General features: G+C 42.3%; 1 protein-coding gene across 7 annotated transcripts; it reads left to right on the top strand.

Moving 5' to 3' along the window:
* The first annotated feature begins 14778 nt into the window (after window positions 1-14778).
* On the top strand, window positions 14779-54331 carry slc4a3 (solute carrier family 4 member 3). 7 transcript variants are annotated; one of them, XM_023801730.2, is made up of 23 exons: window positions 14779-14952; window positions 22177-22324; window positions 30641-30761; window positions 31538-31788; window positions 32890-33044; window positions 33673-33893; window positions 39591-39733; window positions 40333-40513; window positions 41780-41915; window positions 44080-44263; window positions 44956-45058; window positions 45890-46074; window positions 46988-47207; window positions 47877-48140; window positions 48396-48544; window positions 48755-48949; window positions 49115-49324; window positions 49426-49515; window positions 50516-50682; window positions 50884-51137; window positions 51257-51426; window positions 51742-51915; window positions 53252-54331. In XM_023801730.2, the coding sequence occupies exons 2-23, from the start codon at window positions 22274-22276 to the stop codon at window positions 53327-53329; spliced, it is 3702 nt and encodes a 1233-aa protein (XP_023657498.1). In that variant the 5' UTR covers window positions 14779-14952; window positions 22177-22273; the 3' UTR covers window positions 53330-54331. The 7 variants fall into 7 exon arrangements, with proteins under 7 accessions (XP_023657498.1, XP_023657500.1, XP_023657497.1 ...); XM_023801732.2 differs by having other exon boundaries at window positions 14780-14952; window positions 30641-30803; window positions 44080-44245; window positions 47877-48092; XM_023801729.2 differs by having other exon boundaries at window positions 14780-14952; window positions 30641-30803; window positions 44080-44245.
* Window positions 54332-56139: the final 1808 nt, after the last annotated feature.

Below are 56139 nucleotides of genomic sequence, written 5' to 3'. Positions count from 1 at the left end.
CTCCTTGGTGGGCTCATCCACCTATGAAAGAAGCCTTCTGCATATCTCCACTACTTGGCTACTTTCCCTCTCTATAGCATTACCCTGACGGACCTCCACAGTCTCTCCAGGAGACTCAGGCAATGCTTATACACATGGCCCTGGAGCTGAGCTAGTCTGTGCTATTCTGACTGTACTCCTGAGTTTTGCCAGGATGGGCTCCTTGATGTTAAACAGGATGGAGGGTTCAGATGGTATGATTAGCCAGGTTTGCAGGGGGCCAGGTCTTCCTCCATTCTACTATCGCTGTAAGTCTCACTGAGACGACTGTTAATGTCTTCTTCTGGGCATACAAGGGTCCTGCTTTGCTATTGTCAAAACAGCTCTTTAGTGAATTCAAAGGGTGCACTTGCAGACTCTCTCCCTGCCCCTTCTCCTGTTCCACTCAGCATGTCAGAGGGTGATGAACTTCTGTCTTAGGATGATCCGAAGCTGTGTGAGGGATGTTTTTGAGACTTCAGTTCTTTCCTGAGCTGAGTGATCTTGACCTAGCTGTGTGGTTATTAGCTTTTGGTTGTTTGATGCCAAATCTCTATGCCGATGCTGATTATCAAATGGAGTCACTAAACCAATTAGGGCAGCATCAACATCCTCGTCAAACTGGTGCCACTCAGTCTCCTTGTGTGCAGTAGGCCACAAGATCTGGCGATGTTCTGATCATCTGCTAGATATAGTATGTGGAGCTCAGAGGTTCTGAACACTATGGGGTGACTCTGGGCCCTACTCCTCCATCTCACTAGGTACAGCATGTGGAGCTCTGAAGTTCCTTCTCTATCACACCAAATGCAGTGCTCAGCACTGACTCTGTCTCTTGGTCCACTTGCTTCCTCCTAGTGCAGCCCATCTTGGTCTGATGGATCCTCAGACCTCTTAGGTTATTGCAAATTTTATTGCGAAAACAGGTTGCTCCATCATCGATAGTCTGTTGCCCATATTCAGTGCCGGGAAATCCATCCGTCGGGGGTGCTCATCCTCTGTCCGCTTGGGCATCCCTGGGAGTATTTTTCAGAAAAAGGAAGTAATAAACAACGGAAGCAGCATTTGGATGATCAGTTATAGTAACGGTAATGATCCATAACATTTCACTGTAAAAATGAAGTGTACCGACACTGCAGTGCAAGGAACAGAATGCTCTCTCTGATTAAACCCTCTTATCTTTCACACATCCAAGGATACATTAAAGAGTCCAGTCAATAGCAGGGCAAAATTAAACACATCTTCTTGTTCAGGCTAGTAAAATATGTACAGCATTGCTCAGGCAGAAACATCGCAGCAGCAGTTGAGGTGTATCAGAGACATTGTCCACCCAGCATCACAGGGTGTACAGAATCTCAGCTGCTTGCCGTATACTTTGCAACTAAATATGGGCTGGGGGAATTTACTAATATTTCAACAACAGGGTCAATCAAAACATGACGAATCATATCGGAAAATCGTACCACTTACTGAAATAATACGTTCCATTTGGGTTTAATTATCATTGTTGAGTTTTGTAAGTTACCCTCCCACCAAAGGAATTTAATTGGATGTTGGGAGGTCTTTCAAACTACTGCGTGCTACCTGGCTGGAAACAGCAAGGGAAGATGTGAGATAATCTGGTTTAATAATACCTGATAATACCTGATCAGTGGATGCCTGTCTGACAAGCATGGGAACAAAAAACTATAATAAATTAATATGGGTGGAGATTAACTTGTCAGCCCTGTGAATCACAGTATGTGAACTTAGAATGGTGTGTTTAAAACTCATTATGTTAACATAATATCAATGAGATCTGTGTGGATTTGACTTCTGTTGTTCCGACAGGCTTATTTAATATGAATCACTCTATTGGTTATATTGTAAATAACATCTATGTAGACATAGTTTGAGGCAATTTGGGTATTAAATCCTTTGAGATACTTTATGTTTTATAAATCAACATAGTAAATAAACAGTCTGCAAATGAGAGAAGAATGGACAAATACACAACCTTCTCTTAGTTCACAAGTGTGGTTTCAAGGCAGATGTTCTGATAGACATACTATTTAAATATCTTGGCAGGTTACAGGCAGTTCTTGTGACAAGCATAGTTTTTAATTAATGACCAGTGGTTTCACACTTAATGCGCTCACAAATGTGTTTAATCAAACACATAGCTTGCTAATTGTGCCGGTCCACAATTTTGTGCATAAATCTTTTTGTTATTTAATATAATCAAGTGATAATCAGATGTATTTTTTCCAGTTACTCAAGATGTGTTTAAGAAATACAATTAAATCTAGAGAATACCTGCCACCTGTAATGTTTGGGGGGCATAGCTTAATAATTGAAATACAAAAGTCTATTTTTTGGGGGTATGAATGAAGCCAAATTAAAAATATTAGGGGGTACAAATCCCCCCTCCCCCGCTCCCTTATGCCCTTGATTATAAAATCCACCCACTGGACAGAAATATTAAATGTCCTATACAGCAATGACATACCATCTCCATTTTATATTAGGCAAATTCACATCTTCACAGTTCCACTTCAAACTCACTTTAAAACTTTACAAACAAAGCAATTCATCCTAATATGAAAGGCGAAGAAACCTCAAACCAACCTTCTCGTATTGCCTGTACTTTAGCTAAAGCTTGAGATAACTCGCTCAAGTGTAACAGAGCTCTTAATTCAAAAAAATATATTAAGGACCTTTTGTTACTGAAGCAAATGGCACATTTAACGCTTTTCCAATTGAGCTTTTCTCTCGCCTTGGAAAACCTGCAGAGGAGGGTGTTTTAAAGGGAATTACAGTTACAATTTTTGCCATAATAACCAGAACAGAAATGGCATATTATTTTCTAATTTTTTCCCTTTTTTTCCCTTCTTCTAGCCAAAACACAAATTATGGATTGCTGACATTTTTGCATCAGATTCAATTGACAGTGATGGATCTTTGGCTGCAGAGTGATTCGGAACACTTCCGTTTTAGTGGAATGCTCTTCTTAATCTTCTCACCAGTCTTGGAGAATAAACATATTTAAAGGCACAAGCTGATTAAATGACACAAGTGCCCGTCAGCTTTGCTGCGCTTGTCCCACGAGCTGAATCTTCACCTTTGGCTGTATCAGTTGCTGTATCAGTCATCCCCTTTTCCTTCTCAGGGTGACATTCTGAGACTTTGAAGACAAGCCTGCACTAGCCGCTGTCATTGGAGCAGCAAACTCACGCACAAGGACCCTAGAGTGAATAAAAAGAAATCGAGAAAGTTACATAAGAAATCCTTCTGTCAAATACTTTTGTTTAATTCTAAATAAATTGTTGGAATAGAGAAGTAATGTTTCTTAAATTTCGATGCCAGTGTTAATATTTGCCTACAAATATCCTTTCATTTCCTTATCAGTGACAACTGAATCCATTGTCTCTCAAACAAGCAAGAGACTTCTGTGCAAAAATTGAACTACTTTTCAGTCCATATCAAATCCAGGAAAGCTAGCATGTGGTACTGAATTGTACTCCTCAGCGGTCACAGGCCTGAATCCCAGCTGGGACGATGTTTTTGCACCATCAAACAAAACATTTAGCCTCAATTGAACCAATGTAACATCGTCAGTGTCTCATTACTGGCAATGAAAGGGGTCTTTCAGGCAAACGTTCATTAATATCAGAAGGAGAGATGTATTGACAGGTTAAAATCTGGTATTTTATGTGTTGCTATTTGTCTGTCATGAAGACAGAAACATTGATTTGAAGCTTTTGAAGTTGCAGTTTGAAGTTTTTTCCTTCTGAGTGACGCTGAAGTCCTGCTGTAAATAAACATGCTCAGTCAGGGCCTAGCTGAGGGGAGTATTTTGGAAAATGCACACTGCTCGGTCGGAGAAATAATAAAAGTCATGGAAACAGCTGAACAAATGCACCTTAATCCTAGTGCATGCTAAATCATGTCTGTCCGCAACAGGAGGAAATAAAGAACGGTAGATCTGTGCCGGTGATTACAGGGACGAATTGTCACCGTGACAGTAGCAGATATTTTTAAAGGGATGGCTTAGACTGACAAGATGCTAGTGGGTCATATAAATTTCAGCATCTCTTGCGAATCCTTTTGCATTTCCTTTTATTCCTCAAATTTAGGGGAACAAACACCATGAATGTCTAGTCTTTGACTATTTTTTTTTTTTTGCATAAGGATATCCTTAATCATGGGTAACTCCAAGTCAGTATAGAACCCATTCCTGTCAGTAAAACAGTTAATTGATTTTTTATTTCTCTCTACCCCATAGGTTACTACATTTTTGGGTCATTGTGTGAATTTTTGTGTTAAAACCTTATAGGAAAGAGCTGAATTATTTTTTTGGGTCTCTGTAATCTTTTTAAAGTAATCCTTTATTAATCTGCCTAGACTTTGGTTTAGGTTCTTGAACTAAACGATTTACCAAATCTAGACTGATATTACACTGCTGTTATGTATGGAGTACTACCTGCTGCTATCGATGACTATACAATGTCCGCCAGGATAATAAAAGTACTCTGACTCTGAATATGAATGTCCTTTAGACTCACCACACACCGTAATATATTATTTATGCTCACTGCACATTTTCCTTCTCTTGCTGCTTCTGAAGCAGATTTGGCGTAGAAGACAAAGTTAAGATCCCTCCTATGCCCCCTGCTGGACAAACTTTGGAACATCACATGCCGAGGGAGCTTGTTCCTTTGAGACATTACACCCACTGTCATCAGCTGCAAGGGTCCATCCCATGGGGAGGTTAGGGAGCATGACAGTGTAAGAGGTACAAAACAGACGTGTTGGGAGCTGCCAGTCATGGTCTACAAAACAGTAAGGCATGAAAAGACGCAGATACTGACCCACTTGCACAAGATCATACACGCGCGGCGCATGCCTTAGATTCTTAAAGCCCCTGAAGCACCATTAGCCTAGTGCTCTTATTTAATGGGGGTCCTTAAAATGTGCCTGAGCATGAGGTTCATACTGATAGCAATGTGGGCTGCTGGGCTTCCCCTGTAACACCAGTACCCCCCTCTTTTGGTAGAGATGCTCGGTGCTCATAATGGCAGCTGGGGCTGTGGGTACTGCCCAATGAGATTAAAACCTTGAACGAAATCAACTTTGCCCCTTCCTCCCCCCCCCCCCCCCAAAGAATGCGAGTAAGCAGTAAACAAGGTGCTGGCCTGAAGAATCTCACCAAGATCCTCAGGAATTTAGCTCACAGAGTGCCTGGGGACCCAACACAGAAGCGTTTGAGTGCCATTACCCTTTATAAGACTAAAAAAATCTTATCTGTTTTACCAGACCTGACTTTATCGATAAATTTACTTCAAGCTGTTAGAAATGTGAAACAAAGGCAGTCAAAGGCAATCTGCAAAAGTATTATGAAGAAATTAAAAATACATGAAAATAAATTTCAATAATCTCAGGGCAACACATACAGCTCACAGAACAGACAGCCTAGAGAAGTCTAAGGCCAGATTAACTTGGATGTATTTTTAATAAAGCTTTATAAGTCACGGACAGAGGTTCATTCTTCTCCTCCCATCCAGTTGGACACATCCTTGGATCCCACAGCAGGGAAACTGGCAGCCTTGGCATAAGGGAGAGGAAATTATTAAGATATCTGGGATGCACAGAGAGGATCACTGCAAACAGACAGTATAATGCTTAATGACCAGCATTCGTAAATTAAATGTTGTCATTTATAGTTACAGATTAGCTTCAGGTGTGCTAACCTATAGCGAGGCACTTAACTTGAATTGCTCAAATTAAATAACTGCGGGAGGAGGGTAAAAAGGAATGATTACTTTGGATAGAAACTGCTAAGTAAAAAAAATAACGGGTAAAGCTTTTTGTTTCATAATGTGAAGGGATGTCAAACTATAAAGTAGCATGTTCTGCGTGGCAGAATAATTCAGATTTAAACAAAACCTCAGTCTGGTCTGATGAAGAAGACTGATAACGATGAATTAAATGATTTTAAAACAGGATGTGTACGTTGTAACCAAGTGAGATAACGAGCCATGTCAGCAGAAGCAGCGCTATTCGCACGGGTGCACATCGCTAATCGCCTTTTACAGCTCAGGTGAAAACAAACATTAATTACCTCCGACTCCCGACGGTTTATTTAATTCACTAGGAGGTGCCTGCATTTGCCAACGCGCCAAACTGGCTGACCTCCTTTTCTTCCGAGAGTCACAGACCAGAAGGCCACTCGCTTTTTAAAGCTCCGTAAAACCTGAATCCATGATAAAACCAGCAGCTGTTTCCCGGAATCAGCTAGGATAACAGCCCTCCTCTCCAAAACTGTAATGTCCAGAAGCATTTACAGTAGAAGTCAGTTATTAAGGTGATATAAGTAGATGCATTCAATTACAGAAATCTTTTTCTTTGCTCCCTTTTGCTGGGATTCATTTCATTTAACGTCTCCTGTGTTTTATTTTTTCACTGATATTTTATTTGTGCACGGTACATTTGCCGTGCCAGAGAGGAAACTTAAAACCGGCACTGGATGTTCCTTTGTCAGGTCCAAGCTTAGAAGGGGCCACCGAGCAAGAGGTCAGGCAAAATAGGGCAGTCAGCGTATGAATCGGAGGTTCGATCAAAGAACATCTCCCTCCCATTCCAAGACAGGCGTATCCAAGAAAAACAGCGGCATGCTGAAGAGTATAGAGGACAATTGTGTGCCTGTGGAGCGTTTGTGGTGTTGGATAACAGCTTTTTCTGGTGGAGATCTGGATTGCCTAATAAGCATTTGAGAGGGATGTAGTTCACTGGAAACCTTGTGCTCTCGTGTCAAGAGAGGTGACGGGAGTGCATCTTCAGCTTGCAGCCATACGTGATATGACTTGGTCAGGTCATTCTGACGCTTAAAATGAGACCTGAATCCACAAAGATAAGATGTTCGTTAGCTTCAAGCTTGAAAGCTTTCCCATTGTCAATTCTGAAACTTGTGTTACTGTTGACAGTGGCAATTTGGCTTTATCCTTCATGATGCAATTAAGTTTTGCTTGTGATTTCCGATTCTAATTTCCATGGTCAGATGTCCAGGGGTGGATTCATGCATTGGCTAATCTAAGCTATAGCTTAGGGCTCCAGCAAAATCACCTTGGGAAAAACTGAAGGGCCATCTGATTGATCAAACCACCGGCACCCCACATACACTTGGCAGGTTCTACCACTAACCCCCCCCCCCCCCCAATGCTCATTAACAGATTATTAACTTACTTCATTTTTAGTTCTCTCTCATTTCTTTTTATACCCCCAAAATTGACCAAGTGGCCCACTTGGGAGGCCCCCTAGCCGAGACCCCAGAGAGGTTAATCCACCCTGCACATGTCTATTGTTTTTATTCAAATATGGTGATCAATCATATATTTTAGAAACTATAATGCCCTGCTAACTGTGACCTCATGTATTAAGATTCATAACATAGGCACCCTAGATTTTATAGGCTTATAAAAATATTGTCGTGGTTCTGGGTTGTCTCCAGGTTTCTGCAGGACCACATGACAGCAATGCTGCCCTCTAGAGACATTTTGTATGCAGCAGGATAGAAATATGCTTCAAAAACAGTTTCAATCACTTTTCCGTTCTCCACAGGAAATGGGAATTCTGGCTGGGACAAACAGCCCTTCTGTGCTCGAATTATTTATTTTTACACATTGAGTATGTGCTTATGCTTACAATCCATCCATGAAATGTTAACTTGCCAACCATTTTGCACTTCTAAAATAAATATACATTTGTTAGAGATTAAAACTATGAATATAGGCTACTATGTTTGAAGACAGGTTTACTAACCAAAGCCCATTACTCAGGGTCCGAGTGGGGGATTGGACCAAATTGACACATGTGCCCTCAGCCCCTTAAGAAACCAAAATATCACTGTAATAGAGTTCTGTAGGAACACTCACTGAAACAAAATTGATGAAACTCAAATACAGTGTTTTGACACACATGACTTTGGCACCAAATTACAATCTGCAACAAGTATTCACTTTTTCAGTTAAAAATTTGAATAAATGACATTTCCCCCCGTTTTTTGCATACACAATAAATTCAGTGTATTAAGGATTCAGAAGTGCTTTTTCAACAAGCATTCTTCACAAAAAGGAACTCTTTGAAAGTGATTAGTTGTTACTGTTGACACACCATGGCACACAGTGCATAACAACAAAACGTATCCTCTGCAGTTAATTCAGCATCCAGGAAGCGATGCTTGTGGGCGGTACCTTGCTTAAGGTGCCTCAGTGGTAGTTTGCTGGTCAGGGATTCAAACCAGCAGTCTTTCAATTACAAGTGTGCTTCCGTAACCATTAAGTCATCCCTGTCCCATATTTGTCAGATTAACTAAGTTTTGTCTGTAAAATTGAGGTTTTAGGTATGACACGTCAAACAGCAGAATGGAAAGTAAAGGTCCAGCCTTCAGGTTGTCCATTCCAGAATGCAGACCCTGTTTTAAACTCATTTCTGTGTATGTATGATTTACATGTATTTGAGCCATTTCCCTGTTGGAACACGAAAGTTGGCAGATTAGCCCGTATTTGACATCCACCAATATTTACCTGATGGTAACAAGCTTGCTAGTCCCTCCTACTGGCAAGTAAACCCATAGCATTATGTTGTCATCGCCATGCTTAATGATAGGGATGGTATTTCCTGTGTGATAGTGACAAACATGTTTGTGCCAAAACATAATGGTTCATTTTCTCTTTAAGGCCACAAAGTGTCCTTCCAGAACAGACCTCGGAGAAAGCTGGACTGCGTCCATCTTAGGCCCATGGAAGTAATAATCCTGGCCTGCACAATCATTAAACTATTCCCATGAATAATCACAAATATACTGGCACGCAAAAAAGGACCATCTTCTATTGTAGCGTTCATAGAACATAATTGGTAATGGGTTGGTTGTGGTTCAGTGCCTGTGATCAGAAGGCTGCTGGCTTAAACCCCATGGTAGGTAGACTGATGCCACCACTGGGCACATGACCAAGGCCCTTAACCTCCAATTGCACCCGGGATGCTGCACACTGGCTGACCCTGTGCTGTGACCTCCAAGCTTGCTCTCAGCTGTATGTGTGTCTCTGTGTCTCATTGAGCAAGATGGAACAGGTGAGAAGACAATTTCCCCATGGGAACAAATTTAATTTCACTATTATACTCTACAAAATGCCCCATGTGAAGCTTGGATTTGGCTCTCCTCAGAAAATAATTGCCCAGGCCTGCTCTAGAAGGTCTCAGGATCCATGACAGGGTTTCTGGTGACCTCTAAGCTGATTTTGATTATCTAGGATCTTCTATATTTTCCTCCATTTTGTGACATGGGATATATTATTGTGCTACTGGAAAGTTTTAATTGTCCTCCAAGTTTTCAGCTCCTAACAATTTAACTTTACGCTCCATAGGGTGTACTTTGGTATTCATTCCTTGACTAATATGAGTTGCTGCTTCAGTTGAGAGACTTCACAAAATCCGTAATATTTATTCTTAATTCATGTGCGTGAATACAAGGAGATTCTGAATAATACAGGTGGACCTCATTTCCATGTCAGTGAAAGGCTACATGAAAATGGATATACTTGTTTGCGATTGGTAAAACTCATTTTTACTTTGAATATAAAGTTGATACTTTTATTTGACTCAACCACAAAGCAAAATTGGAAATACTCATTGGGGGTGAATAATGCACTTCCTGAAAGCTCTGTCTGTAAAAGGGTTGTACAATCTGATTGTCATTTCCCTCTTGGATTTTCTTTCGGCTCAGATTTAGGACAATTTATAAAAATATTAAATAAACTAAAATTTTGGAGAAGCCCCACTGCCATGTCCAGGACAAACAGTTGGAAGATGGATGGATGGAAACTGAGGAGAGCAGAATACAGTGAATTGTATTCAGCTGTACTCTTCATTACAATTTCAGCATGTTGTGCTAAAGATTCAAAGTATAACTATACTTACATACCTGAAAGTATAACTATACTTACATACCTGAAAGTATAACTATACTTACATACTTGAAAGTATAACTATACTTACATACCTGAAAGTATAAGTATATTACGCTTAACACAGAAACCAACCAAGATATTTTCAGATAATGCTTCATGTCAGAATCTGGAATTCAAATACTTTGTTTAGTTAAGTCTTCTGTTTCAACCACATTTTTTTTTTGGCCATAAGAAACTATTATAAGTATTTTACATGTCAGGAATAAACAAATGTCTGTGTGAATGTTGACAGCATCTAAACTGCATTGCTCAAGGGCTTAAAAAATCTTTGTGCAAACAGCCTGAACCCAAAGATTTGTGGATACCATTTCTGGTAGCGTTACAAAATGATCTGCTGATTGGCAGGAGTTAAAAGCCGAACAAATTGGTGCTGCATCTTGACAAGAACAAGTACCATGCTTCTTATTTCGGTAGGCCCTGGGCACGTTTTCATGGCAACTCGATCTATCCAATGTTGTCAATGACGTAGCAGCAAGAGGGCATAAAAAGATCATCACAGGCATGGCATTATTCATAGCTTGTTACAGACTGGCATGGTGAAGCACGAAGTGACCATCCATGGTTGGTAAGGAGCATGTACTGATACAGCGCTTTGCCACACCCACCACATGACACACCACCTCAGGGATGAGAACCTGAGTGCAGCCAGGTGGTGGGTGATACCTCAGCACCACACTAGTTCGAATGGACCAGTGTGAGGTTTTTTCCGGTGGCTGGAGTTCCAATCCTGCCACCAACCCCCAAGTTATTCCCTGTAAATTGGAGGACCTCCGTACAGGGCTGGATGTACATTAACATCATACCCAGGATGAAGCAGTTGCAGGTTAAGGGCCTTGCTCTAGGATCCAATTGAGTAGAATGACTCTGGGCATTCACAGGATTTGAACCAGCAACCTTCCAGTTTCTGGCACAGATCCATAGCCTCAGAGCCACCACTCCACCTGCAGCTGACAAGACACAAGGAACTTTACTGAACTCAAAAACAAACAAAAAGAACCACAAGGGATCCAATGAAGGCGGGTAGGTAGAACACAAGAACTAAAGCAGGGAGCAGAAAAGGAGAAAACAGCAAATACAGCTAATCAGAGCAACCATAGAGCAGCACATACAAACAACACAGGAGCAAACACACAGCAGTGCAGGAACAAACACAATGACCAACTGGGGAATAGAGTAAGGACAGGCACTTAAATACATGTAACATGGGCTTCAACAAGGAACAGACTATAAATGATCAATCATAAAACAAGAGACTAGGGGCAACAAAAAACAGCTGAGGGTAAACTAAAACACTAGGGACTAGGGCAACACAGGAGATACGGGGAAAATAGGTGAAATAATTACAAAACTAGGTAAACAACAAGGATAACCAGAAACAGGTACAAAAGCAATGAATGGAAAAACAAGGGGAAAAATCAAAATACGAAATCTCTTCAAACCCATGACGTACTCTAATAGGAGGTCCGCTTAGCCCATTCAGTCAGATAGCATCCCAGGGAGCAGGGGACACACTAGGGACAGAACAGACCTGCGACAGCTGCTGGCCAAATGGGAAGATGACTGAACAACGCAAGATCCTGACACAGTTACAATTACAATTTTCAAGACTGAAAAGAATGATATTTTATAGGAGAAAACCATTTGTGAAACCTGGTACTCTAAATATGTTCAGGAAAATGACCTTGAGCTGGATAAGTGACTGCAATGGGTTGGTGACCCATCCTGTGTTGTTCCCTAACTTGCACCCATAGCTTTCAGAACAGGCTTTGGATCCCACAATCCTGCATTTGACAAGCGGGTATGGAAAATGGATTAGTGGAACAGACAGACAGGATATGTACAGACATTTTATATCAAAGATCACATCAAAGTTTAAGAAACACAATGGAGAACATTTTAGTTATATCCTGATATCTTTTCATGATTCATTACAGGAAAAGCATCCAGAGCCAATATCTGGCAATCAGAACCGACGGCAATCAAGACCATCAAAGTATTACAGCGCCACCCAGTGTCATTATAGATAATTTCAAAATGAATAAGCTTAGCTGAGGGACAGTGTATGAAGAATCTGTATGACAGTTCTTTCCACTTCAATATAATAATAGCAAAAATATGTTAAGACTTCAAATGGTGTAGTGGCATATATTCATGTAACATGGTTAATGACCATATTGTTGTTGTTATTATTATTGTTGTGAGTACCCATTCAGCTTAAACCTAGACAATTTAATTCTGAATCATGTAGTCAGAAGTAGAAGAAAATATGAATCGAGTTTAGTACTACCCACGTTATTACCAGTACACAGACTTTGAGGCTACGTTATTTTGGGATGTTGATGCTGAAGCTGACAGTGCCTGTATATACATACAGCAATACTACATTCTCTAAGTAACATCACTTCAGGGGTTTGTTTGAACATTACAGGGAAGTACACTTTACCGGTGCTACCAGATGATGTGGATTAGTTATATTCAAACACTCATACATCCTTTGCAAATCCATGGCATGTAAACCCTTAATTCCACCATTTTCCAATTGGGTAGGATCTGTACCAATTAACTAAACTAGGGAAATCTACTTGGAATTAAAAGATGAAACTGTAAGTCATACCATTTTTAAAAAAAAGTAAATTGCAAAATTAAAGGCTTCAGAAAAGCACAACAGAAATATGTGAAGAATTTCAGAGTGTCCTTGTCCAGATAAATTCTTATGGGATGTTGTGTGTAAAATTATGCTTTATTTACTATTTGAACAAGTATGAGTAAAGTGTAATTATTTAGTTTTCACATACCCCATCTTGCTATCATTTTTGACACACACACACACACACACACACACACACACACACACACACACACACACATGTAGGGTAAACATATCCTTATGGGGACTGCTCATTCATTTCAATGGGAAAAATGCTAATGCTAACTATGACAACCTTAACCCCTACCCTGCCCTAACCATAACCATAAGTAACCTAACAAAATACAAGAGTTTTTGCATTTTTAGTTTTTTCATAGCAGTCACAATTTTTATAAAATAGAGGAAACCGGTCCCCATAAGGGAAAAAAAATGGATATTTATCACGTTATGGGGACATTATGTCCCCATAAGGATAGGTAAACCCGCTCACACGCACACACACATACACACAAGTTTATAATTATATCTTTGTGGGGACTGTTTATTCATTTTTAAGGGGTAAACTCTAATACCAACATGACGACCTTAACCCCTACCCAGCCCTAACCTTAATCATAAGCAGCCAAATAAAACATGAGACTTTTGGCATTTATAGTTTTTTGATTGCATTCACAGATCATTGTTGGAACCTGAAAATGGTCCCCACAATGTCAGAATAGCAGGTTTTTCTTACATTGTGTGTGACATTTAGCCTTCAAAATGTAATATAAACACAATCATACACAAGAGAGAGCAAGGGCTGGGCTCTGAGCACAGGGTCAGCCATTCATCTGGCACCGCAGGAGCATTTTGGGGGATTAAATGTCTTGCTCAAGGGTCCAATGGAGATGCTACTATTTTGCTGCAGATGGGATTCAATCCATCAACCTTCCGATCATAGCTACAGAGGCCTAACCCACTGAGTCAACACCTCCCCCACATTGCTGGATCAAATCCCATGGCTGGCAGAGTGACTTCACTGTGCAGCCTTTAACTCAAATTGTTTCAGAGACACTGGCTAACTCTTCTCTCTGATCCTCAACTGCATGTTGCTTTGGACAAAAATATCTGCTAAATAAATGAATACAGACAGCATAAATTAAAACAAAACAAGATTCATTTTGGTCAGAGTGCATTTTTGTCATGCCATGTGTCAAAATTAACCTTGGTATTCCCGCCAATGCAAATTGCCTTTTAAAATGTGAACTTACATATTCAGGTCAGACCTATACATAGCGCTGCACTCTCAGAAAAAAAGGGTAAAAAATGATACTTTTTCTTGTTACTGGGGCTGTACCCTCAACGGTTTCCCAGTTGTACTATTAGCTGTAGGAAACTGTACCTTTTATGGTACAGAAATGGACTCTGAGGAACATTTTTGTATCACTGGAGGTACATTATTGTTGTTTCTACCTTGGGGATGAGGGTACCGCCCCAGTGACAAATTTTTACCTGCTTTTTCTGAGTGTAGTACTCCCTTTGTTATTTGGTGCCAGCAGATATTGAGAGGCGCTGGCACTCTGAAGAGAAAAGCCAAGAGGTGCTGCTATTGCTTACCGGTGAATACCGGCCCCCTCAATGAGAAAAATCGTGTTAAGTAAAAAGTAGAGTAGTCATTCGCGCGAGCTTCACCTGTCTACTAATAACTGAGTGTTGGGAATTATACAGGTCTATTGACGACATCTAGCGTCCATTTAGTACTGTACTTAATTATAGATTCAATCTATATGAAAAAAAAAACAAAGGCACCTGCGTCTTAACAGATAGGAGATGCACTAGAATATATCTTGGTTTTCTTATAAGGCGACCATTTCTCATGGTAATAATAGTCACATCGACTGAAATAAACAAATACCTTCATGAATGTCCAAGTACATTTAAGTTATTACAATGACATGTATTTTATACCCAGGTAATTGGAACTTGGGATCCACTTTGATTGATCGCCTGATTATTTAATATTTATTTATTTATTTCTTGTCTCATTTATTTGTAAATTTATTCATATTTATCTTTGTATACAGTATATGATCCTATGGGATAGAAGCTGGGCTTTAAAAGGCACCCATTTGGGACAGACGATTCCCTGAGAGCACCTAGCGAGGCTTCTCTGACTCCTGACATCACTTGCAGGGAGCATCGGGGAGCTGTCGGGCTGCCCGCTATGGAGCGTCGCCGTTGCCGCTGCGCCTTCTGACTGCGCGCCGCTAACACTCACTCTTCTCGGACAAGACCCAGCACGCACAGGTAGGCGAGTAACGCACCGGCACCAGCGCGTCTGGAAAAAAGCCTGCATTTTTATGGTAAAGGGATAGATTATGCCTAAGGCAGACCGTCTACAGCGCTATCTCCTGTTTGCATGGGTATTTCAATAAGGAAGTGCTCACTGCCAGAACCATCACCAGTAACAATTTCGCACTAACGTAGAGTAATGTTCAATAATAAATACTAAATCACGGCAGTAATGATTTAAAGTGTATTGTATTTTCATACCCTGCCGACGCGTAAAACGTGGTATTGTAAGCAGGAAATGCAACGATTTTGGTGGGGGCGGCGTTTTGTCTGATAGCTTGTTTTGTGCCATTAATGTTGAATTTGGTGCTCGTACTGTTAACTGCATACATGCTGATGTTAAGAGGCTGCGAGGATAAAACTGCATGCCATGGCGCCCGACTTTCACTCGTATTGACAAAGGCCAGTGAATGACGGCTAAAAAGCGCATCTTTCCGTCCCGAAGAGCATCAATCCCACGCTAGAATAAGTCAGTGCGTTTGAAAGTGAAATAAGTCGGTAAAATAACTTTCTGACTAGTGAGTCTTTTCTGTACGTATCCAGCATTCACTTTGTTTACGTCGTATTCCTATTTGTTAGTCAAACATCGGCTGCTGATGCATGTGGGACTTGCCTCCGACTAAATAATGCAGGATTATCGGCAGAAATCACCATTAACGTCGTATGACTTTACATAGTCACCGTCCCGTATTTTACATCTTTTGTGAATCACACGCTCACGCTGTCACTCCACCTTACTGTAAAATTTCATTGTCATCATAAGGCACAAACAAAGTGAACAAACAGTGCCACACCTAGTGCTGATAATAAGGGGCGTGTGTCTTATTATTACATCACAGCGGCCCCGTGGGGGTTGGGGAAAGGGTGGATTAGGTGGGGGGGGATTACTATTTCAGCCCACTTAAGAAGCTCGTAAATTTTAAGGGGAACAAAACAGCATTTCTACCCAAGTCATGTTGTTTATGGCTCCGTGACCTTCTAAGAACTTCAGTGCAGTGGCCTGTGACCATATGCTAATACTGTAAATTCTGTATGGCAGGAGCAAGCTGGCAGGCTTTATTCCAGTCTGTTCTTTCCGGGACCTGGTGAGATTAACTTTTGCCAAATGTCTGCTGCTCTTACAGATATCTGCATGTAAACCCTTATATATATGAAACAGGCATGATTCAAGGCCACTATGCTTGCTGCTGCATTTACCTTAAATTGTACATTTTTTTCTGTGTGTGAAAGAATTTTTCAGTTCTTTCTGGATTTTCTATAAAAATGACTGTTAGTAATTCATTTTGGTAGTATATTATCCTTATAAATGCATGCTGATCACAAACTTAAAATAGAAGGTGCAACTTTTTGTTTGAAGCATATGAATCATTGTAAAGGGGTGGGATGATTAATTCTTTGCATTCTGCAAGCCATGTACCTATGAAAAATGTGACGGTAATGTGCTAATTGGTACTTATTTAAAAATAAAAATCAGTCCTTTCATTTTTTTTAGCAAGCATAGTAGAGATAACTTTGTAGATGGCACTAGGAGGGATCTGACTGCATTGGCTGGCACTTGTTGCGCAGTTCTTTGCTGCCCCCAAAAATCTCATCATGCCACCTGTAAATATGATTTCCTGTGTGTCTGTGTAATAGGTGGCTGACCCGAGCCCAAAAAGCTAGTAATCCCCAGCCTTAGGAGCTGGCCCTATTCAGATGCAGTTTTTACACTTGCCGTGTGTGAACGAGTGCAGGACTGATCAATACAAACACTTGTTGAAACAGCACGACTTAGAGCTCAAGAGCCTAGCAGGTTCACAGTCAAACGTGCGGTCAGCTCTTGGCTTAACTTTGCATTTTACATTTTGAACACAAACACCATATAAATTTGTCTGACCTTATTGTAATGCAAAGCTTATGCATACAAATACAGCATTTCCAGTGTAGTCATTTAACCCATATAAGAAGACTTCTCTTCCATACAGTATCTCCTTTCCCAATAATATTAGCTTAACTACAAGAACAATACTGGCATTTAAACAGTCAGAACAGTTTTACAAGTCCGGCACGTGCATGATTGCTGACTTGTGTAGTACTTGTGTAGTACGACAGGGCTCAATAGCTTGTCTCATAGGCTTGGAAGACATTGATAGTCTGACCACTGCTGCAATGCTCAAAGGTCATTGGTCCCCACCTTTTACTCTAAATTAGTTTAACGACCTTGTGGAACAGTCTGACCTGAGCTGGACTTGCTCCGCTTGGGAAACACTGGTATCCATAATGCCCTTTTGCTATGCTGTATATAGAGTGCTTTTCCACTGCACCAGGTACTGTACTTTTGGTACATCAAGAAAGCACCAAAAGTAGGGTTCTTCAAGCTGGCGTACAAACTGGTACTGCCCCTAAATGACATCACAACGCAAGGCAGGGTATTTTATACTGAATTCGAAAAAATGCCTACGTATATTATAGTGCTGGCCGGATGAATTGTGATACTAATACCAACATCACATGTTATGCACATGTAATTCTTACATTGCCAGTCAGCTGGATTAGATCAGGCTTTTTCATACCTTCAAATCTGTACGCACATTATGGTGCAGGGAGTTTAAGTTTTGCGAAAACATTTTTACTCTGTCATAGGGAAAAAAACTTAGCAAGTTTTGCAATTTTAACGATTACTCTTTTTTAAGATTATCTAGCGCATGTTTAAAAATCAATTTACCTCCACTGCTTTTGCATGAAGGCTGCATTCGTTCTCTGAGACAATCATAATCATTTTCATCCTTGCTGGTTAAATCAGTCCTAAATGGGTTTGTGAGAAATTCGTTTTACTCCTTTTTTGCTTTATAAATGCACCAATATTTATTACAATAAAATGACATCAAGAAATTTGTCCAATACGGTGCTGCCATAGTATATTATGTAAAATACATTTCTATTTCTTGCCATCCTGATCTTGTATCTCGTCTTCCAACCACATCGCAATTACGGCTTGGGTTTCTTCATTTGTATACACATCCATCATTATTACTTAAATTTTTTTAATAGCGTTTATCGTTGGTTTCTGAGTTTGCAACTTTTTCAAGACAGCAGTTATATTGTGTTTCAGAGGCAGGCTATTTGCATAACCAATCAACACAGATGGAGTTTTAAGTCCCACCCCTAACTACCGCAGTACCAAAGAAGTACCTCGCTTGGTTTGGCATTTTTGGTACTAGGACTTTTGATACTGGTACTTGACCGGAAGTTAATAGAAAAGGGAAAGTACCGAAAGTACCATACTTAGTGTGCAGGAAAAGTGCCCACAGATGAGCAGCATCTTCTGAGTGGCGCTGACTTTGCAAGCTGGTTTCACTTGATATGAAATGGAGGGTGGCAGTGGGGAGGGTTGGCTAGTTTGCCACATGGGCTTCGACCAACACTGACCATTCCCATGTAAATCCCAGAAGAAAGTCCTTCTGTTTGGGCTGAAGGGGCCTCCACTTGTCTCAGCTATTTCAACGTTTTACATTAAAACCAGCGGTTGCCAACCAATCGATCTTTCAGACTTTTTAAATCGATCACAACAGTGAACACCCCCGCCCCCCACCCAGCTGGCAAAGTATACCCGGTCCCGGTCATCAACTTTTACCGTAACAGCCCAATAGCTTGCCAGATTATTTTCTTTTGTAAAAGTAGCTTTCACTGTTAATAAGGTTGGAGACCGCTGATCTAGACCATTGTAGAAAATAGTAGGGGGGCCTCTGACAACTGAAATAGCCGGGGGCTGATGACCATGTTAAAGTGTCTCTGCATGAATCTGTCCGCCTTTCTTCCTAGACCAGAACATGAGAGTCTCAGCTCCATCATGATTTGGAACCTGCTTTGAGGGTTCAGCAGTCTGTGTGTGGAACTCAAGGAGACCCGCTATCATTTCAATTCAATTTATATAGCGCTTCTCAGAACAGTCTCCCCCAAGGTACTTGACGAGAGTGTGTGCCAATCCATTACTATGTCATTTTATCATGCACACAACAGGAAGTTCTTGCCGACGATGGTACAGACAGACCTGTTCTGATCAGGAACACATCACCGCTGCTGTGGGGGGCCACCCCAGCCCAGGCTGGAAGAGGAATCCGTGGCTTCCCTCAGGCTTCTCTCCGAGCCATGGTTGGCGTGCCATGCCGTCATGTTGCCGTGAGATAATTTTGTCCTGCATCATTCCAGAGTGTTCTACGGTAGCCCTAAAGCATCACGCACGCACCTGTTCCTGCTTACACAATCCCAATAAAATGACATGCATATATATATATATATATATATATTGACTCACACACACGGTGCTTACAAGCACACATATAGACCCTCAATCTGACCCCCTCTAAACTTGCCTGTGCGTGACTCCTGTCAAGCTCCAGAGGGTAATCTCCTCCGGTTTCCCTTTTACCCTGTAAAAATGCAAGACATGAATTTTAATATGTATCAGGTCTGATGGGAAGCTTGTCACTCCTACAGCTGTAGGCTGTCGGCACGATGAGCTTCACTGATCCGTAACTGGGAAACCTTCCAGATACCCAGAACCATGAAAAGATAGGAGATGGGGCTCCTGGATTTAGATGTAATTGTTTTGAATAGTGCGCAGGAGGACAGCTGATTCCCACATTCCGGAGATAAGCAGCTGCAGATGCAATGCATTCAGGCATGGTAGGCGGCCGTAGGGTGTAGCTGCGCGATGGGGTGCCCTCGCAGGAAACGAATGAAGCGCCCTTGGGACAGGATAGCAGATCCTCTCTGAACTCTCACAGCCTGATTAGCCGGCATGTTTGCCCCTTTGTTTAGCTCCAAGGCAACTGGCCCACCACAGGAAACAATGAACACTCAAGGACACCAGGAGGCTGAAACTCTGGATTGTATTAATGGTGGAGGGTCACGCACAGTTTCTGCTTGTTCTGACTGTCTGGTATTACTATGTTATGCATTAACTTTCTTGAATTTAGTTTATGCTTTAGGCAGCAAGTTACACTAAACAGCAAGTAGGACTGGATCGGGTTTTTGGAAGGGATCACTGGAAATGATTCTGTCTATCAGCTTCTTTGGGATCAGAAGAAACTGCTGATAATCTGACAAACCTGAAATTAATGTTTTTACTGATAACTTAAGAATGTTGGTGTGTATTAAACATGAATCTATGTACATTTGTCATATATACATGTCTGTGGTAATAGTCTGTCCATGCATGGCCTGTTAAAAGCATTTTATTTGATTATTTAAAACCACATACAGACAACGGACCGTATGTTCCTCCAAGAAGATTTTTCTAATTACTTTGTCTTCCAAGTAGCTAATGATGAGTGGCATCTGTAGAAGCAAGATTTGTTTTATCGCTTCAGCAGTATAAGGTCACAGTCAAAATATGATCCAAGATAATTCAAGACATCTGGTCATTTAGTAATGTTTTGGCTGCGTGTAGCGATTTCTACCAAATCCATGTTTCCTGCTTTATCTCTAACACTTTGTTTTCACTCCAAATCTTCATTAAGTCTTGTGAGCCAGCAACCATCTTCGGAAATGATCCCTCACTGGGAATTGTGCTGACAGGGTCTGTGGGCCACACAAAGCCTTGTAATGGCTCACTGAAGCAAGTAGGCTTTATCCAGCAAGGCTAAGGTCCAGGAAATGAGCGCGCTGATATCTTGATCTTTGACAACAAACTCTGCCGCTATGGTTGTTGAGGTGCCAGTCTTTGTTTTTCTTATAGATCGCAGCTCCATTTAAGTTCACTGGAGCTAATCACTGGAGGTTATAGTGATCCATGACTCACCAGTTTCCACGTAACTCTACAGATTTGCAGTGGGTTGCCGAGATACGGATTTTGCCATTCCTGCCTGGCAGAGGAAAAAAAATCCATTTGCAAATATCTCATCTTGTAGGAATGATTGTGTGGCTCTGTTTGTTATGCTGAAACAACCACAGAAATTAGATGCCAGAATGCACAGAGAGATTTTTTAATTCATTTGATGGAAGGAAGTGTATGCTGTGCATTTTCAGTGGCAAGTGAAAAAAACTAGTAAAAATTTTTTGATGTTAAGCTCGGGACTTAAAAGTGTGTGACTTTTGGGATAGTGTGCTAAATTCTGTATTGTTAAATAATGTAAAATGTAAAGTTATGATACATAAATGTATCATAGAGTTTAAGGGGGAATGTGTGACTCGGTGTGTTAGGATGCTGTCCTTTGATTGGAAGGCCATTGGTTCAAATCAACCCTGAGTTGCTCCAGGGACAGTCTGACCTTGCCTTCTCAAAAATGATTGTAGCTTTGGCTAAAAGTATCTGCTAAATAAATAAAAATGTAAGCGAATACATTTTTTAAACAAGTGTTTTGGGAATTCGCCACTCTGCTCTTTTCAGTGATAATCCTCAGAAAATGGAGGGGCTGTTTATGTTGGCTTATGTTGAATATTTTGATTGTTTCACTGTACCTCTTTCAAGAAAGATCCATAAAATAGCATTGTGTCTTAGCAGATGGCTGCTTAATCAGTCTGGATCTGAGATGGTCCAGCATTCTGCTTATTGGTCCCACATATAGCTGGAAATTATCCAGTAGTCAAAAGGATTTAATATCTACCTAAAAAACCCCGCATCTTCTGCATTGTTGTGTAATGTTTCATAAAGTCACATGGCTCCTGTTCCAGCAACTGCGGGCAGATAGCCAGCATTAGTCAAGGAGCAGCGATGGAGCACGGCCGTGACTCATCGCCGCCGCCGAGGATGCGATTCAACTAGCCCCACTGTCGTTCGCGGTTCCTGCAGCACCGCCTGAGAATCTGGCCGCCTGCCAGGCCTGCGTCCGTTTGCTGCGATAGCCTGCCACACTCCCCACTAGGAGATTCCAATGGCAGACAAGCTAATTAAGCGGCAGCGAAGACCCAGCGAGCCGCTCACTCCTGGCTGGCGGGGAGCATTGCCTTCTGGAGAACGACGGGTGGCATGGGCTGTGGAGCGAGATTTTTGGTATATGAATATATGTGAATTAGAGTTTGATGTGTTGCTCAGCATTCTGCCAGTATTTCGTGACCGGCTTATATCTCGATTGCTTTCTTAAAGGGTCATATTTTATGTTTGGCAAACATTAATACTCCTCCAATAGCAGGAATACGACGGCTCGGTGCACTACTGTGTCAGTGCCTCCTCCCCCTGACTCATCCCTTTCCCCACAGGTTATGCCACCCCACAGGTTGACTGGCAACCCAACTGTGAAAGAAAAGGGCTGATCCAACCACCCACCCACTCCAGTTGCCGCCTTTCTGCGTCCCCATGGCAACAGGAGGCCATGCTCTCGAGAAGGATGTGGTAATCAGCCTACAGGTAAAAGAATGCACTAACTCTCCCCAAACATGCGCAAAAGTGCCCATCTGCCACTCCTGGGCACACAAGGACCCTTGTCACCGTGCATCATCATCGGAACCCTGGGCAAAGCTGACACAGCCGCGGTGCTCATGGCGACCATTTAGAGCGACTGAAATATCCTTAATTAAACCCAGTTGCTATGGCGTGCCATGGCAACAGTTGACAGATGCCCAGTAACATGTAGTCAGAGCTAAGCGCTGTACCACACGTGCTGCCTTGTGCACGTGAGGACCACGGCATGGACACCCGTGCCCCTGGTGTCTGCTTGTGACCAGCCATTCTGATTACACTGCACGATGTTATGAGGAGTCAGGGGTTGTTGGGTCTAACCGCCGAAATGCTAAGATAATGGTGCTGTACTCAGTGACCTTGCATTAGCATTTTCCCAGACATGTAACAGTAGCTCTCATGTACATTACTGGATGTGACCATTTCCTGGTATGTCAAACAGGGTAAATACAATCTCTCTTTTTATTTTAAAGAACTTTCTGTCTGCCTGAATCTGTGACGGTTGTACTCTAATGTACTCTACTGTAATCTCTTTATATTTTGATTGGAACAAGTAATGTCTTACAGATTTACTCCAACATGTTGGGAAAGGCAGTTTGTGGAAATTTGAAAAGGTTTGAATGATGCATAAAAATATATGTTCGTGAGTATGATAGTTTTTTGTAACAGGATTCATGGGAGTAAATAATAATCCAAGTCTTTCACGTCATGATTCACATCTCACCTGTAGGATTCTATATGTATGAGTACCTTTCTATGACAAACAAACAAAAAAGGCTGATTGGATATGTATGTCCCCTTTGTTCACATTCGTTTATATAATACCTTTCGGGCAGGTATGAAGATCGCTAATGTTAGAGGTGCGTGCCAGTTAAGCGCTAAGGTGCAATACGCCATTGCATTGTGTTTATGTAGCTAAGTATTCCCTGGGAAACAGAGTCTGAAAACCAGAGGCTTTTATGTTCTACCGCTGAAAGTGCCTTTCATTCCCCCTGCTAAAAGCAAGGCAGTCCATATAAAGGGGATAATTTTGTGAAATGTACCGGACAGTGGCTAAATTATGGCAATAATTGAGGTAATAATTGATTATTACAAGAGTCCTGGTTGCCCTCGTAAAAAAAAAAAAAAAACGGATGTCATGTATGTCGATTATGAACAATCAGTCATGAATGCGTTTCCGGAAAGGTGAGGCAAATAAGTGAATGCAGGCTGTGTAGTGGGAATTCTCTAATTGCTCATGGGGTCAAATCAAACGACTCCCCTTTCTGTCAGGTAGTGGAAAAGTCAGTGTCAGCAGGAAGGTGGGTATGATCTCATGAATGAATTAGCATGGTGCAAGAATAGCCCGTGATGGCCCACGTGATGGGAGTTACACTGGCTGCATGGCAAAACTGAGTTCTCTATCTTCATTGGCTGTCAAAGCATGCTGAGGTGATCTGAGGCATACAGATGAAGGAGAAGCCACCTTGATGTGGGCTGATGGGTGGGTGGCAGCAGTAAACAGGCCCTACTTTTCTTCCAGACCTCAGGGCACCTCATATACATGTCTGAGATACTATGATTCACAACTCACACACTTGCACCATGTTTCTAAGCAATCTGGTCATGTTGTTAAGCTTTATGTTTTTGGGTCAGAATGTGCCAATTTTGAAATAAGACAGGTAATGACTGTATGAAATAGTGTACAGAATTAGATACTTAACACAAATATTTACTCAATGTCCCACTGCTTTTTGAAGATGAAAGATCTTAGCCAAGATATTGACCAAATATGTTAAAAAATACGATTTGTCTTGGTGAGCACGTCCAGGTATAACAAGGTATTTACAAGTACATATGCATGAACATTTACACACACTTTTAGCACTAGACTCTGTAGCTACAGTTTTACTACAATAAGTTTTTTTTCTTCTGCAGGAAATATGGTGGGAAAGCATAGGGGACCATATGCATTACAGGTTGCTATGGTGAACAAGCTGCTGGACGGCCATGGTTTGTTGGCTGAATGTCGTCAGCAGGAAAGATTGGAGGCACTCGAGTTGGCCCGAGAACAAACATTTGAATAAGTGATAGTCAAATTCACCCAAATGAGGGTGTCGCAGAGACCCAGATCGTGTTTCTTCTGTGATGTAAATGGCAGACAAAGAGAATCCCCGAATGATTAGAAAACAAAGGAAGTTTCTAGAAAACATACAATGCATTCAATAAAACCTTGGTAACACTTTACTTGATGGGGCACAAATAATATAGTATTATAGTATTACTTATATATAAATAAAAATGTTACATACTGATCTCATTAATTCATCATTAATTAATCATGACACATGTCTTATCCCAAGCAGTTACTATATTTGTTACTATACCATTTAATTATGTAAACCTTTGTGAGCTACTGAAGGAACTACTAAGGAGCAAGTAATGAATAACAAGGTGAAATACTGTTTGTTTATTTAGGGAATTAGGTCTAATGAAGTTGAATACCTAACCCTTGGCATAGTTCTTCAACTGGGCACAATATTTTCAGCTATCATGGAGAACATTTAAAAGTTTATTTTGGGAATGTGAATTTTTACTGTTAAAATATATTTGAACTACATGCTATTTTTATGGATGGGAAGGCGGGGGTAAATATAATTAGACATCTAACTTCTAATGCAAATGTTCTTAATCACAGATAGCTTAACTATAAATATGCTTTTTAGTAGACTTCACTAATCTTTTCAAGGAGCCATCTTCATTTTGTGATGGACATGCAATATCTGGAAAATATTACTGTATCCTGGAAAGGAACAATGAGTGGGACCACAGGGAAATGATTAGTTGCGATTGTGGGTAATTTTTAAATAAAGTATTTTAATAAATAAATGATGCTAAAAGAATGCCGTCAAATTTCTTTTAGCCAATATGGCACTTTTTTAGACAGCTTGGCTCAACCATGCCTGACTAGCAACAACTCAACAAAAATTATTTCTTTTCGTAAATTCACAACACTGCTGAACTCAAGAAAGGTTTGCTGGGCTCTGATAGTTGCTATGGAGAGAAACAAACAAAATTCCAAAGAAACAGAAACAAATAATTAGCTAGTAGCATTTGTTTGGTCTCACAATAAAAGATTTCTGTGTTTTTAAGGTGTTCGTTTTCTCGGCATAGACTTGGGATCCAGAGGCAAGAGCACTGTGAGATAAGTGCATTACAAACATGTGGGTATTTTCCCCACTATAAAAATGAAACTTCTATGCTCTTTAAATAAGACAGATATCATTTTTCTTACTGTGCCTTAGTCTTTTTCTCTTTCATTGCTGTTCCCAGGCCATGTATATATTTAGAAACATTTTATGGTGTCATATTTTTTCCTGAATATTGCGAATTTAGGGCTGAGGCTCATGGGTGTGGATGACAGGTTCCAGGCCTCATCACGCTGTTTTTGGTGCAGCATCATGACACTCTTGGAATCCACACTCCGCCAACAGGATGGCAAAAGAGACTGCCTCTCTCTCAGCATCCCCCTAGAGCTTCCTACAGGCCATCGCTAGACTGACAGTGTGTCTTCATTAGCCTGAAATGTTTTGATGTCACAGACGTCAGACCCGTGATTTAGTGAGAGGTTCTTTACTGCCACAGTGTCATCACAGTGAAGCAGGTTTCCCAGGATGTCAGGGCAGCGGTTTGGTGTAATCGCATCAAGTGGCCCCTACTGTCGGAACTACTCTGGGTCTGTTTCCCATGAATGTTAACTTGATTATTCCAGGGCCTGGTTGTCATATTGACATCAGCTGGTTGCTGACATCCAGGCTGTGTCAGCAGCTGTGTTCCCATTAATGTTTTGTGTAAATTATAAGCAAATTTTCAACAAGTTGGCAAAGTGAAACTGCTAATACAGTGTGTTTCCATTAATGGATGTCATATGAATACTTGCCATTTCATTTTGTGAGATTAAAACCCATGGCTCATACTTCAGGCTTTCCCAGTTAGTAACTCTAACAGAACTAATTATCATGTCATATGCATATAATTTGTAAATTCTGTTTCCAGAATTTCCAGGTTTTTTTTTATTTTTTGACTCACCATAAAAAGCTATATTTGGGGGTTTGTTTTTTTTTTCTAAATTTGTCTGTTTCTATTAATGTTTTTAGGGGAACACTTTTCTTAAGGGGACATGAATGATGTAGTAGTACACACTGACTTAATGCATTAATTAACCAGTAATTAAGTGTTTGTCAAGTACCAATCCCATGTTCATTCATCATTAATCAATTTTGATAGTTCATGTATTTCATGGGGAAACCTATATTAGTTCATGATTTGTTCTTGAGTTAAGTAATTTTTTTCTCCCTCAAGGTCTTCCCATTATTAACTAATTAGTTAACTGTTAACTAATACAGCACCTGAATGGAATAAATTAACTGTCATGATTTCTTAATGATGAACGAGCATTAGTTACTGATTAATTAATGCATTAAGTAAGCATGTACTACTACATCAGCAGAAAGGCCACTAAATCAGGCTAGGGTTCATGCTTAGGAATTTTCAAAAGACACAGCCAGACTACATCAAGGTAATGCTGGGTCTTTGTTTAAGCATGTGTGATGGTAAAGGCCAAAGCAGCCTTGTCGGTGTGCTTCCTCTGAAAATCAATCCGTTTTGGTTGCAACCCTGTGCTGCGAGACAAAGATACTGAGCTCATAGCATGAACAATAACAGAAATTATCTTCTAACGATGATACAAATGATGCCTGTAGTGTTTCTTTCCGGAAACCTTGCAAATTTGATGATGTTGCAATTCGGCATCTGGTGAAAAACGTTTGTTTTTTTTTTTATAGACCAGAATGTCTTCATAAAAGCATGTAACAAAACGGTGTTTTTTCCCTTCCCTGCCACCATGCTGTTGTGTGATGGAGATGAATCCTGACAGACTGTTCCACAGCCCCAGTTTCACCCAGAATCTGGCCTCAGGAAGACAGGAGTGCACAGGTGTTGTTTGCACATGCATGCCCCCCCCCCCCCCCCCCCAGCCATCCCTCGACCTTCTGTTTTTCTGCAGTACAGATGGGGCTGCTTCTGTCTGTCTCCCACGGTTTTAGAGGGAGAGCAGCTCCCTGAAATCGCCTGGGTTTTTATTCTGTTTGTGCGCTGACGTGATGCACAGGTGTGGGAAGTCATGCGGATTTTTGCACACACATTGCCACTGAATTCAAACGCAATTTTATCAGGTTGCCTGATGTATTGATTTTGTTCATTTAAATCATTTGTGCTATGAGCAAGGTGAAGTGCAGGTAGGGTTGCCAGATGTGGTAAAAGGAGAAAAACGATATGCTCTGTCGCTCACAAAATCTCATAAATATAAAGTTTTTAATTGATGTCAACTTCCAAAAACTTTCTGGAATTTGACGTCACTCGTGAGCAGTGTGACACGCAGGGTTGTGCATATCATTCAAGACAGAGACAGAGTGGCTCTCATATATTGAAAATTGGTGCCTTTTCCTTAACTTTGTTCTACTGTAACTTGCAACATTGGGTCATACAGTTGAAAAACTGCCCCGATGTCTGGACAGGAGCCCAAAAAGAGGACCGAGTGTCCGGGGAAACCGGACCTATGTTAGCCTTAAGTGCAGGTGCTTTGAGTGAATTTTTGTTTTCGGTGTCAAGCACAATATGGTTTCTAAGCCCCAGCTATATGCAAAGACATCCCTCGTTCATCTTCAGTTTGGTACAGAGGTGCATTTCAAAGGTTGTACTGATTGTAGTAAAATGGAGTGTAGAGATGAGTTCAAAGTCAATAATTGAATAAAGATGAAAGAACACTCAAGTGCAACAGCGCATGCCTAATGAAAAGGCGGGATTTTATTAATTCATGTAAAAACAGAGGGGAGCATTCTACAAAGAGCAATGTTTTATTTCTCTTCAGTTAAAGATGCCTCATAACCACATTAACTTTGCTACCTTGGCCATCTGTTGTGTTAATGATTAGGCTGCTCTCGGCTATTTCTGGAGTACTAGTAAAATCTGAATCCCACAACCCTGACCAGCAGTTACATGACGGATGGATGCAGCCATTTACAAATGACTTGTTGAATTGCAGTTTGGCTGGGTGATAACTGCATCCTGCTGTAGGACTCCTGTTTTTTCAACATGAAATTCACTTTTTTTCACCAAGGACATTTACATGTTTGATGAATTAGTTCCGGGGCATGGTCAGATACTTCTCACACACACACATACACACACACACACACACAGAGTTTTGTAATTATATTTTTGTGGGGACTCTCCATTCATTTCTATGGGGAAAACTCTAATCCCAACATAACAACCCCCCCCCCCCCAACCTTAACTATAACAGAACAAAATCCAAAACCTCTGGAATTTTTGATTGTATTCATAGATCTTTGTGGGGACCTGAAAAATGGTCCCCACAATGTCAAAAAGTTTTTATTACATTGTGGGGGACATTTGGTATATATAAATATAACATAAGATAATAGAAATATATAAATATAAATATTATATAAACCTAATACACACACACACACACACACATACAGTATTGTGCAAAAGTTTTAGGCAGTCAAAAGGAATATTTAAAGCTATTTATTTGCGTAGTGCACTTTTGCTCAGAACGAAAAACACAATTTAGTATTAGAATGTATGCCCAACACAATAACCACTAACAAGAATTTCTTCTGTTCTCCAAGTCGCTGATATCTAGTTGGATGGCTAGATGAACACCGCTTGAGTACCTCTCCTCAGGGCCACCCCAGCCATTCCATCCATTAATTTAATTTAATAGTTGAAAAAGTCAATGAGACATTGATTAGCTATATGAGGTGTGCTAGTCGTTGAGTCAAAAAATGCATGGGTGTATTGTATGGTTGCTGCAAATACAGGTCTGATTTTAGCAAAAGTATTGAAATGGCTTTAACAGGCTTAATAGCATAGTTTTACACCAACATGAAGATTATTTAAACATCATTTTCTTTGGTTGCCTAGTATTGTATAATTTATACATACATATGTCTGTTTTTACTCTGTTGCGTGTGAAGTTTCTGATGCTAAGGTTCTGCAGTGGTCACACTCTCTGGATATCAGTTGAGGCAGTTCTTTCCTTTCCATCAGATCATCCTGCCTCCCCCGTTACACAATATGGCAGGTATATCGGGGGGTGCCTGTCAGTCGCAGTCCGCTGCATCAAAGGCACACGTCGCGTACCTGCGCTCCCATATCTGGATTCTCGTTGCCTGTCACGTGGGGCCGGCTTCCCCCAGCTGGAGTGTGACATTTCCTGTGACGGATCTGAGCTTCCTCGTGGCCACCACCAACTACACCCCCATCAGCCCGCTGGCCTGCTGCTCTCAGAAGCTGAGATAAAAGAGGCCTGAACTCGGGGCAGGGTGCAAACAGCAGGCCTGTCATTACTGCACGTGACACACAGCAGGAAACAAAGGCGGGGGACGGGCTGAGAGGGCCATCCTCCCATCATGCAGTGCGCTTACCTTTACCAATCGGAGAGTAAGCCTCCACACAGGATCTGTACCCCTGCAGACATCGGTGCCTTAATGTCTGTCCTAGCTCACATCAGCTTGCATAAACATGTATATCATGCAGTCTCCGAATGCTAGCATTTCTCTTTCTACATCTTCCCTCCCCAGGGATTTATAAAGAGGCGGGGCCACAGGGGCACTGGCTCTACCTGAAAGCTGATTGGCCACCAGAGTTCCCCTCCCTATTCAAAACACATCATTGGCTAATGATAAGGTTGGCCACCTTGTATGAATTATGGCCCCTCTTATGCTCCCACCTTTAAAAAAATCACGGTATCACCCCTTCCTCTCCCTCTCTGGTGTGGTGTCCATTCACCTGGTGAGACACCGTTGTTGGAAAGTAGTTTACCTTATGGACATCAAAGATTGCTCCAGTCAGTATTTTTGAGGCCAGTCACTGAATGCCGATCACTGGAATCAAAATTGACCAATACTGATACTGATACTGACATGTCTCATATATTTTGTCATCTGATTGGCTCTTCTGATCTGCCCTTATAGAGAGCTCTGATCAAACTATTTAGAATGAATATTGGCAGATTATGATCAGTGGTTAATGGATAGGAGCGTCGCTAATTATACATCAATCGGAAAATCAGTATTGGAGATGGGTCAGTGTAAAGGCGGCCGGTCGAGTAATTAAGACTGAAACACTTAAGCTGATTTCAATTGTTGCCGATCAATCGGAGCATCTCTAATTCTCATATTGTGACTTGTGGTCTAGACCCTGCCTGTGGAGGAGGAGGAGAAAGACTCCGGTGATGGACAGGAAGAAAAGGACTGGGAGAAAGCCCTTTCTGTGGAGAGGTTTGGAGACATCATCTCGGAGTCTGCCAGCGTCAACGGTGAAAAAATGGGCCGCAGCTACAACGAGAAGGACTTTGAGTGTAATTGTCATGTTCATCTATCTGTTCAGAAATAATGTAGCTTCATGCTTTACAAGCATCTTGGAGAGATAAATGAATAACTCACAGAAGTGTTTTCCATGGAGCTGGAGTGAGTTATTGAGAAAACGGTATTCATTTCAGAACAACAGCACTTACACTATTGTGACTTATATGAGATGCGTGAATATAACAGTACGGAGTTTGCATGTTCTCTCTGTATCGGGTTGGTTTCTCCATGTACTCCAGTTTCCTCCAGTCCAAAGACATGCAGTTTAGTGAATTGTGGCTTCTGGAATTCTATCAATCCAACACCATGTTTGCTTACATATCACCAGCAATAAGCCCGCAGTCCTTTTGTTCAGGTATTGGCTGCACAAGTGAATTCATAATGCAAAGGACATGCTGTGGAATGTGCCTGAAATAGAGAGACAGCTGGAAATTAAACTACAATTCAGGAACAACATAAGGACATAAGCTTTAAAGACACCCCATACTCTGGATTTCAAAGCCAAACCAAGAACGGAACCCTTAAGGCTCAACCCGAAAACCGCAGGAGGAAATAGTTAAATATTTATTATTAGCATACACCCAATAAATATGTTCAAAGCTCAGTGTTTTTTTGTCCTAGCAGCTCAGCTCCAAATATATCTACAGGTGAGGAGAGATGTTTTCTGGGTGAAGGGTCTGCTGGAAGGTGTTGCTGGAAGTTTATGTCTGTTCATCCTCTCCTGTAGACCACAGACATACATTCCATCACATCCACCACCCGTTATCCACCCACCTGCCACCCCCGGTGCGGTTCCGGAAGAGGGCGCTCAGCTCCGATCGGCGCAGGAAGAAGAAGCGCAAGAAGAGGAGGACCTCTATACCTCCCTCCGAGTTCACGCCCACCATTCACGAGGTGGACGAGGAGGAAGCGGAATCCGACGGCGAGGGACAAGCGGAGGTGGCGACTCCGACGGAGCTGGAGGATGAAGGCCTGAAGGTAGACCTGGAAAAGAGGACATCGCTGTTGACCAGTGGCCAATGTGTGAAAAGATGGATTGGTGACACTTTACTTAATGCTGCCATCTATAATGCATTATAGATACCTTATTAATGCATTATAATGGCCTGTAAAAGAATTAATGAAGCATTACAGCATCTTTTATTGACAGTCATAAGGCATTATAGTGTTGACTATGCTACCTCCTAAGCTCCAATGAAGCTCTCACCTATAACACACTATAGATACCTTCATAATGCATTATAATATTTGAATTAAGGATTCTTTGTAGTGCATTATGAAGGTATTTATAGTGTATTATAGATGAGAGCTTCATAAGAGCTTATGCCTTTTTATAAATATTTATACCCATGTTTATAATGCTTTATGAATACATTATAATTCATTATGAAGGATTTCATTGATTCTTAGAGATGTGGCATTCATAGAAGGTGTTACCGAAATATTTTATTGGTCTCTTAGAAAATTTCCAGTTTGTTTTAACTCTCTCATGTTTGTCTTTGTTTAGCAGGACCCAATGATTCAAATTAATTATGAAACTGAATATAATTGTAAATTGATGTAAATGAATAAAGGGATTGAGTAGAGTGTGGCACAGCCACCCTGAGGTACATAGTGGAATTAGCCGCTTCCAGCAGCTTCCCTCGCAGATCCTGACCCCCTTGTACAAGAAACAAATGAAACAATTACAGGCAGTTTTTTAAACTTAGGGTCCTGCAGATGTTTAGCTTTTGACTGTTTGTCTTGTCTTGTTCTGTCCACCAGAGGGGGCCAGTGCTCTTTAAATCAAGTGGGTATCTTGAGGGACAGTCTTGTAATATAGCACAATCTCAGTTAAATCTCTATCATTATCACAGTTGTGTATGTAAAGTATGCACTTTATTTTGAGCGTGAAATGAGAACTTAGTTGATCACATACTACAGGTTAAGATCAGTAAAGGTGTTGGGTATCTACACTATCTACAAGATTTCTTTTCGCTGCACTCTTTATTGGTGCCCACACCTACTCCTCTGCTGGCTGCATCACACGCCTTGGTGAGCTGTTCTGGCATCTGGCAGTCATCTGCCTTGTCTTTGCAGTCCAGCCTAAGAGATGAAGAGGACCTGGTGCTGCCCCTTGCCTTCGCCAGCTTCCATATGGAGGACGAGTGCCTTCCCAGCTCGGATGCAGCCAAGAACAGCAATGCAGGCTTGGAGCAAAATGGACAGAGGCAAGACAACGAGGCCCCCAGTAGGTAAGCCAAGACCAGTCCAAGCCGGACCGTACAGAACCATTCTGTACATTTCCTGTAGTTATGCAGATAGTAGATGGTGATCCATTGGGGACAATTCAATGGGGATAGAGGATTGGCTGTAGCCAAACCATGAAGTAATTGAATAAATCAACTAATTGCTTTCTGCTGCTGATATCTAGGATATATTATCCCTGTCAGTGTGTAACTTGATTAAAGTAGCAGCTTAAGTCTTTGTCATATTTTGATGCTTAACTAAATATGACTAGATGACAGAAATATCTGAGCAAATCAGTTTGTGGCAACATAAAAACAAAATGTTCCTTGTACATAATTACAAACAGCAGCTTCTGACAGTTACAGATTGCTTATTAGATGCAGAACGATTGGCTTGTGTATGAGTCTGTGCTTTAGCTCCCCCTACTGTCCCTGGAGTCTAACAGCACCAAATGGTGCCCTAGGATCAAATAGCAGACGGGTTCCCCTTCATTGCCACCAGTCATAAATGGTGCATTTGCATATCAAACTCAGTATCTGAGAACAGCAAATTACAACAGCATTATATACACACACAGCATCTTATAGAGCCAGGTCAGATTGAGCTTCTTTAACCACATCTCATTTCCTGCAGGTTCTTGGACATTCTGGAACCTTCTGGAGAGACCACTCCAACCTGGTTCCACAAAAAGCCCATGTACCGGCAGATGGGGCCCCAGAGGGCTAGCTATGACCTGAGGGAGCGTGTCTGCATCGGCAGCATGACCAGTACAGAAACCGCTGTGTACCAGAAGGTGCCCACTGATGAGGCAGAGGCCCAGATGCTGGCCACCATGGACCTGGACGACATGAAGAGTAAGGGCCATCATGGTCTTCTGCACAGGAACCAAGCTATTCTTGCTGGTATTCTGTTTTCCCATGGTGCATTGCTCTAATTATAGTTACCAGCAGTTTGGAATTAACTTTAACATCCCAGCCTTGCAGTGTATTAGGTTTATATGGTTTAAACCAATTTAGCCGAGGAGGAAGCAAATGCCAGCCAGTTTTGGGAAATACTTTTAAAGTTGGGTTTTATCCGTGGACGTGTCTAGTTATAGAAGCTGACAGGAACGTCCTAACCAGCATCTGAACCCTCAGTACTCCAATCCAGAGACCACTGGCCCAAACCGCCATTCCGCACTACTTCCCAGTAAAATAAAAACACGGCGTGGAAGAGCATCGCATAACAGCGGGTACGAGAACGGTAGCTGTCGACGCACTGTTTGCTTTGCGGACAGCGGGCGCTGGTTCGGAGGGCCTTCTGCTCAGCGGTGAAACCGAATGGAATGTTCTGAGTGGACTCCGCACGCTCATAAATTTGTTTTGGTTGAGAGTGCAGCACCAAGGTCATCTGTAATGCCTTCTATTTGCTGCCTTTAAAGTAAACACTGGCTAAACCACACATTCCAGCAGCTGGAATGTGGGGGCAGAGATCGGGACTCTGTATTTCACTTCATTAAACAGGCTTAGAGATAAGGATGTCCCGTCTTGAGCTGGGGTGGCTTCAAACCGGCAGATACATTCAATTAGAAGTTGTGGCCACTCGCTACCGTCGTACATAATGCAGTCCTGATCGAATAAGTTACAACTATTGCCACAGACAAAAAAGCCAAGTAGCAAATAACTTGGAAGAGCCAAGGGACTGTTCTTTTATTTTAGGATCTAAAAAGTGTCCAAATGAGCACAGTATGTTCTGTTCAGTATTCTGTTCTCTATCAGTAAATGGGTTATTGTGTTTTAAAGCTTTATTATTTACCTAGGTCTGTGTTGCTTTTATGTAGTATTTACCCTCAAAAGTCTCCTTGCTGCCCCTTAATTGTACATGCCTTGATCCATTTCACATTTGTGTTACAGACTTTTCCTGGGAGGCTCAGTTTTTGCCCTACGTAGCAGAGTATTTGACCCTATTCTATGGCCCAGTCCTGTTTCCCAGATGTTGGATGGGGCCGACACGCTTCTGAAAGCTGTTGGCACTCTTGTAAATCAGCTAAGCTAACCATGCACCAGCTAAGCTAAGCGGTTATGGAAGGACTGGGGTGCAGACCAGCATCCTGATGTGGCGAGGATGAACTGTCGCGTCTGTGAACATCGTGTGTAGCTGTATGTGTCGGACCTGCAGCATGCAAGCGATTCAGCCAATGTCATCATGGACACATACGTCTGTGTGAGCTGGAAGCAAAGAGTTCAGTTTGCTGATTAACTGAAACACAAATTGTGCTGCCATTGGTTCAATCAAACTCACTTCACCAATAAATGTGGCAGTACGCCTTTTATTTTGAGAAACACGTAAGAGGATAATCATCTTATAACAAGACCAGGAAATGAACAGTGCAACTAAAGAATCTTCTTAGAAATGGTGACAGTCTACCCCCCCCACCCCTTGCCTTCGTATCGTTTGCAGCAAGACAAATGATTTTTTTTCTGTGTCCTAATTAGTTTGCACTATTGGGCAAAGAGACTTTAAGCTCAGTCAGCTGGCCTCCAGTGATAATTAAAACTGGGGGTTCTGATTGATTATCAGATGCTCTGCCCGTGGCATTTCCTGCTTTTAGAGAGCGAGAATCATTGACTGCTCAAGTCACACAGAATTAGAACCAGGACTTGTGTCGGGCCGAAATTGGATTTTTCTTATACCCAGGCCATAAAAACATTGTACAGCTCTTGTCCATTTTCGCTCTCCCCCATAAGAAAAAGCAGTCAGTTTAAAACATTAAAGTGTCAGGATTTGGTGCTGGGTTATGTAAATTAAGCTGAGATATTTTTGATTTTCAGCGACATAAATTTAATTTGTCACTTATTGCATTGATTTACATTCCATTTTAGCATTTTATCGTTGGCGTGTTTCAGCCTTGAACAGCATTTCTAGAATGTTCTCAGAAACTGATTATACCACCAGTATGAGGATTTAAACTGTTGGGTTTGTAAGAAGAATGTTGTTTCTCCCCTCATTGTGTATGAGTGTGTGTGGGTGTGGCTGTGAGCTCAGGCCGGCTGTACAAGCAAACCAGCCAAGTAAAAAATTTTAGGCAATTTAAACAAAAATGTAATTTAGATTTAATTAATAAGCAGTGATATTCGGGTATGTCAAATGGTTATGAGAGTTACTTGGTTGTTTGCCTGGAAGCCAAAAGCATGTGAAAATGCTCTTTGAAAGTTTGGAGCCCTGAAGAAGTTTTTTTTGTAGTTCTGGCAGCTAATTCAGTTGAATGAGACATTCCAAGATAAGTCCTGGTGAAACATTAAAGAGAGCTCACACACTAGGGACCTCACACGTGGATGGGCTCTCCTTTTGTATGCCCCTCTTATCTATCACCATCTGCCTCAGATGAGAATGCCACTCATGGCACTGATCCTGAATCATGGCGACTGTCAGCTGAGCAGCCCTCACCGTGTAACAATTAGAGGACACTCCTGACTCAAATCACGGTCCTCAAATGAGCGTTAGATCGATGGGCAATGTGATGGAAACTAGTGCTTGACCATTCAGACAGCTGACTATCCTGCAAGCCAATCGACCTACTGGGCGGAGTGGGGGGTGGGGGAGGGGGTATACCCAAACTGTGACCTAGCTGTCCCTACTTGTGTCTGCTAGTGTCCCTGCATTACCCAGTGGATGCCAAAGTGGAATGTTTAGGTTCAGTGTCATCTCACATAAACTGTCAGACCTCTTGTTCTATTCTTCCTTTTTAGCCTTGAGACTTTACCTGCAAATAGGACATAACTGCATTTTCCATCCTCAGTTTCTTTCAGTAACAGGACAAGGCGGTACCCTGTATTTTTTTCCTCTGATCTAGATTAACTAACATTTTTATTACTGAAGCTCTGTGTCAGAGGCAAGGTGGGTGCAGTTGGGTATAGTTTGCTTGAGAATAATATCAACAGCAAAGCAAAAAAGTTTATCAGCTTAATTTATTCTTTTTTTTAAATAATTTTTCGGTTGTAGCACCAGCTGCGGAATCCCAAATCCCAACAGTCTGTGGACAGTCGTCCTGCTCTAGCTAATATCGGCAATAGACATCCTTCATGGTGAGCTCTGTCAAGCAGCTCTACTGAGTCCGGGCCTAACAGCAAGTGGCACAAGAAGCGGGAACCCTGGATGGTCGAGGCTCTCATTCAGAGAATGGAGGCACCATTCAAGGAGATAATGGAGGTTGGAGAGGAGTCAGCAGATTGCACAGGCTCAGGCCGTGGGTCACTTACAGGCAGGGAGGGGCGAAGAGAAAGCAAGTGCAAGGAGGAAAGATACCTTCTGGAGGGGTTTGAAGACTTTGAGGAGTTTGTGCTGGATTTTGAGGACTATGATCTTTTGGAATCAATTCACACCCACCTGGGCTCAAGTCCAGAACCTTCTTGTAAGTTGTCATTGAAGAACTTGAGGACACCGATTCTTTTTTGTGCTGAAATGTTTAAAAATGATGGCAAGATCAAATAATTAGGCTGATGTATAGGAGTACCACTATGTGTCCAGAGCAGCCTTTTAGCGATTTCAATCTCGATCTGAAGTAAATTTTGATTCAGAAATGTTGGACATTGTGTCAGTCCATTGAATAGTAAATTTCACAGTGACGGAACAATTAGCTGATGCATTTCTTACTGTAATTGCTTAGAATCAGCAGGTAATGATGTCGTAAAAAGTAATACAATGGAGGAAAATTGTCTGTAACTGTAATAAGACCCTTAATGGATGTGCCTGAGATTCTGATGTGGCAGGAAGTAATTCAGCCTGAATATGCCCATTGATTAGAGGGATTTTAAAGTCAGCTGTTCCATTGACCTTGGAGAAAAACAGAAGCCAATTACTGTCAAACCGATTCTCCGATTCGCTTATGCAGTAATCAAATCCTTTTAGGTCTCTGGGTGAAACAGGTTCTTGTGTTCCCGGCCCTTACAGGTTCTTGTGTTCCCGGCGTGGTCTTCTACATGGAATTGGAGCTTCCAAGCGTGAATGTATTTTTCAGTGACAATTTTTCATAGCATTTATGGTGGTCATTATATTGCTGAAATTGAAGCTTAATGAGTAGGGGGTTTTAGCTCTTAGAAACAGGGACTAAATAGAGACATTAAGGAACATCCATTTTGGCTCATTCTGCAGGTTGAGATTTTTATGGATAATTAGGTATCCAGGCTATTTTTATGTTCTTACTTACAGAAAGTTGTAATCACTTGGTTCCCCCTAAGGCAAATTCCAAGAACTTATTTGAACAGTGGTACCAGTACCATGCCTTGCTCTCACACCTTTTCAGTATCATGGGGATGGAGCGTGCCTTAGTTGAATAGAATACTACACCTATGATTGAAAGGTCGCTGGTTCAAATCTCAGGGTCAGTGGTGTGGTTTTACCGTTGGGCCCTTGGGCGCAAGGCCCTTAAACCTTCGTTGCTCCAGGGACTGGCTGAGCCTGTTTTCTCAAAAATGTCTGTCACTTTGGGTAAAAGTGCATTCTAAATAAACTAAGTGTGATATTCTCACAGGACTGTGTACCAGCATGAACGTTACTTGCAGCGGTTGTTGTCTGTGCGTGCCCTCATCCCAAACTTCTATCTGAAGCCTTTGCTGGCAATTGATTCCTGTTTAGAAGCATTTTTATGTAAAACCCGATAGCATTTATAATGGGATATATTTGTAAAGCCTCCTGAAGTTATATGTTTTATAATTATACTGGATGCTGTTACAACTCATCGATGCATGTTACTTGACTGGTAAATATTGATTCTGTTTTTGTTAGTGTCCTTACATATTGTCCATGGCTGTTGTTCTGCTTAGCGGGTCTTGGCTAAGTGAATAAAATGTAAAAGTGGTGCCCTCCAGCGTTGGCTACGCTAAACTTAAACACCTCCGCGTCTCAGTCGTCATGCGATGCACGGCGTATTCTTGGAAGAGAGCGTAGATCTGAAGGAGGCTCTTCTTACTCTGAGCTACAAATAAACAAAGAGGGGAAAAACTTAACCCAAGGTCAGAAAGACGGGGAAAATGATGAGTTGCAAAATATATTCTTTTTTTTCCTAAGCTGTGTTGAGCACTCCCCTTGTGGCCACGATGACAATGCAAGACAGCTGTGACCTGTGACATGAGTGAGGTCTCTAACCCCACTACTTCACTGAGAACACAGCTGACCAAGCCACAGATTGACCCTCTGTATAGTCCCAGTTTCAATAACTGAATCTGAAATGAAACAGCATTTTATCTTAAGCCTGTTTTACAAACCATACAATAATAATAATGTCTTTCTTGTGTCTTCATTTCAGGTTATTGTGTATAATTTTCTTAAATATAAACTTTACTGCGGAATATAAGATGATGCGTAAAATTGCTCTACCAATTAACAACGAATATGGAGGAAATTTGCTTTTAATTGTTACTGTATTGGCTGTGTTACTGTTGAGAGGCACGGTTGCTTCGATTGTTGGCTCACGTGAGTGTGATGCTCCTCGTTAATCGTACTTAACTTCCTATATAGTTTTCTACGTAATGGCTGCACGAGTTACCGCATTCTCTCTTTGACGCTGCTGCAAGGTCACCGATTTGAGGACAACCCGGGAGTGAGGCGTCACCTGGTGAAAAGGTCGTCCCGTAGTCAGGTGACACGGTGCAGCACCAGCTCGCCTCCTAGGTCCGGCGTTCGGAAGAAGAAAAAGTCGGACAGGAAGACACATGACGTGAGACCTCCTCTGATCTGCGTACCAGCTGCCTGAGGACACCCGCATTATCCAAAGCGTTATACGAAACTGTTTTATTAAGGCGAGCTGCCAGTATGCTTATCTTCCAGTTCGGGCAAACTGTTTACTGTGCTGCTTAATCCTGAGAAAATTAATTGCATGGGCAGATCGCCTGCAGTGGAAAATTTGGAGCTTGAGTTCCCAACTGCATTACACAAGCCAATTTCAATATTTATTATAAGATCTGCTAATAGTTCTAAACAATGGGGCCTAGGCAGCTTACTCAGGCCACGGCTCTTGGCAACCACCTATTGATCCATTTCCTGGGTATCGACATCAAATCAAAGTTGGGGATTAATCACAAAAACCCCAAATTAATCACTTCAGAGGTTTTATTTTCTCTGCATGTTTACTCTAGCCTTCGTATTGCCTTTACAACTCAGATGTCTGCCTTGATAATCAGCCAAGCTCTTGTAGTAACCCGATCTTCAAAATTATAAGGTCTATTTGATATACTATCGCCCCAGTAAAACAACGCTCAGTCTGATGTGCGTGTATGTTTACCCTTCAGATCTGGATCTATGCGTTTGTTTGGCCAGGTGTTTGTGGAGCTGAACGAACTGATCGTGGATAAGAACCAGGACATGCACTGGAAGGAGAGGGCTCGCTGGATTAAGTTTGAGGAGGATGTTGAGGAGGAGACAGACCGCTGGGGAAAGCCTCATGTGGCCTCCCTGACCTTCCGTAGCCTGCTTGACCTGCGGAGGACCATCACTCATGGTGAGGACTGTCCACATCTCATATTGTAATGATGACTACAGTTGGTATTTTCATCCACTAGTCAGAATCATGCTTCTTCTTGGGCCAGAGGTTCAGATATTGTGTTTTTTTTGTTTGTGGGTCAGGACAAGAAGGTTCAAGATCCACTCTGTGTGAGTGGTGGGAGGGTATTGCTGTCCTGGGAGGGGGGCAAGGTCATGTGTCACGCTCTTAAATAACATGCTGCTGCATTACTAATAATATAGAACTGTTTTTTCTTTCTGGGCCCCAGCAAACCAAATACAACATATTCATCCCTCATATTTGATCTTTGCGGAGTCAATGGAGGCTCTGATCAGGGTTCTCAAAAGACTGAGCAAGGAGTCTGAGTATCTGGGATTGAGAGTGTCCTGGAAAAAAAACCAAGACCCAGGCCTTTAATGACTTCTGTCTGTGGGGAGAATGTCGACCTTGTCGAGAGATTCACTTACCTTGGCAGTGACATTCATGTTTCTGGTGACTCTTCCTATGAAGTCAGTAGATGGACTGAGAGAGCATGAGGGGCCATGTGGTCGCTCCCGATATATTTGCAAGAGGATGAATGTCCAAGTCTTTAAAGTCCTGGTGCTCCCTGTCTTGCTGTATGGCTGTGAGACATGGACGCTATCCAGTGAGCTGAGATGAAGACTGGACTCCTTCAGTACCGTGTCTCTTCAGAGAATCCTTGGGTACTGCTGGTTTGACTTTGTGTCAAATGAGTGGTTGCTAGAATGAATGAGGCACATTACCTGCATTGGGAGGGAACATCAGTTACGGCACTATGGCCACGTGGCGCGTTTCCCTGAGGGTGATCCGGCTCGTAGGATCCTCGTTGCTGAGGACCTGGGCGGCTGGACCAGGCTGAGGGGACACCCACGTAACACCTGGCTGCAGCAGATGGATGGCCATTTCCAGAGGGTGGGACTGGACCATGTGTCTGCCTGGGGGGGTCGCCAGCAGGGATTCTGAGGAGTTTTGCCATGTGGTGGGCGCGGCAACGTGCTGCATCAGCGCATGCTCCCCAACCTGACCTGACCTGACCTGATATTTGGATGGCCATGTTGTTTTTCCTACTTGTTGTACATGTTTTGCTTAAGCCAGAACAGCTGTCCTTTGTGTTCCTTCCTCTGCTCCCATACCATCTTCCTTTCCTGTATTCTGAAGTTTCAAACTGCCATTGTACACAACTAAGTCAACAGTCAAGAAGTGTTGGCTTCTGACTCAATGTCAAAATTTGTCCCCTCCCAGGCACCGTGCTATTGGACCTGGAGCAGACCACACTGCCGGGCATTGCCCACCAGATAGTGGAGACCATGATCATCTCTGATCATATCAAGCCAGAAGACAGAGCCAATGTTCTCCGGGCTTTGCTCCTCAAACACAGGTCAGTATTGAGTACCTGGCCTGGCCTGGTTCTTTCAAAGTCAACTTTTATTGTCATTGTGCACAAGCACAATGGAATGAGGTAGGAGGTTATATTAGTGTTTCACACATACTACTAATAATAAAGTAGACATTAGAGCAGAAGAAGTAACATTACATTTAAAAATGGTGCAACGATAAGTTGTCCATACATAATGGTAGTTTCAGAGTTCACAGTTATATCATGTAAAATTGCAGAAATAAACAGAAAGTAGCACAGTACTGGTTTCGCAGTGCACCCGTGTGTCCATGCTTCCTGTTATTTCAATACAATTGAAATGCAATCCATATATTTTGCTTTATCCAGCACTTTTCGGGTCCTCGTCAGAGTGGCCAACAGGGATAATCCAGGGTTTGGCAATCTCTCTGGACACTAACACGCACGCATGTCTACAGGAAATCATGACAGCGCCCCAGACTGACAAAATATATAATTTAACAAGTTGTACACTTAAATAAATTCAATTTGATTCAATGCTGATGAATGTTTTCGGAAAGGCTGCGTGTATTTGCTAATATGGACAAATCATGTGTCAGATGGGCAGGTTATGGGTCAAAATGCAACATATTTGTATTATCATAGCTGATTTTTCAGTTAGTTGTTATATATTCTCTTTTTATACCTCTGGTTCATGCTGAAGTGTGCTTGTCATCATGCTCAGTATTTGGGGTAAATGGAAACAATCCCCGTCATTCCCATGGCAGCCAGCTTTGCGTGGCGCTGACTCACATGTGTCGGCTGCAATCTAAATATTTATAGCTAATGGTATAAATATAGACGGACGATCCTCTGTGGAAAATGCCTCGTCTTTATAGATCATGGCAAGAGGACACGGATTTTGTTTGGGACAAGCAAACAAACATGACCCCTGTTGCAATGAAACAGTGTGTGTCGGGGGGGGGGGGGGCAGACACACGTAATGCCTTTAAACCTAGTGACAGCTCCACCGCGGCTGCCAAACCGAGGCATCTGACCCCCACTCCCCCCTAGCACCATTTGTGACGGGTGTGCTCTGGTCCCGCCTAATCTTTAGCTAGACGGCAGAGCTTGCAAGTCGCTCCGAGGGGGCTCGCTCTGAACCGCCACGCCAGCCCACATTAGACCCACACGCTACCCGGCCCTGATTAGTGCTCCGTTACGGTACCTAGACACATGCCACCTCCAGCAGCGACCCAGCGATACTTCCCAGCATCTCGCAGCATTTTTACGTGAGAACGTGAGTGGAGTAAATCGCTTCCCAGATATGGATTTACAGTGTGGGAAGAACAGCAACAAGGAGGAGTGTGACTGCACCTGACGCTTACTTGCCTCACCCCCCCAAGGATCACGGTGCTTTAAAAGCTGCCCTGTGTCACACCTATTCCCTTGGTTTTTGCACCTAAACAGGTGTGTAATGGGACTTGCTTGCTCTTTTTGAAGATACTGACATAATCCGCTGGACTAGAAAACACTGATGCCCCCCACTGTCAGGGCCTTGGTGCATCTCTGTCCAGTAATTTTATAGCAATTTTATTTTTCCCCCAAAATCAGTGAAATTATTATTTAAATAATTTCAGATTTTTTTTCATTATATATATAAGACATAGTAGGCTTTGCTGTATTGTGAATATAGCCAAAACTAAGGGGCATTTTTAGGCATGATGCAAAAACTAAACTGATAAATATCACTGGGGTCAATCTCTGTTAATAATGGGCTTAGAGTTAAAGATAAAGTAAGATAAATAGTCTTAACTGGGCATGGTGAACTAGCCAGTTAGAGGCTAACCCCATGTCTAAATAATTTAAATATATTAAGAACTAATGTATAGACCAGCAGTACATCTGGTGAAAATTTACGGGATTTACGCACTTTTTTTGGCATCATATACTGTATAGAAAACATAAAGACGAGGAGTGCCAGTGGCATGAACTCATTATGCTGTTTTAGATATTGAAAAGCCACCCAGATGTATTAGAATGATGTGCTTGAGCATCGTTGATGTAATTTATACCGTGGCTGGACCTGGTCTCTCCATCCCCCTTGGTCGCTTACAGGTGAGACCACAAAGAAGGCTGCGGTGGAAACAGTGAAGCGCTGAGAAAGCTCACATCTGTCTTCTGTGCTTTGAAACGGCTTTTCTTACAGCCACCCCAATGATGAAAAGGAAGGCTTCTTTCCCCACAACAGCTTGGTCCACGGGATGGGCAGCTCCCATCACAACCACAACCACGCGCCTGAGCCTCTGCTGCCCCCGGTGGCCGAATACCAAACTGAGCATCAGGAGAGCAAGCCTCAGGAGCCTGAGCAAGAGGTGTTTGTGAGCTTGTTTGTGAGTCTCCTGCCAATCGTACAGTGTATCTGTGGTGCCTCAAGTCATCTTGAATAAAAGTGAGTTCTCCATGTTTAATGCCTGTCAGCTTGTACTACTGAACAACTTGTTCATGGAATTCTGGAAGGTCTGTGGTCTTCAGAGATCACTAACGAAATCTTAGGGATTGAGAGGTTTGACTTTGGCCCAAAGCATTTGAGAACTGGGCGTCAGGATTGGCACGATACATCCAGGTGCTGTCCTACCATCCATTCTTTGCAGCATAATATGGTGTAGCGTCTTCCATTAGAATCACACATGATATATGCAGTTGGACAAGAGAAATCTCCACAGCTACTAGGATTGAATTTGTTCCTTTGCAAGCTTACAGGTGTTTTTCTGTGCTTTAAATGTTAAATGTTTAATGGCTGATCATGGGAAATGCTAATTAAAATGATGTGCCGGTTGGTAATGTTTCATGAACTGACCCTACTGCCTTGTCTCTGTGAAAATAAAATCAGGCACTATTTCTCCCCTTTACTTGTATTCCAAACATCTATTAGAAAGGTATTTGTTTAAATCGTCAAGCATAGCAGTCTTCGGTCTCTGCTTTTGCCTTCATCATGCAATTATGAACGCTGCGTGTGGAACTTCATCAATATCAAGCAGCGCATAATAACAAATTTAAGTTAATTTTGTTCTGCAAATGAAAGAAAGCTGTCCATCCCATCGCCGCTGAAGGCCATCCGGCTGCCAGATCCATGAAACTCCTGACGAAGATCCCCAAGGACGCTGAGGCCACCGTGGTCTTAGTGGGTAAGCCGTCACCAGCCACACTGGCTTAGGGCGTTTCCCACCAAGGGCACCAAAATATCATATATATCCTTTTTTTCCACAGCGGTTTTGATTGCTGAGACATACATGTTGTGTGTAAAGCATTAAATACTGTTTTATTACACATACCGATTATAGAAATGCACAACAGGGTGGAGTAGACTAACTTTTGCAGGACCGCATTCTGGTTGATACAGTAATGTTCGCTGCTGTTAGACTTGAGCTGTCTGGTAACAAATTTTAGCGGTGTTGATGGGATCTGTTTTAACTTTTACAAACCACTAAAAATGTCTAGAGGGTTCGGATATCTCTGTTATTGGTATTGTTAGCCCTATAGAATCAGAATCCTATTATTTGCCAAGTACAAAAAGTACAAGTTATTTGTTTTGGTGCAGGTTGCAGCAATTTAAACAAATGCAATAAATGGAATATGATAATTAGACTGGAAATAAGGTAGACATATAAGAAACTAAAACATGCCATTAATGAATAAATACGTGGACTTATAAATAAACATGAGACAACCAGATGTAGGATACAAACAGTTTTGGGGCATGTGCAAAATAAGATTATGAAGTTTATAAAAGGATGGAATGGGTGGTTGAATATGGGAAGGTCCTATAAGTGCCAGTGTGCTTCTCATTGGTCCTTTTTATGGAAGATGCTCTTCAGATGATGATTTCTTCTTGTACTCAGTGCTCAGGCCCTTTTCTCTTAGCATTTACTATAGTTAAATTAAAGCTAGTAATGTCAGATGTAAAGAATATCTCACTGCACTGGCTCCATGTGGATGACCTGTGCTTTGGTGTGCAGGGTGTGTGGACTTCCTGGAGCAGCCGGCCATGGCGTTTGTCCGGCTTAATGAGGCCGTACTCCTCGAGTCGGTGTTAGAGGTGCCGATACCGGTCCGCTTCCTCTTCCTGCTTTTGGGACCTAGTTATTTCAACATGGACTATCATGAGACTGGCCGGTCCATCTCCACTCTCATGTCTGACAAGGTGCGCTCCGTTTAATCTCTGCCTTATTTCTTTATCTTACATGGCCTGTGCTTTAATTTCAGCATATTGCGCCAGTCAGTTGTTTTAAAGTTCATACATTGTTTGTGCATATCTGCCTGTATTGTAAAACCCCTGTCGTTGTAGTCAGCGCTATTGGTTGTTCTGTGTAATCCTATTATTTATGTAAGCTGCTCCAAAAGTAATTTGATTTCTATCTGTAGAGTTGGGTTTACAACATGCCTTTTGTTTTTGTTGGGAGGGACACCCTATCGTGTTGTATCTAGGCTTCATATGAATTGTGCAGACCCAGTCAAAAATTTGGACACTCCTGCTTTTAATACATTATCTCTATTTTAACTATGTTATTTGCCTTATAGTAAAAGGCCCCAAGACAATGAAGTAATACACATTCCAAATTGCAACAACCAAAAGAAGTGTTCAATATCTCAATATTTTCACAAATTTTATACTCTTCAAAATAGCCATATTTAGCTTTGATGATAGTATTGTAGACTCCTGGCATTCCTTAAACCAGCTACTAGATGTAACCACCTGCAATACTTCACCAGCAGTCCTGAAGGATTTTCCACAAGTTCTGGACACAAGTTGTTCTTACTCTTCATTCCAGCTGATTCTGGACCAGCTCTATGGGGTTTAGCTTGGAGGACTTTGTGGCTGAGGTCTTCTGTCACAGCATTCTATCTCTTTCCCTGTTCACAAGATAATACCATACACACTTGAAGTGTGCTTAGAGAAATTTCTTTTGTGTGTGTGACACCCACATGTTATCATAGCCCTCCACCCCATTGTCCCTTTGCCATGATTGAGACAATGCAGAGGATGATCACTGGTAGCTGTCTGAGATACAATTCTTCATGCAGTATAGCTCTTATGCTTCCTGAAAACCTTCCAGAGCTTCCATGAAGTGGCCTACTTCGCGGATGACCGTCAGGACCTTCTCAATGGCATCAATGAGTTCCTGGACTGCAGCATCGTGATCCCACCCTCTGATGTGGAAGGGAAAGACCTGCTGAAGAGTGTGTCCTCCTTCCAAAAGGAGATGCTCCGCAAGAGGAAAGAAAGGGGGAAGAAAGGCATGAATGCCACGGCAGGGTCTGAATTTGAGACCAAGGGTACGTCAGTATGGGTGACTTAGGGAGGATTTAGTGGTGGCCATCTCTGATGGGTTGATTGGTGGCTTTGAGGCTAGTGATCTGTCCTAGTAATTTGAAGGTTGCTGGTTCAAATCTTGTGAATGCTGTGAGTGATCCTACTCTTTTGGACCCTTGAGCAAGACCTTTAAACTACAATTGCTTTGTTGTGGGCATAACATTAATCTACATCCAGCCCTGTAAGGAGGTCCTCCATCTTACAGGGAAGTTGGTGGCAGGATTGACACTCCAGCTTCTCGAAAAAACTCGTTTTGATCCATTTGGACTAGTGTGGTGCTGAGGTATCACCCACTGCACAGCTGCACTCAGGTTCTCATCCCTGAGGTGGTTTGTTCTGTGGCAGGTGTGGCAATGCGCTGTAATCAGAGTGTGTTCCTTACCTCTCCATTCTCTGATGCATCACTGTGTAGGTGGGACATTTTGTTGGTCTTAAAATGGTTCATCAAATTAGGACTAGACGTAATGGCGCAGAAATGACGTAGGCTAAAGTAATTTTACTTGAATAGAAATTGAACAGAATAACCCAACAATTTGTGGGAGGATAGAAGTTTCTGAATCATGGTTGAAGGTATCCTATAGGGGTTGAATACATCCATGCATTATGGCGAGGGCAATGTGATTCTGTTGCAGAGGTGCTCCTAGAAGAACAGGAGGAGGAGGTGCTAGAGGTGGACCCTCTTAAGCGCTCCGGGATCCCATTCGGAGGCCTGATTCATGACATCCGTCGCCGTTACCCCCACTATGTAAGCGACATTAAGGACTCCATGGACACGCAGTGCTTGGCTGCCATTATATTTATCTACTTCGCTGCGCTATCGCCAACCATCACTTTTGGGGGACTGCTGGGTGAGTGCTGGCTGTGGAAAAACAGGCAGAAACAATTAACTCTGACAGGTGTGTTTGCTTTCCGTTGAGAAAATGCAGATTAGTTTGTTTTGACAAAGTTGCGGCGCCTAAGTCTCATTTTTGTGTGGCAAAAGCCATTTGTAACGTTTTTTTGTACCTGTATTAAAAACATGAACCTACAGCATGTCTAATTTGCATTCATATTTCTCAGTGAATTTAAATTGTGTGTTTGTAAAAAAATCTACAGTCTAATTAATGAGTGATTTGTTTTCTCTTTGTGTCTCTGCGTTTCCTTCCGTGCAGGAGAAAAAACAGACGGGATGATGGGAGTGTCAGAGCTCATCGTGTCCACGGCCACACTTGGGCTGTTGTTTTCTTTGCTAGCTGGGCAGCCCCTGCTCATCATCGGATTCTCTGGGCCCCTGCTGGTGTTTGAGGAAGCTTTTTACAACGTAAATCTGCCGTTTGTTCATTTACCTAATCTAGAGGAGACTGAGCCAAGGCAGAGTACAACCAGCTATAGCGTTATTTATTATCGTTATTAGTCATTGCTGAACGGACTCTTTTAGCCAAAGAACCTTAATTAGGTCTTTCGTGAAAATTGCCCTCTCAAACAGAAGACCATGTTTCCTAATCTTCATCCCTCTCTGTCCCTCCACCAGTTTTGTCAGGCTCACGGATTTGAGTATCTGACCGCCCGAGTCTGGATCGGATTTTGGCTCATCTTCATCGTTTTGGTCATCGTGGCTGCAGAGGGCAGCTTCCTGGTCCGATATATCACCCCTTTCACACAAGAGATTTTCGCCTTTCTCATCTCGCTCATCTTTATCTATGAAACATTCTCCAGGCTTATCCAGGTGAAGTTATACCTCTGAAAGCGATGGGTGTTACTGGTTTGGAGTTTTGGACTTATACCTATGAGATGATGATGATGCTGCTGATGATGATGATGATGATTTTGCATGAATGTCTCAGGTGCTTCCCAGATAGCATTTGCTTAGCCTGACAAAACTCCACTTCAGGTCTTCCAGGAGCATCCATTGCTGAAGAGTTACCCAGCAGTGACCCCCCATACTACTATCGACCTTGTTGAACATCATGAGGAGGACCACCATAGTCACATGCTTATGCAGCCCAATACGGCTCTGCTGTCCCTGGTTCTGATGCTGGGGACATTTTTTGTGGCCTTCTTCCTCAGGAAGTTCAGGAACAGTAGGTTCTTGGGTGGAAAGGTACAGTATGGCATCTTTGTCATCTGCAAACTCTCAGCAGTGTCCTGTTCTTTCACCTGAAAGTCATAGTGACAAAATGTGTTTATTGTCTGATCGTTAAGGCCAGAAGAATCATCGGAGACTTTGGAATTCCGATCTCTATCCTCTGTTCCGTGATCGTGGATTGTGCCATCCCTGACACCTACACTCAGGTTACTTTCTGTCCAATCTTTTATGTATATATCATAAAATTTACCATATTGTATATTTCTGTATTTCTGAAAAGATGGGATGGTATGTTTGTATCGTTTTTCCATCTATCAATTCATGTTCAATAGACACTTATCCAGTCAGGACTATCCTGGAAAGTATATGTCTGTGTGTGTGTGGATTAGGTTTATATTACATTGTGAGGACCAAATGTCCCCCACAATGTGATAAAAACCTGTTATTTGGATGTGGCTATTTTGACCATTTTTCAGGTCCCCATGAAGATCTGTGAATGCAATCAAAAACCTAAAAATGCCAAAAGTCTCATATTTTGTTTGGTTACTTATGGTTAAGGCTAGGGCTGGGTTGGGGTTAAGGTCATTGTATGGATATTAGGGTTTTCCCCATAGAAATGAATGAAGAGTCCCCACCAAAATATAATTACAAACCTGCATGTGTGTGTATATATATGTGTATGTAGTTATTTCAAACTAACCATTTAACCCTTTGTATCTTTGTAATGTAGGACTGAAGTACATGCTTGCAAGTGTTGTACATCATGAATAAATAACCCATATTTTGATTGTGAGCATTATATTTAATGGTGGTGGCTCCGAGGCGATTAGAAGTTTGCTGATTCGAATCCTGTGACTGACAGGAGTGATTCTACTTTGCTGGGCCCTTGAGCAAGGCCCTTAACCTGCAATTGCTTCATCCTTGGTATGATGTTAACCTACATCCAGCCCTGCAAGCAGATCCTTCAACTTTCAGGGAATATTTGGGGGTTGGTGGCAGCATTGACACTCCAGCCACCTGAAAAAACTTCCTCCTGTTCCATGCCATTCAAACTAGTTGTGGTACTGAGGTATCACCAGCCACAGGGCTGCACTTAGGTTCTCATCCCTGAGGTGGGTGTGGCAATGAGCTGTATCAGCGTTCGCTCCTTACCTCTCTCCTCTCTATTATATTTAAAACCACATTCTGTCATGTTGGTACTTTCAGAAGATCAATGTACCCTCTGGCTTCTCAGTCACATCACCTGACAAGCGAGGCTGGTTTATCAGCCCGTTTGGGGATAAACATCCTTTCCCCATCTGGATGATGGGAGCCTCAGCTGTCCCAGCCCTGCTGGTCTTCATCTTAATCTTCATGGAGACGCAGATTACCTCGTAAGTCCATTGTAACCATTCTGGCCTAGATTAACTGATGATTCGGTCAAGTTAAGTGGTCAATGGTAGACGATGAAATCTTTCAGAAAAGGCCCATATGACCCAATGTGAGTGAATATTTGCTGTAGGTTTTTTTGGCACTGGATTCCAGTTTGTCTCTGTGAGTTTACATTGGGCTACTGCGATCTCTGATGCCCCCAGGTTGATCTTAAGTAAGAAGGAGCGCCGTCTGGTCAAAGGCTCCGGATTCCACCTCGACCTGCTCCTCATCGTCTTGCTGGGGGCCGTCTGCCCCCTGTTCGGCCTGCCCTGGTTGACGGCCACCACTGTGCGCTCCGTCACCCACGTCAACGCGCTGACTGTCATGAGCAAAGCCACCGCCCCCGGGGAGCAGCCGGTGATTCAGGAGGTCAAAGACCAGAGGATCACCGGCATGATGGTCTCTCTGCTCATAGGTGAGGCTTGGCTCCCAATCCATTGGCTCTGCTCATGTTCCCTTCTGCTTCTCATCTTTACGAGACGCTGGCCTACTGCAGTGCTCCATGAATGGCCTTGCACCACCTCTATATCCCAGGCATGTCCATTGTGATGAAGAATGTGCTGCGACACATCCCATTGGCTGTACTCTTTGGGATCTTCTTATATATGGGCATCACTTCTCTCACTGGGATACAGCTGTATGAGCGCATCATGCTCATGGTCACACCTGCCAAGCACCATCCTGACCACATCTATGTCACTAAGGTAACCAAAGCTGAAACCAATGAGAGTCAGGCAGTGGAGTTAAACAGCTCAGTTGGGTTGTTTTCATGGCTGTGTGTAACTGTAGATTTACCTGTGGTAATATGTTAATTCTGTAGACGTCGATTGCAGAACGTCCTTCAGAATATCTGAATAGTATTAAAAGATAGAGGTGTGTCACTCAACACCCACTAGGTGGAGCCCAAACAATCTGACAGCCCACAAATATATAGTTAGGTAAACACTACTAGAAAAGATGGTGATGTACAGTGTTCATGTTCCTTTGTGTTTGTCTATGTGCCCATGGGTGACTTGAAGGTGAAGACCTGGCGCATGAACATGTTCACAGTCATCCAACTGATGTGCATCGCGCTGCTCTGGGTCGTCAAGTCCACCGTTGCCTCGCTGGCTTTCCCCTTTGTACTTATCATGACTGTACCCCTACGCCGTTTGATTCTCACGCGTGTCTTTGAGGAACGGGAGCTGAAAGCGGTGAGTGTGCCTGTTTTAGCCCTCATATGTCTTTTCTCAGGGGGACGGTGGTTGATGCCCCCTTAAAATACAGCAGGCACCTACACTATTTTGCCAAAAGTATTGGGGCACCTGCCTTTACACACACATGAATGACATCCCATTCTTAATACATAGGCTTTAATATGGAGTTGGTCCACCCTTTGCAGCTATAACAGCTACAACTCTTCTGGGAAAGCTGTCCATGAGGTTTAGGAGTGTGTTTATGGGAATTTTTGACCATTCTTCCAGAAGAGCATTTGTGAGGTCAGGCAACGATGTTGGATGAGAAGACCTGTCTCGCAGCCTCCATTCTAATTCATCCCAAAGGTGTACTATCAGGTTGAGGTCAGGGCTCTGTGCAGGCCAGTCAAGTTCCTCCACACCAGACTCGCTCATCCATGTCCTTATGGACCTTGCTTAGTGCACTGGTGTGCAGTCATGTTAGAACAGGAAGGGGCCATCCCCAAACTGTTCCCACAAAGTTGGGAGCATGAAATTGTCCAAAATGGTTTTGAATGCTGTAGCATTAAGAGTTCCTTTCACTGGAACTAAGGGGCCAAGACCAACCCTTAAAAACAACCCCATACCATTATCCCCCCTCCAGTAAACTTTACACTTGGCACAATGCAGTCAGGTAAGTAATGTTCTCTTGGCAACCGCCAAACCCAGACTCGTCCATCGGATTTCCAGACAGAGAAGCGTGATTTGTCACTCCAGAGCACACGTCTCCACTGCTCTAGAGTCCAGTGGCGGCGTGCTTTACACCACTGCATCCGACGCTTTGCATTGCGCTTGGTGATGTAAGGCTTGGATGCAGCTGCTCAGCCATGGAAGCCCATTCCATGAAGTTCTCTACACACTGTTCTTGAGCTAATCTGAAGGCCATGCAAAGTTTGGAGGTTTACAGCTATTGACTCTACAGACGGTTGGGGACTTCTGCACACTGTACGCCTCAGCATGTGTTGTCCCCACTCTGTGATTTTATTTGGCCTACCACTTCCTGCCTGAGTTGCTTCCTGCATGCCTAGGTGCTTGATTTTATACACCTGTGGCTATAGAAGTGATTGGGACACCTGAATTCAATGATTTGGAGGGGTGTGCCAATACTTTTGGCAATATTGTGTACGTTGCTAATTGGACTGACCGCCCCTATCTTTTATATATAAAAATACTGCCTATATTTCATCTCCATGGCTGCCCCTCACACCAGGTTCACATGTTTACTGATTTGTTCTGTAGTCAATTTATTGAGAAGATTCTGTAGATCACTTTAGAAATGGCTGGTTGATTGAGTCGATGTCTATATTTTTTGTAGCTGGATTCAGAGGATGGCATCCCCAATTTTGATGAAAATGGAAAGGATGAATATAATGAGCTCCACATGAACGTGTGATGCTCACACATTTGGAAGACCCTAAGGGATTTCCCCAGAGCAGCAGAACTCACCAATGACTGCAAACGAAAGCAGGACTGTGCAAACTCAGTTGTAGGTACATATGTAGGTATGTCCACACACCAGTGTATGCACGGTTGACCACGTAGCACACAAGATAGAACCCTTGAGGTTTTGAGTCTATGGTTGTATTACTTTATCCATATGAGAAACATTTGTAGATGTGCATTTGTTAAGAAGAACTACATTTTGAGGTTGTATTTTATTTGATTTCTGTTTTATGTTTTGTATCAACTATTGCTATGATTACAGAGTCACTGGCTGCTCCTAGATGACATAAACAGTGCAAAGGATAAGGCCTTTTAATATATATTTATAGGTAAGTTGTTTTATATGAAGCCCAAAGGTTCTTTGAAGCCAAGCGGTATGACACAGCATTCATAATGGACATTAAGCGCTGACAGAGCAACGCCAGCCCACTGACACGGCCTCCTTAGGAGCATGGTTACAAATCCAGGGCTCCTAGGCTGCTGATTCCAGGCTTGTAGAGCTTGTCTTGCTGTAATGCTCCAGCAGGGCAGGAATGTTTTGGCAAAGCAGTGGATCATCAGTTATCTGGAGTTTACAGGAGAGTTATGTCCAAAAGCACAATTTTTCAGTATTTTCTTAGCATTGTACTTTTAGGAATGTATGTACATTTTGGTGTGTGTTTATCATCTAAAACTGAAATGTTCTTTTTTCCCATTAGTCTGTGAATTCTTTGTTAGTATGTGTACAGTAGAGTCTTTTTCAGTTTAACTTTACTGAACCTGCTACTGGAAATCCTGAAGTGGGATTATCGATTACCAGAATACTGACGATTGTCTCTCCTTAATTTCCATGCCCATAATGATGTTCTGTACAGTGATTAAATGTTGGAGAATGTCATCGCATTTGTAGCATATGTAATTCTCTTTAAAGTGTGGATGACACTGGAAATAAACAGAGTGGTTTGATACAGTCCCTTTTCTCACATTTCCTGATTCCCCCACCCCCCAGCAGAAGGCAATTGCTATGTGTTCCTGAAGAAGGAAAATTAGTTATGCGGCAAAGGGCCCTGAACACTTCACTGCTCTGTGACAAAGAAAATAACACTTAATGTGGCATCAGCCCGAATGGTGATCTGTAATCAGAACTGCCGCAGCGTGCCAAGAACGAGCACAATACTATTAAATTTAGTAAAGCCTGTTATGCAGAACACCCAAACTGTTGTGCTTTTCCCGGTTTTCAAATGACATGCCTTTTCTCCCTTCACAAACAGCGGCTGTGCTGTATATTTTAGTTTGAAAGGGGGAATCAAATAAAACTGCCCTTCAGACTGCAAACAGTGCACTGTCCATCAAATCTCTCATGTGGTGCTGCTGTTTACACAAAAGGGGGCCTCTTTGGGAAAGCCTTTTGATGGCACGAGGGGACCAAGAGGTGACGGTCTTGCGCCGGTTTTTAGCTCAAGCGGAGTCTGAGACAAAGAAATATCAGCAAATCTCAGGCAGTATTTTGATACATCTTAAATGTTTTGTTGTTGTTGTTGTTTTTATAAAATCAGATAAGTGTAAGTTGTTCTGAAAGTTAAGGTGCTACGGATCATTACTGCATCACACTCTAAATGTGATTGTTTTTCATGTGTATTCTGCTCGGTTTGCAACAAACCGATCTGGCACCAAATCGATGCAAATCAGGGCCTGCGTTTCTCGAGGAGGGCTCTGCTACTGTTTTGTGAGATCGCTGATAGAGTGAATAAAGGACACCGGCAAGCAGCAAGTCAGCAGAGAGGCTCAGTCCCACTTCAGTGCTTGCTTGAGTTCAGCAGACACTGAGTTTTGCAGCCAACTGTTTTTTTTTTAGGCTAGTTGTTTATTATCACGCAGTGCAGAGGCTGAGTGCTCAGCACTGTGACCCCAGACCTCTTGGGTTATGGGTTCAGTTCCTACCCCCAGCCTCTATGTGTGGAATTCACATGTTCTCCCTGTCGTCACGTGGGTTTCCTCCAGGTTTTCCTCTGCAGTCCGAAAACATGGACTTAGGTGAACTGAGATCTCTAAATTGCTCAGTGTGAGTGCACACCCTGCCATGGCCTGATATCCCATCCAGGATATCCCTGCCTCGTGCCCTGTGTTTCCTGGGACAGGCTCCAGCCATGCACGACCCAGCACCCGATAAGCAGTTGTGGAAGATGGATGGAAGTTTACTAGAATCGTTTCCTTGGGTCTAAATGGCTTTGGGAAGTGCTAAAAATGTGCTAATGATTGTTAAATTGCCACTGAACCTAGGAATGAGAATCTAGCCACCCAGAAACATTATAATGTCATTTAACTCAATTTTTCAGCTTGTTTTTCTATAATACCTGGAATATGGGGAATATGCTGAAAAATTGCACTTATATGTATAACTGTCATTTAAAAAATATCAGTTACTTTTGAGTAGATGATTAAAATAGGCATTATTGTTATTTTCTAAGAAATCCTGTTGATTGAAACTAAAAAAATATCCGTACCCACAATATAAAAAAAATATGCATATGCAAAAAATTGTTGCCAAGGTCATTTAAGTCATTGTCCCTCTGGGCCACCCTTGAGGTTGGTGACCTTTCAATATTATGCAGATACAGCATTTTACAACTTGTAACATTAGGCTACATCTTGTGCCCTTACATTCACATTTACATTTTCTCTATTTAACGGATGCTTTTGTCCAAAGTGACCTTCAAGTGAGGCAAGTAGCACAATTCCAACTTACATCTGTCAAGGAGTGGACTAGTTATAAGTGCAGCT

This window comes from Paramormyrops kingsleyae, chromosome 16, assembly GCF_048594095.1.
Source record: "Paramormyrops kingsleyae isolate MSU_618 chromosome 16, PKINGS_0.4, whole genome shotgun sequence".
Classification (NCBI taxonomy): Eukaryota; Metazoa; Chordata; class Actinopteri; order Osteoglossiformes; family Mormyridae; genus Paramormyrops; species Paramormyrops kingsleyae.
Note: the sequence above shows the minus strand (reverse complement) of the source record. Positions and strands in the feature narration are given on the sequence as shown.

Coding starts and splice junctions, on each gene's coding strand:
- slc4a3 (XM_023801726.2), top strand. CDS start 22,274: ATGGCAACAGGAGGCCATGCTCTCGAGAAGGATGTGGTAATCAGCCTA. Junction 40,514..41,779: donor GCGGAGGACCATCACTCATG/GTGAGGACTGTC, acceptor GTCCCCTCCCAG/GCACCGTGCTATTGGACCTG. Junction 46,075..46,987: donor CCACTCTCATGTCTGACAAG/GTGCGCTCCGTT, acceptor AAAACCTTCCAG/AGCTTCCATGAAGTGGCCTA.